Below are 72089 nucleotides of genomic sequence, written 5' to 3' on the forward strand. Positions count from 1 at the left end.
GGTCTTTTTCAGTGTAAAATTGTATGAGCAATATTTTTCTCGTAGTGAATTACCCTTTCAATTTGGGTGAGTTTTTCTTGGATTTTGTCTTGATGTAGAAGATGCATTTTGCCACTAACTGATCCATTTCAAGTTGTCTGAAATACACCTTTTGAAAAACACTTTTTATCTCTTGGTGCTAAACAGACTTCGACCCGTCCGATCATCCTTAAGCCCGATTTTCTCAAATGATTCAAAAGGTAGAGATCCTTAACTTCCATGAGCATGACTGCTTTGGTTCCATGTAAACTTGGCTCATGTTATATTCTAAATGTTTCGTGCCTTTATTCATCTTCAAAAGTGTCTCTTTCTAACTTATCCAATTCAAGACTAAATCAGTTTTCTAAGATCTGGCCAAAAATTTCGCATGCATGTCATGTCACTAGAACTAGCATGAAAAGAATTACGCACAAAATGGACACAAAATGACTGACTGTTTTTTATTGAATAAAGGATTGCACGGTCTGGTAACATAAAAAGAAGAAGAAAAGACGACAAAATAAGCTACCATGACTAAAAGAGGGGTGACTTTCCAGTTACTAAGCAACATCTTAGCCACAAATTGGCGCATCAGCACTACTACGGCATTCAACCCTTTTATTCCTTTTGAATCAGCACTCAAATTTTGACTTTTTGATCAAAACATTCCCAATATTGACTATCGAATTTCAGTACAGACGACATAGAAAATTTCACAATAACTTTTTTTTTCAAAGGACTTGGAAGAATTCTCATGTCTCCCCATCATCAAATCATCCCAAGCAGGCCATGTCCTATTGCTCAAATCTAGTAAAGTCAACCCCATATTTATCTCTATTTTTTTTATTTTTCACCGCCAACTTGCCTATTTGCCTTTTCGTGACCTTGGATCAACAGCAGTGGTGCTTATTCCATTGGTTGAGAAGAAGCTTTTATTTCTGAAGGATCTTGGATTGTTTTTGTAACTCGCCATTGTAAACAAACAAGCCGACCACCTTAAACCAGATTTTATTTCAAAACAACAAGCATGTTAGAATGAACACACTCTTTTTTTTCTTTTCTTTTTTTTCTCTTTTTTTGTTTCTTTCCTTTCTCTTTTTTTTTTAATTTTTTTTGTTTCTTTCCTTTCTCTTTTTTTTTATTTTTTTTTTCATTCGATCGAACCTGATGTGGGTTGCCTATGTATCATGTGGGAACATGAATCAGATCTTGCGTAGTTCGGGAGGATTATGAATAGGTAAATAAGCTAACACATTTTTTTTACTTTTTAAAATACTCAGACAATGAAAGCATTTAGAAACAGAATATGTACTTTTTTGCAATTTGTTTTTGTTAAATTTTCGAAAGAAATGCTTTTAAAGAGGAAATAAAATATTTTCGGATTTTTGATTTTTTTTTTTGAAATTTTTGAAGAAAAAAAAGACTTCTAAAGAAGAAAGAAAATATTTTCTTTTGATTTTTTGTTTTTTTGAATTTTGGAAAAAAGACTTCTAAAAAAAGGTAGAAAATATTTTTTTGGATTTTGATTTCATTTGTTTTCTTTTTCTAATGAAAGACTCCTACAAATAAAATATTTTTTGGTTTAAAAATTTTCTTATTTTTTATTTGTTTAGGATTTTCTAAAAAAAAAGGCTCCTAAAGAAGGAATTAAAGGAAAATATTTTTTGATTTTAAAAAAATAGGGGCCGGAACCGATTAGGTTTGCCTACGTATCTCACACCCAGCGAGAATCAGACCCGCGTAGTTCTGCCAGTTTTGACGGAACAGGGGAAACATGAATTTTGAAAATATTGGATTATTTTCTCTCTTTTGTTTTTCAAAATTTCGGCAGAGCTTCAGAATTATTCAAATACCTACCTCACTCTTGATTTTTTTCTTTTCCATTTTCTTTTTCCTCTTTTTTTTTATTTTCTTTCCATATTCTAGCAGCCAATCAACATGCAAGCCGAAGCAAGAAAATGCGCAAGTAGCACGTAAGATGCATCAGGATGGTCTTTTTAATTTGGGTACACCTGTTCTAGACGGACCCAATCCTTGTGTTGAGTCCCCAAAGTCAAATGCACGTGATGCAAGTAAACGTACCTACTAGGGATTCGGCATGAGGTTATATCATTCTAAGTTTAAAACCTATGTGTATTGTTCAAGACATGGCATACCCAAGCGGACAACTCGAGCTGGGGGGAGGGGGAAGGGCAGCGTATCGAGAATACAGAAGCTTCACCGGCTTTGCAACTTGTCCGAACCTCATTCTAAAATTAGGATATGACTCTAACAGAAATGAAGCCACGCGAAACGTACGCTTCCCAGAAAATTTAGAAGACTCAGAGAGAAGACATGTTTCGTAGCAGTTTATATACAGTTCACACAATATCAAAGCGGTAAAAAAGCGGCATTTAGCACATTAGACTCAAATACGTAAAATTCAGACAATCATGAAAGTCAATCATAACAGCTATTCTAAGCTCGAATTCAGACCACTGAATCAGAGATTCTGGGTTCTTTTCCCCAGCAAAGTCGCCAGAGCTGTCACACTTCCTTTTTCACGGGGGATAGGGGATAAGGGAGCTTTTCCAAATTAAGTGACATTAATCGAAATGGAATTATTTATTTATTTCAGAGGCCCCACTTAGAATAATTTATGGTGTCCCAAGTCAATGGTTTATTTTAAAATCCCAAATCGAGGAAATTTGACTCTATTTATGATCCGCGAGTACAAAAGACCGGGTAAGGAATTCTATTAACCCGGGAGAAGGTGTGAGGCACTCCCGAGTTTCGTGGTTTTAGCACGGTCGCTCAGCTATTAATAATTAGCCTAATTATCTGATTTATTACATGTTTGAACCTATTGTGCATTTTATTCCTTTTAACCGCTTTTAATATTTATGAAAATTATTTAAATAAGTCGCGATGTCGCGCACTTATTATTTTTGTACACATTGTGAATCGCGTCACGTGAAACGCACCCACGACTCACAACATGTTTATTTTAATTAATATTTGAAGTTATGGTCGAGTCACATGAAACGCACACTCGAATTGGGATTATGTATCGCGACCATACCACGGAAACCGTACCCATGACCACGATGATTTATTATTAATCGCGTCTAAAGCAAACTACGATGTTCATGAATTGTTCTCCCTAAAAAAAACTTTGAAATTATTGAGGCCACAAATTATGAAAATTATTGCGGAGAAATGATGTGACTTAATTGTTAAGCTAATGGGCCAAGATACATAGGTGATTGTCATTTATTGAATTGGCTTGACAAATAACGCATTTGGCCCATATTTCGCGGCAAATAGATCAATCCAACTTGATTCCAACTAAAATTCAGGTAGCCCAATTAATAATCATCTTGCAACTTTCGGCAAACAATTCATCAATTACTACAAAGATATTCTCAAATCACAAACTAAAGAAGTCTTAAAACGAAACCAATACGAGCACACAAACATATGGATAGAAATTCATGAACAAAACATAAATAAAAAAAATGATTAAGGAATCTGAATTAAAGAAAAGGTGGAATGAATCTTTCTATCTCAGTAACTATTTTTTGCATACCGCTTATCAAACACCTTTAATCAAACGAAACATACACAGCTCAGTACCAACCTATGTGGATTCTAAATCATTCTTTCACAGATAAGCTAAACAACAACAATAATTTCATACCAAAATATATCTGAGAACAATTTTATGAAGAACATACCTCGCAGCACAAGGTTCGAGTTTTTTAGAAAAGAAGAAAGCCAAATAAAGCTGGAATCAACGGGTTTGAAGCTCAACAAGCAATCTCAACAGCAGCAAAATTCCTCAGCAAACCCAGAAATCGACGCCAAAACCGGAAGAAGTTGAAACGGTCCTTTAAATTCTAGGTTTCTCCTTTTGTTTGAAGCCCTTTGGATTTTTTTTGGTTTCAGATCTGAATTCTCGAACTAAACCAAGCACCTCTACTGCACCTCGATCGGAACTCAGAGCGAATTCAAAATAGAACCCGAGTCAACTAATTCGCACCAAAAATTAATCACTAACCAGGGATCCAAACTTGGTTGATTATGATTCAGAAGGGTGGGACTACGGCGATGATAGATGTGTAGAGTCGTGAACCGAGAAGATGCGAAAATAGAAGCCTTGTTCTTTCTCGCCGTCACTCTCTTCTCTTCTCTGTTTCCAAAACCCCCCTCTTTAATCTAATTCTGTCCACTCCCTCTATTTCGTTCTCTTCTTTTGTTAGATGGGGCGACTGGTTTTTCCAAAAATGGGGGAGGGATCCGTTCTCTATGTGTGGTGTTGAGAATCAAAGGGGAGGGTGAAATTAGGGTCTATTTTAGAGATGAAGAGGGAATATTAGGCTGGCGGGTAGTGGGCTGGGGTGAATGGAAAGAAAATGGCCACTAGAAGCACCTGGCCCAAAGCTGTAATGAAACCCCATAGCCTTCTCTTTTCTTTCTTTGTATTTTTCAAGACTAATAAATTTATTTAACACTCCTAATTCTAACTAATTTGTAAAATTAACCTAATGACCTATTTTTCTACAATTAACTAATTTATTTAGCTAACAAATGCATGTAGAGTTACAAATATTTTTTTTGGTATTTTAGTGTTTTACAAATGCAATTAATTATGCAATTAAAATCTAAAGATGTAAAAATTAAAAATATTTTTGTATTTTCTTTAGGATTTAAAATGCAACTTAAAAATGCATCAAACATGAATACGTACAGAGCAAACTAAGTAAAAATATAGAAAAATAATTTAAAGCTATTTTTTGGATTTTTTAGGAGTAATTTGATATTAGGGCAAAAATTAAGTGCTCACAGTTGTTGATCATGATCAATCAGTGAACGAGAATATCCTTGACACAAGTATTAAATACTTCAGGGACTACATAAATTATAATATGTTTACTTATTTATTTCAGCTCTTACAGTTTTAAGTATTTGATTCCTTCCATACTTTCTCTGTTGGTTGGATACCTAGGTGAACCAATCGACCTATTTGACTATTTGTGATATAGTTTTTCAGTAAATTATGCACATTCAATCATTATATGTTGTTTCTTTACCGTTTAACAAAAGAAATGGAATTGTTGTGTTAAAATTAAACTGATGAAAGAAGCGTTGGCCTATTGTTTTTGAATAGGTCTCTCAGTAAAAGCGAATGCGCAGGTGCGAAATTGCCTGGGCAGTGTATAAATCGAAGAGTCCGAGAGTTTTCTCATTTTTAGACATTTCAAGCTCGGGAATTGACGATATTTCGAGGGATTTTCAGAGAGAGCTTTGAGATAACGATTCCTAACTCGTTTTTAGTTGTATTTCATTAATCTATAGTTGTTTCCTCCATTTAATTTCGGATTTGGATTGAAAAGTTGGAAAAATGGGGGAAAAGTTCCCTAACCAAAATTCTGAGTTTTGATTGGGATTTAGACATCGGATTTGGTTAATTTTTGTACGAGTGAACTCGTGAGTGAATGGGTGTTTGTATTTTGTGACTTTTATCCGATTTCGAGATGTGGGCTCGTGTCGACTTTTTAGGGGTTCAGAATTTTTGTTAAAATATTATTTTTATTAATTAGATGAGTCTTATCTATTATGGTTATATTCATGATATGCAGTTGTGTTTGGATAGATTTGGGCCATTCGGAGTCGGATAATCGAGGAAAAGGCATTCTTACGGATTGATTGAGCTTGACTCGAGGTAAGTGACTTGCCTAACTTTGTGTGGGGGAAATCCCCTTAGGATTTGGAACTATTGTGATATGTGAGTGCCGTGTACATGAGGTGATGAGTACGTACATGGGCTAGTTGTTGTAAAACCCAATTTCGTTTACTGAGCAACAACCTATTTTTCTTTTATTTTGAGTTATACCATTCTAATGAGTATTAATCTATTTTCATTCTTAATTGAGTTATTCCAATATGTGTAGCTATCCTGTTTAGTCTAATATCGCATGTCTATGTGCTTTAACTGCTTACTTGAACTCTGTGGAGAATGCCTAGTTGATTTTCTGTTTTTTCCTTGTTCTTTATCAGTATAGCCGTAGAAATCTTACTGTTAACTTTTGTATTTGTCGTTTGATCTGTGTCTTTACTTTTGAGACTACGAGGCGATTTCTCGGAAGTTCTCCCTGCATATTTACTTTGGGACTACAGAACGGTATTCCGGGAGATCCCCCTGTCTTGCATATTTACTTTGGGACTACGGAATGATATTCCGGGAGATCCCCCTGTCTTTCATAATTACTTGAAAAATCATAAATTATTTTAAATCATGAATTAATTATTATATTAATTGTTTCACTCATATTCCTTGTCAAATATTAATTCTTGAATTCCTAAAATAATTATTACATGCTTATTTGACTTATGTGTCATAATTGTTATTTGACATTTAGCATACTAAATATTAAACTGTCTATTTTCTCCATAATTTCCATAATTAATTGCTAATTATCATTATTTATTCATAAATAAATTATAATTATTGTGTGCCTTGATGCTTAATAATTTCTCATTGAACGTGGTATTTATTGAAGTATTTTTTATTACATTCATGAGTTGTTAAAATATATTGGGGGATCGGGTTTTACACCGCAACGAAAATGAAAGTCTATATGGGGGTTCGGATTGCACGCCACAACAGACTTATTTAAAAGTCTATATTAGAGGATCGGATTGCACACCGCAACAAACTTATTTAAAAGTCTATATTGGAGGATCAGATTGCACGTCGCAACAGACTTATTTAAAGTCTATATTGGGGGATCGGATTGCACGTCGCAACAGACTTATTTAAAGTCTATATTGGGGGATCGGATTGCACGTTGCAACAGACTTATTTAAAAGTCTATATTGGGGGATCGGGTTGCACGCTGCAACAGATTTATTTAAAAGTCTATATTGGGGGGTCGGGTTGCATGCCACAACAGAATTGAATATGAATATATTATAGGATCGGGTTGCACGCCGCAACGGAAATTGATTGAAATAATAATTGGTTATGATTGCTGAGTTGGCTTCAACTGTTGAAATGAGTTACCTGATTTATCTCTATTATTGTTGTTATTACTATTATTGCCTACAGGTTAATGTAAGTGACCTTCCTTAGCTCCGTCACTACTTCGTCGAGATTAGGCTCGGCACTTACCAATACATGGGGTCGATTGTACTGATACTATACTTTGCACTTCTTGTGCAGATTTCGGAGTTGGTCCCAGCGGCGTATCATAGACTTGCTCGGATTTCAGCTACCCAGAGGAGACTTGAGGTATAACTGCACAACGTCCGCAGTTCTGAAGTCCCCGTCTACTTTACTTTAGCTGTGTGTTTGCTTTGAGATAACTTTATTTTATTCACACCCTTATTTGTATCATTCTACAAGCTCGTGTACTTATGACTCTAGGGATGGTATTTAGACATCGCTATTATTATGGATTATTACTATATTTCAGACTTTACTTTCGCATTTATTTCTTTGTTATTAATTAATTTAAAATTATTTTAAAATGGATAATATTATTATAACGTTGGCTTGCCTAGCAAGTGAAATGTTAGGCGACATCACGGTCCCGAAGGTGAAAATTTTGGAGCGTGACAAGTTACATAGGTCTCACGAGTCACGAGCAAGCTTAATACAGTCTGAAGGATCGGTACAGAGACGTCTGTACTTATCTTTCAGAGGATATGAAGTTTAGGAACCATTATTTCTTTCTTATCCTGTCGTGCGATTTTATTCTATCATCGATGATTAAACCATTCTATTCTTATTTTTTCTCAAATGGCGAGAACACGTAATACATCTACCGAAGGACGTACATCCATAATATAATATATTTATAACATTATTGTTGGCTATTTTTCCCATGTGGGCTCCACCTTAAATTTATCAGTTGAGCACCATCACTCCAATCAGTCGCACGTTCATGTGAGCAATGCCTTTTTCGAGTATAATGAGCTACTAGGCTCTTCATAAATAGTAAAACGTCAAAATTTAATGGATGGAAAAACAAATCAAATACTTTCGATACAAGAAGAGCCGTAGAAACAGGTGAAGCAGGCTCCTCTCCGTTGACATCCGTGCTTCACTGAAAACATATTTGCCGTTGCATTTGCATATTATTACGCTAAATGCCACCGCACAGTTTAGTAAATAACTTCTAAGCCATTTTCAAGACCCAAAACAGCTACACATGTTCCGCGAGCACGTGTGGGTAGTTTGCTGAATCAATGACCCCACCTTAATTTACTGCATTTGATGGTAAATAAGTACATTTGCTGTCATTTGTTTTTGAAGAAGGGTGTCATACCAATAGGGCCCACTAAAATGTATCATTTAAAAAATTCAGCTCTTCGATTTGAATAAATTTATCAAAGAGTAAATTTCCATTAAAACAAGAGAAAGGAAATGAATTTCCATTCACTGCATGCGTTTCTCCAAGGTCATTGTTAATTATAGATGTAGATTAGGTCTGTTACTAATTGGTCATGGAGAAATAGGTTTAAACAACATTTGCGTATGTTGCTCCGGAAAAGGTTGTTAAATCAATCACTAATATGGAGAATTTAGTTTGCATTTCTTGAAATTTGTTGAATAATTAATACACAAATCAAAAATCCAGTTAAATAAGAAAGACAAGTGTTAGAACATAATTTAAAGTTTTAAAATTTGATTTTCTTCAACTTTTGAATATTTTTGTAGGATTAACTACTAAGAAATATTTCTTATTACTCCTCGATTTTATTTTATATGATGATATTTGAATGGATCGTGAAGCTTAAGCAAGAAAAGAAGAGATTTTACACATACTAACTGTACTCTTAGAACTTGGGTCATATACATGCTATGATATTTTTATGGTTATAAGAGCATGTCATTAAGAGTAAACTAAGAAGTTTAAATTAAAAAAATTTCAAATATAAAAAGTTGCCACTCTTGTTTCTAAAAGAGTAAAAATGAAAGAATGCCTTATATAATGAAACAAAGGTAGCGGAAATATTCAACCATTTTTTCCCTTTATAAACATGCCAAAAGAGCAATAAAAACGTGTCATTTTTTGGGGAAAGATTAAGAAAAAGAGTTTCACGTAAAATGAAATAAATGAGATTAAATAATATTGTATTGTTTTTTCCGGTACAGGAACAAGTTGCTATAATAATTTCTGATTTGATAGTAGTATATAGGGAAAAGGCCCAAAAATGACCTTGTGGTATTCGAAATGGATCAATTATAACCCCCGTTTAAATTTGAATCCAAAAATGACCCTGCCGTTATAAAATAGGTCTAATAATGCCCTTGTGTTATTCAAAATGGATCAATAATGCCCTGAATTTTTTTTTTTTTAAAATACTTTTAAAAACTGAAAAATATATATTCTGTAAAAACTAGAAAAAGAAAGAAATTTACAAAATATATTTTTTTAAGTCTTTTCAGTTTTTTTAAAGTATTTATTTTGTAAAAACTGAAAAAAAAATATTTTTTTAAAAAACTGGAAAAACAAAACTCTCCTAAAGCAGTGGACTACATATGCATTAGTTTTAAAAAAATAAAAATATTTTGCAAAATATTTTTTTTTTCAATTTGACGGTTCAATATTTTTTCGGTTTATTTTTTTAATTGATCCATTGATCCATTTCGAATACCACAAGATCCGCTAAACTCCCGCTATTGTAAGCCGCCTTAGCCTGTATTTCTACAACAAGCTGTTTTCACGGCTTTTTTGGGTGATAGAATGGATTTCAATTCCATCAACCTGCCGAGGCAAAGATAAGACCATGCTGATTCCCACATGGCTGGTGGTAGTGTTTTCTGAAGATGCCTCAATACGTTAATCATGTTGTTTGCAGTTTTCTTTGTAGCAAGAGCCTTCTCAGAACATAGAACCTAGAAAAGAAATAACAGTCAATTATTGAAAATTTAGATATACCTAGAATTTAGCTTTGATAAAAGGCCATATTCCACAATATATGAAGATATTTAAATCAAAGGGGGAAAACAAAGGAATGTTACATATCGGTACATTCTTACCTTGTTTTTTATCAGATACTTATCAGCTAGAGATTTGATAGCCAAAATTTATACTTGAAAAAAAAAAACAGAACACAAACGAGTAATACAGAAAAATGTAATTTGTAAAATGTCAAAAGGTTTTACTGTTCTTCTTACAAGAATAGATAAAAGAATCATAGTTGAGAAATCTTTATGTCAATCTCAAAATGAACAACTCATAAAATAGTTATGATTTCAAACCAACCTCTGCAAAAACTGAAATAATCTTTGGAAGGCCCTGATAGTTGGGACCAATAAGTTGTCTGTCTAACATGCAAGTGAGAAAATTTGGTAAAACAGTGAAGAACAGAAAGGCAATATATATGAGCTAGCAGTGGCGTATCTACAAAAGAAGTTATGGGTTCACCTCAACCCATAGTTTCGACTCGAGACCTTGTATAGCTATTAGAAAACTCATTAATTATGTATAAATAATAGATTTTGAACTCATTAAATTAGAATTTCAAATCTAAACTCATAAAGTTCAAATCCTGGATCCGCCTCTGTGAGCTAAAATTCGAAAATTATAAAATAAAAGAACTAGATATCCATGGAAAATATCTCTAATCAAGTATCTATATTGTAATCTTTCTTCCTAGCTTTACTGAATAAAAGTATATGAATCAAATTATAATGAAGATTTGAAATGTGGGGTTCATATTTAAAAAAATAAAGAAGAAAATGGGAGGTGCCTAACTTTGTTGAAGAAAATGGAAGGTGCCTAATTTTGTTGACAACTTTGTTGAAGAAAATAGGAGGTGCCTAACTTTATTGAAAAATTATAGGACTAAATCAACAACAACACATCTTCTTTGTAGTAGTTGAATGGCATCTCTTACTATAAATAAAGGCCTCCATTCTTCATTTCAATCACACCAAAATAAGAGAGAAGCAATAGAAGTTAGAGAGAGAGTAATCCACACATTGTAGTATGTGAGATAAATAGTGAGAGCGAGTAATATTGTAGTGATATGTTTTAAATAAAGAGTGTTATTTCTTTTAAGATTGTAGTAGTCTCTTAACACTACTAAGTTGTAATATTATAGTGGTTATGTTGCTCCGCTCAGATATTGTATTTTACTCATTAAAAGAGTTGGTCTCGTTATTACTCTCTTGTGTTATTATTATTTGTCGTGGATATTATTCTTGGGCGGGATTATTATTTTTCCCAATAACGTGGTATCAGAGCCATGACAAATAATGGTACGCTATCTTTTCAGTACCCCCGTCTCACAAAAGATAATTATGAAAAATAATGTCTACGTATGAAAGCCATTCTTGGATCTCAGGATGTGTGGAAAATCGTAGATAGAGGGTATGCAAAACCCAATAATGAGGAAGCTCTGCCTCAAAATGAAAAAGATGTCTTAGCAAAGACAAGGAAGAAGGATCAACAAGCTCTCACGTTCATCCATCAATGTCTGGATGATGCCATGTTCGAGAAGATGGCAGATGCTACCACCTCAAATGAAGCTTGGGAGATTTTACAAAATTCTCTTCAAGGAGTTGACAAGGTGAGGAGGGTAAAACTTCAAACTCTAAGGGCTGATTTTGAAGTTTTAAAAATGAAAGAATCTGAATGCATTTCGGATTATTGTTCAAAAGTGAAGGCTATTGTAAATCAATTAAGAAGATATGGGGAGGACATAAAAGATGCCCGTGTGGAAGAAAAGATCCTTCGCATTTTAACACCTAAATTTGATTTTGTGGTGTGTGCTATTGAGGAGTCTAAAGATCTATACTCTATGATTGTAGAACAATTGGAGGGTTCTTTACAGGCCCATGAAGAAAAGATCAAGAGGAGACAAGAAGTGCCATTGGAGCAATTTCTTAAAACTCAAGCATCCTTCAAAGATTATGGAGGTGAAAAGAGCTATCGATGGAATGGACGGGGACGAGGTCGTGGCAGTCATGGAAGAGGAAGAAGTAACGCTAACAACTTCAACAATGAAGTTAAAATCTAACAGACATTCAGAGGTCATGGTCGGGGATATAGAAGAGTAAGAGAACGTGGCTACTACCAAGAAAATAATGGACAAAGGTATGACAAATTAAAAATTAAGTATTATAATTATCATAAATTTGGCCATTACTCTTGGGAATGTCGTAGCAATGTTGAAGAAAAAGTTAACCTTGTTGACGACAAGAAAGAAGAAGTTGAGTCAATACTATTGATGGCAGTCAAGGAAGAAAACAAAGATGATTGTAGCTCGTGGTATTTGGACAATGGAGCAAACAATCATATGTGTGGATGCAAAGAGAAGTTTGTGAAGATCAATAAAACGGTGAGAAATAATGTGTCCTTTGGAGATATCTCAAAGATTCAAATTGAAAGGATATGTACGATTTTGATCTCCTATAAAGATGGTAGTCACAAGTTAATTCAAGATGTTTATTATGTCCCAAAATTAAAAAGTAATATTTTGAGTTTGGGCCAACTTCTTAAAAAGGAATATGACATCTACATGAAAAATATGCATCTTTGGCTTAGAGATTCAAGTGAAATTCTAATTGCTAAAGTGCATATGGCTAAGAATAGATTATTCTCTCTGAATCTTAAGACAATTGATGCAAAGTGTTTGAAGGCTAATGTGCAAGATGAGTCATGGTGTTGGCACATGCGATTTGGGAACTTAAATTTTGAAGCGCTCAAATCAATGGGAGAAAAAAATATGGTGCATGGGATACCATCAATAAGCCATCCCAATCAATTATGTGAAGCTTGTCTTCTTGAAAAACATGCAAGGATGAGTTTTCCAAAGGAGGCCATGTCAAGATCAACCAAGCCGCTTCAGCTTGTTCACACTGATGTGTGTGGACCAATCAATCCACTTTCCTTTGGTAAAAGTAAATACTTTCTACTTTTCATTGATGATTTTAGTAGAAAGACTTGGGTTTATTTCATGAACCAAAAATCTGAAGCTTTTTCTACTTTTAAAAATTTTAAAATACTTGTAGAAAAAGAAAGTGGCTATGAAATAAAAAGTTTAAGGTCCGATAGAGGAGGCGAATTCACTTCAAACGAATTTAATGACTTTTGTAAATCTCATGGAATTCGTCGCCCTCTAACGGTACCTTATTCACCCCAACAAAATGGAGTTACAAAGAGAAAGAATAGAACGATTCTTAATATGGCTAGATGTATGTTAAAAGCTAAAAATATGCCCATGAAATTTTGGGCAGAAGCTGTATCTTGTACAGTTTATTTGAACAACAGGTCTCTAACAAAGAATGTTAGAGATCAAACCTCTCAAGAAGCATGGAGTGGAAGAAATCCAAGTGTCAAGAACTTGAGAATCTTTGGGAGCATAGCCTATGCTCATGTGCCACATCAAGGGAGAGCGAAGCTTGACGATCGAAGTATCAAGCATGTGTTTGTTGGCTATAATACTAGTTCAAAAGGCTACAAACTATACAACCCAAGTAGCAGCAAGATGGTGGTAAGTTGCGATGTTGAATTTGATGAAGAATTGGCATGGAACTGGGAAGCTCCGGAAGAAACTTCATATGATTTTCTTCCATACTTTGGTGATGAAGAAGAACCAGAGACCGTGGAACCTGTACATGATACAACTCCACCTCTTTCTCCAACAAATGTTGAATCTCCCTCTTCTCAAGAAAGTTCAAATGAACAACCGCAAAGGACAATGAGTATTCAAGAGCTCTGTGAGGACACAGAGGAAGTTACTAATTTTGATTTTTTATATTGTCTCTTTGCTGATAGTGAACCAATGAACTTTGATGAAGCTGTTGAAGACAAAAGGTGGAGAAAAGCCATGCAGGAGGAGATCGAATCAATAGAGAAGAACAAAACTTGGGAGTTAACAACACTTCCCAAGGGTTATCGAGCAATTGGAGTTAAATAGGTATACAAGGCAAAGAAGAATGTTGATGGAGATGTGGAGAGATATAAGGCACGACTTGTGGCTAAAGGCTACAAGCAAAGGCAAGGCATTGACGATGAAGAAGTCTATGCACCTGTTGCCCGCATGGAGACGATTCGTTTGCCTATCTCTTTGGCGGCACAAATGAAGTGGAAGATCCATCAACTAGATGTCAAGTCAGCTTTTTTGAATGGCTATCTTGAAGAAGAAGTCTATGTTGAACAACCATAGGGATTTGTGGTCAAAAACCATGAAGATAAAGTGTTGCGGTTGAAGAAAGTTTTACATGGATTAAAGCAAGCCTCACGAGCATGGAATAGTTGCATCGACAAGTATTTTCAAGAGAATGAGTTTACTCGTTGTCTTCATGAATATGCTATTTACCTTAAAGTTCATACTAATAGAGATATCTTACTTGTTTGTCTTTATGTTGATGATCTTATTTTCACGGATAATAACCCAAGTTTGTTTGAAGCTTTTAAAAAAGATATGTCTCGTGAGTTCGAGATGACAGATGTAGGGCTCATGTCATACTACTTGGGCCTAGAAGTGAAGCAGGTGGAGGATGGAATTTTCATCTCTCAAGAAAGCTATACAAAGGAGATCTTGAAGAAGTTCAATATGCTCGATTGCAACTCCGTGAACACACTGATGGAGAGTGGGACAAAATTATCCAAGTTTGATGAAGGAGAAAATGTGGATCCCACATTTTTCAAAAGTCTTGTGGGAAGTTTGAGGTACTTGACTTGTACCAGGCCAGATATACTCTTTGCAGTTGGAGTAGCAAGCCGCTTCATGGAAGCTCCTACCTCCACCCATTTGAAAGTCACTAGAAGAATTCTTCGTTGCCTAAAAGGTACGATCGACTTTGGGTTATTTTATTCTTCTTCTAATGATTTCAACCTGATGGGATTTTGTGATAGTGATTATGCGAGAGATACTGATGATAGAAAAAGTACAACTGGCTTTGTGTTTTTCTTGGGTGATTTTGTTATTTCTTAGAGTTCAAAGAAACAGTCCATAGTTACTCTCTCGACTTGTGAAGCCGAATATATAGCAGCAACATCATATACCTATCATGCTATTTGGCTTAGAAGATTATTGAAGGAGCTCAATTTGCCACAAATTGAAGCTACAGAGATTTGTATTGATAACAAATAAGCACAGGAACTCGCCAAGAATCTGGTGTATCATGATCGAAGCAAGAATATAGATACAAGATATCACTTCATCACAGAGTGCATTGCCAAGAAGGAAGTCATGCTCAAATATGTGAAGTCTCATGATCAGGCTGCAGATATCTTTACAAAACCTCTTAAGTTTGACAATTTTGAGAGATTGAGATCAAGTCTTGGAATGAAAAAGAAAAATCAAAATTAAGGGCGAAATTTGTGGGGCTCATATTGAAGAAAAACAAAGAAGTAAATGGGAGGTGCCTAACTTTATTGACAACTTTGTTGAAGAAAATGGGAGGTGCCTAATTTTGTTGAAACATTATAGGACTAAATCAACAACAAGACATCTTTTTTGTAGTAGTTGAATGGCATCCCTTACTATAAATAAAGGCATCCATTCTTCATTTCAATCACACTAAAATAAGAGAGAAGCAATAGAAGTTAGAGAGAGTAATCCACAGATTGTAGTCTGTGAGATAAATAGTGAGTGTGAGTAATATTGTAGTAATGTGTTTTAAATAAAGAGTATTATTTCTTTCAAGATTGTAGTAGTATCTTGACACTACTAAGTTGTAATATTATAGTGGTTATATTGCTCCGCTCGGGTATTGTATTTTATCCATTAAAAGAGTTGGTGTCGTTGTTACTCTCTTGTGTTATTATTATTTGTCGTGGATATTATTCCTGGGCGGGATTATTATTTTTCCCAACATGAAATACTAATGTGAAGACAATTACCTTTCAACCATTGAACATAGTAGGTCATGAACATATTTGGCTTCATCCAAGTCACCCTTTATCGGCAGACAATTCAACCAAAACGGAACAACCTACCAAGGAATTCAGAATAAGAATTGTGAAGAAATTATAACAATACTACCTGGTACAGTGGAGAAACATCACTTCATCTACGAAGAACAAAATCTATATGCTTGCTTTTATCATATTTCAACATGTGAGCACATGCACAATGAAACAGACCTTTATCAGACCGGTATTAACAAAAGTTGATTGGTTCAAGCGGAACGTTCATCTCTGATGATTTCTCATCAGTGTCAATATCGTTCTTGACACCTGAAGGTAACGATGATATCAAATCAATGATCACAAGTGATTAAGTAAACAACCTCAAAACCATCTAGATGGCCAATATCTTTCATGAACTGCCTTGAGGATTCTGCGACAGGGAATGGTGGCTGAGGTGGGGGAATATAAATCACTCTCAACCTGCTTTCATCAACAACACGTCCTGCTTCTTTCTTGAACTACAAGGAGATCGTCACCAGTTCAACAAACTAAAATGCTATAGCCACTAATTAAAGCTGCTATGATCCACCATTTAATAAAACTTATTAAATTTTCACCCAAACACCAGCATGACAGTAAAATACTGCAATGGAGTTACAATTTTGAAGTCATGACAAATTCAAAATATTAAATGGTTAGTACTAGTACCATTTCCTGGGTAAAATCTTCTGGAGTGGTGCCAGGATTTGCAACTACACTCCTAAGTAAAAATCTGTCCTTGCATTGCATGTCAGAAGGGGCCTCCTTCTGCGCTTGCATTGTTACTACAGAAGATGCAAAAATGAACACAAATGACTAACCATGACTTTAATTGCATAAAACACACAGCTTCTATCAAAGTTTAATCCCCATTTATTTAAATTTTCATCCGCAAAATTCAATTGACCTTAGATGACTTCACTTTCAAAAAATTCATTGCACAGTATCGTTTTTCTTTTTCTTAGTGGGTGAAATTACCTACAACATGACAAGTCGATCGAGGCAACACAATCCCTTTGTTGGGACGAACGCAATACTTTTTGGCATTCGTCGTTTTGACCTGAAAATAATGTGTACAAGAAATCGAAATCGCTACTGATTAACCCTAAAAGCGACATGGTTTTCAGTCTTATTTGACAAATGAAGCGAGCAACTGATCTGTTTCTTCAGCTCGACTGATCAACCCCATTATACACACATAGAGAAAAGCATTAAAAAGATTATGAAAATATAATGCTACAATAACAGAGAAGAAAAGATGGGAAATGAGGAAACTGACAGGGATATTTGAGGTCAAGTGGTTCGACATTCAGAAGCTCTCCACTGCTCATTTTCTCCTGAAAGCAGAAGGTCAATCAGAAGGGAAATAAATGTATCAAATAGTCAAGAGAACAACAGAAAGAGGGAGAAAAATAAAGAGATAGCGAAATAACTAGGAAGACAGAAACAAGTATGCCATTACTAAATTTCAGTAAAGACCCTTCAAAATTCAGAATTCCAACTCAAGCATATATGACCTGAAGGCATAAGAATGCACTAACAAATAAACATTAGGGATTTTAAAAAAGGACAAACCTGGGCCGAGCCAATGCTTTCCCAATGAAACTGACATATCTTACCAAGTGCAAAAACAGCAGAATAATATACGTTTTCATTCTCAGGTTCACGAGCTCGAAAATGCATTATCACTACATTGATCCTTGAAACAGCCTCTGAATAATGTCATAAGATTTAGTAAGCACAAAACTATTATAGCACTTTTTGTCTAGTTCCCCATGATGAGAAGGATCTCAATATCACATTTAACGATATTACACCTGTAACAAAATGTTTGAAAACGGCACCACCATATTCCGCATAAAGCTCAAGTCCATAAAGCGCACGCTGAACACGACAAAATGATGTTTGATTAAATCAAATTAGGAGCAACTTGAATAAGAAAACCTCTCAGCAACAACTAAGGCTCCCGTACCTGTCTAACTGTTGGATGTTCGTCATTGCTTGCATCCAAAAACAAAGGTAGAAATACATCACAGTACCTAGTTAGACATAGGAAATAATTTTTATCAAAACGGTGAACCCAGCCATTTAAGAAAAACTCATACACACAAACCCACTTCAGAGTCACTTCAGGGCATTCCATCACAAGGCTAGCAAAGATATCAATTGGTGTACATCTCTTTTGAGCTGTATTTTCTTTGCCCTTGGCAGAAGCAACAACAACAACAACAACAACAACAACAACAACAACCCAGTAAAATCCCACTAATGGGGTCTGGGGAGGGTAGTGTGTACGCAGACCTTACCCTTACCACAAAGGAGTAGAGAGGCTGTTTCCGAGCAGAAGCAAAAAAAAGTGAAAAAATTAAATTAAAAAAAGGAATAAGATATATATAGATATAAATAAATAAGTAGAGTGTTAGAATGAAGGTGGTTATCATGTCTTGCACTTACCCACATAGGAATAAGATATGATGACAGCTCGTCAAAGAAAGGCAAGAATGCTGCCTTGAAGGTTTTGATCAATGTTTTTAATATTCGACGGAGCTGATTAAAAAAATAAACCTTTACGTTATTTGATAATAGCAGTAGAACCAACGTGAGTATTGCATAAAGAGTACAACAATGTGTTACTTATATCTGAACTTCATACTTAAAAATGGAACATACCTGGACAAAAATATTATCTTCTTGCTCTTTTACCCCCCTCAGCAATTCATCTTCCTCAGCATCAAAGTCTTCTGATTTTGCTCTCTCTTTGAGTTTTCCGTTTCTGTTTGAACTTTCTGTAATGACATGCTTTACCTCATCCACTATTCTATGAAGCTGACCTTCATTGACAAGTGGTCCACAGATATGAAAGAAGAAACAGATAACTGAAAATCAGGGGTGTCAAACCGGGAGGTTGGGCTGAATCTGGATTGGTTAAAATAGACTGAAATGCTACTTGGGTTGAAATGGGCTAGGTTAAGATGGATTAAACAATGAAGTTTTGCCTATATATGTGCAACGACCCAACCGTCATTTTGAGTTTTAACACCCTGTTTCTTGATTTGAGACTTCCTATAGGTTCATACAATGGTTTGGGACTTGCGGGTATGGGTGGTTTGGATCCCGAGGGGTTCAGGGGTGTTTCGGCGCCATTACATGCAAATTGGAACTTTTTAGGATTCTTTACATTGACTTTAGCCCTCGATTTGAGCAGTTACGCTTCGTTTCATGTTTCGAGACCTTGGATAGACCTGTATAATGTTTTTGGACTTGTTTGGATGGTTTGGAGGGGTCTCAGAAGCCTGGGGTGATTTTTGGGCCTGGGTCAAGATGAATTAAACAAGGAATTTTTGCCTATGTATGCAAAACTATAAACCTAATTACCACTATTAGGGAGGTTCCTATTTAATTACCTAATACAACTATATTTATCAATTGTATACAAAGCTCTGTTTTAAAAGGCATTTCTGGGGCGAGTCCCGGGGCGAGGCGTACCAAAAATGCCCCGGGGCGATGGTGGGGCGAAAGTCTCAAGATGCGTACGCCCCGCAATTTGGGGCGTACGCCCGGGCGTTCGGGGCGCGTATTTTTAGCAAGGAGTAAGCCCCAGAGACTTTTTCAAATTAAAAGAAAATTTGTTAAATTAATCCTTCATATAATACCCAAATTCTCAAAAGTCAGTTTGGTAATTACTCAAAAAGTTTAAAAAAGAACTCAAAAGTATTAAATTTAAAAGTAAAGACCCTTTTTAATTTTTTAAGCCCTAATTCATGGTTTTCCCAATTTTTTATCTTGTCCGCTAGTCTGCTAATATCTCCCAAAAGCAACGAATGTTTAATTTTTTTTACAAATACAAAGAGAACTATATTTTTCTTCATAGCAGCAAATTCAAAGTTCAAATTGCAGGTTAATCATCCTTTTTGTTCCTCCATATAGAAAATTTTATTCTTTTAGACTCGAATTACTTGTGCTTGTAAGTAACGTATAATAGATTGTTTTGATTAGTTTTTTGTGGGGATGGAGCATACATATATATAGTTTTCTTCAATTTTTATGCAATTTTACCTGTTTATAAATATTAACTGTCATTATATTATTTTATAAAATATTAAAAATTAAATACCTATGGGGCTTACGCCCTGCTGAGACATATGTAAAACGTCCCGACTTACGCCCACGCCTTTTAAAACACTGATACAAAGTTGAAAAGGAAGATCCTTAATTCTAGCACATTAAATGGCTCTAATCTTAACACCTCCCCCCCCCCCCACCCACCCATACCTCTCATCCACCCCCACGTCTCCTAGCTAACCCCACATCTTTAATCATGTCAAATTATTTTCTTTCTCATTTTCAAAATTTCTCTCTCTCTAAGACAATTTATCAAATTCTCTCTCTAAAATCATCTCTTATTAAGTTACTGGGTACTGATTTCATATCTCTCGAACTAAACCTAGAATCCACATTGAAATATTGTTGATATGAACTTCATATATTCGATTATCAGGCCCCATTTTAGAGTAACAATGTCTAAGAAAGCTACATCAATGAGAAGTCCCCAGAAACATAACGACATTGATTTGGGTGATAGGCAAACCTAACTGGCAATGAAGGTTCATATGTTACACGAAAGTTGTACGATATTGTATGAAAATTGTATAATGTTGTATGAAGCATACCAGGCAAACTGTAACTGACCACACGTTTGAAGATGTATCAAAATTGTATGAAAATTGTATACGAAAAGTTGTATGATGTTGTATGAAAATTATATGAAAGTTGTATGATGTTGTATGGAGGATAATAGAAAACAGTAATTGGCAATGAACCCACGTTGGAAGATGTATCAAAATTGTATGAATGTTATGAAAATTGTATGATGAGTTGTATGATGTTATATGAAAGTTGCATGAAAGATGTTAGAAAATTGTAACTAGCAATGAACACACATGTATATGCTTCTATACTGTATCATAACTTCTTTTTTCCTGCTCGATTGGATTTGCCCATTGATTTTTAATTTATTTGAGTTTGTTAAGTAGTTAGTGTCACACATCGAGAAATAGATACCTATTATTATGTAATCACTGTATATAAATAGGCATTGTACCATACTTTAATTAATTAATAAAATTTTTCTCCCGTGCATTGTCATGTGGTGTTAGAGCAACCATGAGAAATTTATCGTTGTGCATAAATTCCAGCGACTCGGAAGAAGTTTTCCGGCGAAGATCCGACGTCCACGCGCCGGTGCGTGAGACTGTTCCCGGCCAGATTTTGGGAAAATTTCTTCAGAACAGTCTCTTCTCCTCGCAAATCTCAACCTACCCATCCAATTAAAATCAAATTCCGACCATTTTTATATTTTTTCGGTGTGAACAGTGAGTTTTTAGTGAGAAGGGTAATTCCCAGAAAAATTCTGCTTTTTCTGGCGCATGGCATTTGTCAGAAGCCTTTAACTCACAATTCGTTGAATCCAATCCAGATGGTTTCTTTACCGGATTACATGGAGTTTCTTCAGTACAAAACATGTAAACAGACATCTTAAGGGATAACTTTCATTGTTCAAACAGATAGTAGCGTGACTTGTGTCTCCCAATCTTCTAACCTCTGAGTCTTGGGTCATTGATTCAGGTGCATCTGATCATATTTCTAGTAACAAATCTCTTTTCATTACTATTTCATGTTCTCAATCTCTTCCAACAGTCACAATGGCCAATGGGTCTCAAACTATGGCAACTGGAATAGGTCAAGCAAATCTACTTCCTTCCTTACCTTTAGATTCAGTTCTTTATGTTCCCGGTAGTCCTTTTAATCTCATAGCCGTTAGTCGCTTAGGCAAATCACTTAAATGTTCTGTTTTATTTCTTGATGACCTTGTTTTTATACAGGAACGCAGTACAGGGCGGATCATTGGTAACAGACATGAATCAGATGGACTTTATTACCTTATCCTTGCAAAATTACATGGACTCATATCTTGTCTTCCTTCAACAATTTGTCCTGTTATCGATTCACCAGATTTATTACTTAAACGGTTGGGACATCTCAATTTGTCAAAACTTCAGAAAATGGTACCTGGTTTATCTCACTTGTCCACTCTAGAGTGTGAGTCATGTCAGCTCGGTAAGCATACCCGCTCCCATTTCCCTCGGCGTCTTGATAATCAAGCAGGGTCACCTTTTATATTAGTCCATTCAGATGTTTGGGGTCCTAATCGGGACAGTTCTACCTTGAGATTCTGCTACTTTGTCAGTTTCATTGATGATTATTCCGGGTGCACTTTGATATTTTTGATGAAAAATCGATCTGAGTTGTTTTCTATTTTCTAGACCTTCTGCGCTGAAATTCAAAATCAGTTTGGGGTTTCTATCCGCACATTTCGTAGTGATAATGCTCTAGAGTATTTGTCTTTCCCATTTCAGTAGTTTATGAACTCTCATGGGATTATTCATCAAACATCTTGTCCGTACACATCTCAACAAAATGGGGTAGCTGAAAGAAAGAATAGACATTTTATTGAAACTGCTCGTACCCTACTCATACAATCTCATGTTCCGTTGTGTTTTTGGGGGATGCAGTTCTTACATCTTGCTGTCTTATTAATCGTATGTCATGTTCAACTATCCAGAATCAAGTTTCATTCTCTGTCATGTTTTCTCACTTATCTTTGTTCTCTCTTCCACCCCGTGTCTTTGGAAGCACGTGTTTTGTTCATAACCTTACTCCAGAAAAAGATAAGTTAGCTCATCGTGCTCTTAAGTGCATATTTCTGGGGTACTCGAGAACGCAAAAGGGGTATCGATGCTTTTCTCCTGACCTCCAGCGGTACCTTATGTCCACTGATGTTACCTTCTTTGAAACCCAATCATACTTCACAAGTCCAGGTAATCACTTAGATATCTTTGAGGTGCTACCAGTTTTATCTTTTGGACATTCAGTTACTATCTCCCATTCATCTTCCTCTACAACTCCAACTTCACCACCTACAGCTCCAGTTGCAGCTCCACCACCTACATCTCCAGTTGTAACTCCACCACCTATAGTTCCAGTTCCACCACATATAGCTCCAGTTCCACCACCTAGTCCAATTCAACCTTCTGCAGCTCCACCACTCTTGACTTATCATCGTCGCTCACATCTAACATCAGGCCCAGGTGATTCATGTCTTGCATCAGATTCTGCACCTACTGCGGACTTGTCTCCTCTTAGTCAACCAATTGCACTCCACAAAGGTGTACGATCCACACTTAATCCTAATCCCCATTATGTCGGTTTAAGTTATCATCGTCTGTCATCACCTCATTATGCTTTTATATCATCTTTGTCAACTGTTTTTATCCCTATGTCTACAGGTGAGGCACTATCTCATCCAAGATGGCGACATGCTATGATTGACGATATGTCTGTTTTACATGCGAGTGACACTTCGGAGCTTAAGTGACACTTGGGAGCTTGTTCCTCTTCCTTCAAGTAAGTCTACTGTTGGTTGTAGTTGGGTTTATGCAGTAAAAGTCGGCCCGGATGGCCAAGTTGATCGACGTAAGGCTCTTCTTGTTGCAAAAGGATATACTGAGATTTTTGGTCTTGATTATAGTGACATTTTCTCTCCCGTGGCTAAAGTAGCATATGCTCGTCTTTTTTTGTCCATGAATGTTGTACGTCATTGGCCTCTTTATCAGTTAGACATTAAGAATATTTTTCTTCACGGTGATCCTGAGGAAGAAGTTTATATAGAGCAAGCACCTGATTTTATTGCTCAATGGGAGTCTAGTAGTCTTGTATGCCGATTGCGTAGGTCACTATATGGTTTGAAACAGTCCCCTCGAGTTTGGTTTGGTAAGTTCAACATATTTATTCAGGAGTTTGGCATGACTCGTAGTGAAGCTGATCGCTTTGTGTTTTATCGGCATTCTGCTCCTAATCTGTTTATTTATCTGGCGGTTTATGTTGATGATCTTGTTATTACTGGCAATGATCAGGATGGTATTACTAATCTGAAGCAGCATCTCTTTAAGCACTTCCAGACTAAGGATCTGGGCAGATTGAAGTATTTTCTAGGTATTGAGGTCGCTCAGTCTACCTTAGGTATTGTTATTTCACAACGGATGTATGCGTTAGACATTCTTGAAGAGACTGGAATGATGGGCTGCAGACCTGTTGACACTCATATGGATCTGAATGCTAAGCTTCTGCGAGATCCTACCAGATATAAGTGACTAGACCTGACATTTCTTTTCCGGTGAGTGTTGTAAGTCAGTTTATGGATTCTCCCTGTGATAGTCATAGGGATGCAGTTGTTCGCATTCTTCGATATATAAAGTCAGCTCCAGGCAAAGGGTTACTATTCGAGGATCGAGGCCCCGAGCAGATTGTTGGGTACACAGATGCTGATCGGGCAGGATCACCTTCTGATAAACATTCTACGTCTGGATATTGTGTTCTAGTTGGAGGTAATTTGGTCTCTTGGAAGAGCAAGAAACAGAATGTAGTTGCTCGATCTAGCGCCGAAGCCGAATATCGGGCCATGGCTATGGGAATATGTGAGCTCGTTTGGGTCAAGCAGTTGCTCAAGGAGTTGAAGTTAGGAGAAATCAACAAGATGGAACTGGTGTGTGATAATCAAGCTGCTCTTTATATTGCATCAAATCCGGTATTCCATGAGAGGACTAAACACATTGAGATCGACTGTCACTTTGTCAGAGAAAAGATACTCTCAGGAGATATTGTTACAAAGTTTGTAAAGTCGAATGATCAGCTAGCAGATATTTTCACTAAGTCTCTTACTGGTTCTCGTATTAGTTACATCTGTAACAAGCTCGGTACATATGATTTATATGCACGGGCTTGAGCGGGAGTGTTAAGTAGTTAGTCATGTATAGTGTCCCACATCGGAAAGTAGATACATATTATTATGTAATCACTATATATAAATAGGTGTTGTACCATACTTTAATTGATTAATAAGATTTTTCTCCGGTGCATTCTCACACAGTTGCAATATTTTGAAACTATATCAGGTTTTCTTTTCTATACTCGTATCAAATTAATTATTATTTCTAAATATATTTGCATATCAGTTTAAAGCCTCGAGATGAACTTCAATGGTTGTTAATGGCAGATTCTGTGCAAGAGAAACATGAATTGTTTTTAGAGTAGAAGCGTCTATATGAATTAAGAGATACGTTAGCAAACCAAAATCTCTCGTCTCTGCTTGAAACTTGTAATGCCCTAATTATGGTAGTATTTAAGGTAACCTTGAGGCCAGTAGCAGAGCTAGAATGTTTTATGCGGGGATCAATATAAAGAAGTAAATCTACGAAGAAGTCAAGGGGTATCAACATAGAATGTATATACATAAAAAGAAAATTTTTACTTAACAGGGTCAAAATTTAAACGATGTAACCAAATGATACTATTAGTGAAAATCTCCCACTTAAAATCCTATTTAATTTCAAATGTCAATGTTTAAGCATTTTAATAAAGTTTAACCATGTCTGTGTAGGCTTTGATTCACACACTAAGTAAGAATTAAATAAGGAGCTCCTACTTTACTTGATCCCCTGAACATATTAGCATGCAAGTCATTGTTCTTTGTCCTCATATCTTCTCTGTATAAGAGATGTGCTAAGCTTTCTTTTGCTTCTAAATGGAATAAATATAATTGATATGAGTTTGGACAAGTGTTATGTATAGATTACTACTCCCTCCGTTTTAAATTAGATGAGTTACTTTTCTTTTTAGTCTGTTTCAAAATAAATGACACATTTCTAAAATTGAAAATAATTCAACTTTAGATTCTTCATTTTACCCATTTTATCATTAATGATAAGTTTTTATAACCACACAAATGTCATAGTCCACAAAGCTTTTACCCCTTAAGCTTTTAAGACCACAAGTTTCAAAAGTCTTTTTTTTTCTTAAACTCCGTGCTGAGTCAAAGTACCTCATCTAAATTGAAATGGAGGGAATATTGATTATTGAAGGAGAAAAAATTGGAGTAATTTACTGTATGGGAATGTAAAGGCCAACAGTATGATCAAGTTGGAACATAAAAAGTTCAAAAGAAACACTGCAGAGCTTGGATTAAAAACTTGCTCCCGTTTGGCCATTGATTTTGGCTTCATTTTTTCAAAAAAAGAAAATTGAAATACATTGTTTGTTTATGAAATATGATCATGTTTTGGAAAAAGAAATTTTAAGTTCCCAAAAACTGATTTTTGGATGAAATTTTCTTCCAATCACAAAACTTCAACTTTTCTTCAAATAAAATGCATGTCCAAACACAACTTCAATTTTCAAAAACTTTTTTTTTTAAGCTTCAATCAAATCTATGTCCATACGCTAGCTAAAGAAACTGTCTTAGTTAGAACCAAACCTGCAGGCAATCATTCAATCTATCCAACATGAATGGACATACTTCTATCATAGGCTCCTGCGTGAGATAACAAATCAATTGTCACTTTCTCTTTATCCAATTGGACCTTAAACATTTTGCGCACCCAGAACAAAAAAGGAAAAAAGAAACAACATAAGTACTGATGTTAATTAAGGACAACCTCATGCAAAGCTTCTATCAAAGACAATATTATATCGTCTGACAACTTTGTGAAATATGACTCACTTCCACCTTGCGCAATCCCTTTCTCAACAGCCAGTTTAGCAGAATACAACAGGTTATACATGGCTTGAACATGCAAAAATTAGAAAATTTGCATCAGCAAGTGGAGAACTTACTTGAAAACAAAGAAACCTTATGAAATCACGAGAATTCTCACCTTCAACAGCTGTTTTCCTGACATTGTGGGTATGGAATTTCAGAAGCGGTAAAACGATTGAAACAACCTGTTTCATGCCTTAAGCCATTGATATCCCTTGTTTTAATTTGACTTCACTCAACAATACATAAAAAAGGCAGCGCGGTGCACTAAACTCCCGCTATGCGCGGGATCCGGGAAGAGTCGGACCACAAGGGTCTATTGTACGCAACCTTACACTGTATTTCTGCAAGATGCTGTTACCACGGCTCGAACCGGTGACCTCCTGGTCACATGGAAGAAACATTATGTGTTACGCCAAGGCTCCCAATACATGAGAAAATGAAAACGTGCAGGTGATCATTCATGCCAACCTGGGGAATCCATGGGTAGAAGTCTTCCTCTAATTTGTCAGCATAGCAGCAGAGGATTAAACAGATTGAAACAGGTTCAAGTTGAGCACATTGAATAATAAAAAAGGGCATGACTTCACTCGTGTAAGGAAGAAAATCCCGTCCCAAACAAGTGCAAATGTTACCACATGTCTGCAATGAAACTAAGAAAATAAGAAAAGGCCAATCTAAAAAGAAATTTGATCTTAAAATCGAGTAATTTAGACATACCCTTAGCAAGTTCAAAGAAATAGGTTCACCCCCCTTCGAGTATAATCCTTGTAATGATATAATCCCTTCCATAACCTTTAATGACAACAATAAAAAGGAAATAAATACGAAGTAAGCTCTATGTTGAGAAATGACCAAAGGTAAATAAGCTAACACCAGCACATGCCAAGACAATAAAAAGAATGCCAAGAGAGGTGGAAAAGTAACACTGTCATTATTTTGTTGCACATAATTGTTGAAAGAAGTTGAAACCCAAAAAAAAGTAATCTATATTATGGTTTGGCTATGATAAAGCCATGTGATAAAGCATAACAAACGAAATAAGAACAAAGCAATCCCAATCGATGGCATCAATATATGTGTTCAGTATCCCATGATCAGTAAGGAACTAAAAAAGATGTGTCAATCTGTAACGACCCGGCCGGTCGTTTTGACTATTGCAATTTTGTTTCCCCATTTACTGCTCAAATTGTGAATTACAGTTGTTATTTGGCTTGCCGGGGTAATTGGTTTGGGTCCGGTGAGGTTTTGAAATGATTTGGAGCACTTAGTTCCAAGGTTTAGAATTTAAGTTGAAAAGGTTGACCGGATGTTGACTTATTTGTAACGACCCCGGAGAAATTTTGCTAAGGAAATTAAGGTTTGGTAGTGCCGAGGTAGATCAATTAGTACAAAGATTAGTTCGGACTTTTTGGGTTGAGCAATGCACCAATATGTAAAGAAACTTTTTGTCGGAAAAAAGGGTCATTTCTGCGACCGTAGTGGTCGCAAAATCACTCTGCGGACCGCATAATGGTCGCAAAGTGGATCAGGAGAGGGGCAAGATTTGAGGAAAATCTGCGGTGCACTATGCGACCGCAGACCTGTTTTGCGGTGCATTATGCGACCGCAGAACAAGTATGCGGGTCGCATAATGACCGCAGACCGGGTCAGTCACGCCCAGTTTTGGAGGCCAAATTATGCGGCCGATATGCCGACCGCATACCAGTTATGCGATTGCATAACTGCATCATAGCTTCCATTCTTTCTAATTTTTGACCCGATCCAACTTCGATTTATAGCCCTTGAAGCTCATTTTTGAGCCAAAATCTGACATTTTAGAGAGAGGTGAGAGCATTTTAGAGAGAGAAAGCGAAGACTTAGTCATTTATCCATCAATTCTTGTTCAAGTTTTGAAGATTTCACAAGGATCTTGCTAGGGCTTCAAAGAGGTAAGAATTTCTTTCCCTAATTCTTCAATTTCGAGTTTAGAGTAAATATGGGTGAATAATAGTATGATTCTTGGGTGTAAGAGTATTATGTATACATACCAATAAGGTTGTGGAAAGATTGTTAAGTTCAAATGGGTAAAGATTGGGTTAAAAATGATAGAAATCTTTATAGATTTTAATTAAAGATTTGAGGCTCGAGTTGATGTCGAAATTTGGTGAAATTTGTACAGTTGGACTCGTGGTTGGATGTGCGTTCATACTTTGTAACCTTTGTGAGAGGTTCCGAGGCGTGGGCCCCACGGATAATTTTTGAGTTAATTTCGGATTTTATTGAAAAATTAGTATTTTCTTATGGAATTAATTACAATAATTGGTATTGACTGAATCGAATTAATTGTAGTTAGATACGAGGCTTTCGGAGACAAATTCTCGTGGCAAGGGCATAGCGGAATAAAGAATTACACGGTTTGAGGTAAGTAACAGTTCTAAATTTGGTCCTGAGGGTATGAAACCCAGGATTATGTGTTATGTGATTGGTTTTGAGGTGACGCACATGCTAGGTGACGGGTGTGTGGGCGTGCACCGTAGGAATTGTGACTTGGCCAAATTCCTTGGGACTGTATAGTTGAAAAATCTATTGATATCTGTACATCCTCTACATGTTAGAGAAAATTGAGCTGAGACTCGTATTAAAAATCATGCTTAGGCATATATTGTTATTGTTGGTACCCACTGGGGTCATTTTTGTAGTTGAATAATATGTTCAAATTGTACTTTTTCACTCAGTCATGTTTATTCATTTTATATCATACCTCAGTCTCTCTTATTTATTATTAATGCGTCATATCACTATTTTTGGGCTGCTTATCCTGATTTATGAGAGCCCGAGAGACTGGAGAGGTTGATGACTGAGTGAGACCGAGGGCCTAATTGTGAGGATATTTATGGATTGGTATGCACGCCGCATCATGTTTATTGATTTATGCCATGATTGGCTTGATATAGCGCTTGGGCTGAAGGAGCCCCTCCGGAGTCTGTACACACCCTCAGTGAGCGCAGGTCCCTATTGAGTGCGAGTGATGAGTGACTGTGAGGTTGGAATGAATGGGAGGACTGAGTGACTGTTACTCTGAGAGGATGCATTGATTTCATTATTTGCTGCATTTCAGTTGTCATATATCATTATTTTTGGAAATTTCAGAAAAACATTATTGTCTGTTTCAGTTAAATTTGATATTAAATTACTATGAATTTCTAAATGTTGAACTTGAGAGCATGACTACCCTTTTATGTGGAAAAGTACTATATTTGGACTTAGTTGTGAAGCTCGTCACTACCTTCAGTTCTTATTTATTATTATTAGTTACTATGTTGGTTGTACTCATACTACACCCTGCACTTCGTGTGCAGATCCAGGTGATCCCGGATACAGTGGGTGTTGATTCTTTTGTACAGTCGATTTTTCGGAGATACAGAGGTAGCTGCCATGTTTCGCAGACCTTGTCTCTCCTTCCCTATCCTTTTGTTATTATATTTGGTCTCAGATTATTATTAGACTTGTAATGTATAAATGCTCATGTACTCAGTGACACCAGGTTTTGGGAGTGTTGTATTGGAATTTGCTAGATTTTTTGTATTGTATTAAACATTATGTTTTCAAACTTAAAGGAAATCGTGGGTTATTGATGTTGTCGGCTTGCCTAGTACTGAGATAGGCGCCATCACAACATGTTAGGATTTTGGGTCGTGACACAATCCTATAAGCATGGCATCAATACGTGTGTTCAGTACTCGGCAAAGTTGGTAGAAGACCTGCTCTGCGTCTTCTCTAAATTTCTCCTTGCCACCAGCAGACCCAACAAAGCTTATGCACTGCAACGCTAGGCCATGAAGTCTGTGATTAGACTTAAGATCTGCATTTCTCAGGACAGCTTTCAAGTGTGGCATAACAGTGTCATAGTAGGTCCAGAAGTGCCCCTGTTGACGTTTAATATATTAGCCTTCATGATTGATAATATAAGAAGAAATAGAACGGAGTCGAGAATAAATGCGCCAGTTAATACCTTAACAGATAGAGAAAGACGAGACAACGCCCTCAATGCTGCTTCTTGGACCATTAGTTTGCTATTCTGCATTTCAAGCAATAAAAGGACATGGAAAATTACATCATTAGTCCCCTTGCAGTTGTCAGCAGTGACATATCTTTATAATTCGATGACCTCTATATTGACACACCTGTATAAGTACAAGCAGTTTGTTAACTAATTCATCCAGGTAAGGTTTCAAAGTTTCTGGCTTGTTGCACTCACAGAACTTCCAGAGAGCTAACGCGGCAGATGCCTATAAAAATGCCAAAAATGTAAAAGGACCAAATTACTTGGCATCAGCAACTGAACGGATTCACATCTACCACATCTTTAGGCTTATGTATTTTTTCCGAACCTCCACTGACATTTAGTAGTAATTATTACTTCCTCTATAATCTCATATAGTAGAATCATTCAATGTTCTTGTAAGTCAGCAAGAGTGCTCTTATTGCAACCCAAATAAAGTCATAACATAAAATTTCCAGAAACACACTGCCGAAGCCAATAAATTAGAAAGAGTTAATAACATCAATTGTAAGAAATTCTAGAAGAGATATTACACAATATAATCCTTAATTTGCCTCGTGTTTGAGAATGAAAAAGTGATTGTCAAGGACCAATTGGGAACGAGCCTTACAGCAAAGCAAATGAAGTCATATATAGCCAAGAGACTTCTTAGATTATCTCAAAGATTATCAAGAAATCAAGCAGAATGAAATAAGATGGGTGGTCTGATAAAGAGCCAACTCCGAGAACTGTGGAATATTTACTCTTAAACGCAACATTGTTAGGAATCAATATTCTCTTTGTGGATAAAATTACAATTTAAAAAATTAAAGGGGGTATCAGACTTAGGCAAGGCTAAAGAAACTTTATGGTATATGAGACCCCTTGTTGAGGGGTGCAGTAAGAATAAAAACTTTTGTTGGTTGTTTCATGTATCAATGATCGAAAATCTAATCCTTTTTTTAGCTTGCAATTGTTTATTAGGAAACTTGCAGAATCCATGAACAGCACATACTATCACATAGGACAAACCTGCACTCTTGGGTGAGAATAATCCAAAGTTGCAGCTAATGCAGGAACTGCTTGGTTATGGTATTGTTCTCGATAATCTGGACAGTAGACAGTCGACAAGTTCTGAATTGCCTCGCAAGCAGCCAGTCTGACTCGAGGATGAGGATCTTGGAAACAACTTAGAGCCATATTCACTGGTTGCTTCAGATTCTTAAACATCACCTGTAATACCAAAAAGAAGCCATGTTTACGGAGTAATTGCCTAAGGATTAAAAAATCAAAGATAACTTTAAACACGTAATAAACATAGTGTAAAGCATTATGGTACAGAATAGGGGCAAATTATCTTAGATATTTAAGCAAATTGCCAGCAAAAGGCACCTCTTAAATGCTAGGAATTGAAATAATGTTATATCTATTATAATCAAACCAACTACTAATATATTTAGACAGGTATTGTACGTACCAGCTTTGAGCAACCTTTAGCAATGCAAGCAAGTGCATTGAGAGCTGCATGGTGCTTCTCCCACTGTGGGGCAACCAAGTAAGCAGACAGCTGCTCTTTAGCAGTATGCGCAATACACTTACCTCCTAATGCAACAGAAAACCTGCCTAAACAGTCCACACCAACTTTGAAATTACTTGTTGCCCCTGTATTATCAGAGCCGGTCTCGGCACTATGCCAAGCGGGGTCATCCTCAATATCTAGTACTCCCTCCGTTTCAATTTATGTGAAACCGTTTGACTCGGTTAAGCACACTCTTGACAGGTATCAAGTTTGTGGGAAGGGTTAAGATAGTCAACAAACTTAAGAGCAAGGGACTCTGGATCCTTGTGTTTCATCAAGTAGAACATTGACTCAGCCTCCGAACATTGATCGGAAATGAAGGTTTCAAACGGAACCCTAGAACCAGGCCTCAGAATCGCCTTCATCTGGGCATTTTGAAACTGAGTCAAATAGGTATCCATTACTGTATTGATTGAGAAATCTAGAGGGAGACTACTCTAAATGATGATTGGAAAAAATGAAGGCAGGCTAATGTTTCAATTGGTACCAAGTCAGCGCCTCGTCGAACTGAGCATTGCACCATTTTTGAAGGAGTTCCTGAAAATTCGGTATCTAGACTCTCACATACAGTATGAATATTCAAATCATTACTATTATATTATAGACCTTGAAGCCATCAAGTTACATTATGATATTCTTTTTTATGCTCTGACTTACTAATATTCAATATTCAGGATGAGCGACAATGTTTCATTCAGATTTTAAATCTCTTAAAAAAAATTCTTAAATTAATATAAATTTAGTTTTGTTAAAAAATACTCTTAATGTTGCCTAGCTTCATCATTCACGCCTTGAGATTTGAGGAGAAGTATTGTGTATGATTCTCTTATAACTTTACTAAAATATACCTAATTGTTGCCTAGCTTCATCATTCAATGAATGTGTGAATAATTAAGTAGTCTAAACAATTTATATTCATGTTCGACTTACCAATTTACCAACAAACAAAACAACATATTGGAGGCGCAGTAAACTTTCTAATCTTATCTTTGCAAATTAGAAACGAAATCATTTATAAGACAAGCTTTAATGTAATGATATGTACCATGGACTTCAATAGTATATTGTGATATTGACCTTTGAGCCATCAAGTTGTATTATTGTATATTTTTTGTTAGCTGTGATTTTATATATTTAATATTCATGGGAGACAATGTCTCGTGATCACATTTCTATTCTCTTAAAAGTCTTCTAAGACTATCACAAAAAAAGTTTTTCTTAGGAGAGTAAGTCAATGGCACATTTCTCAGAACTCCATAGTAGTTTCCTTCTCTCTCTCTTTTCAAAATATACTATACAGTAATGGATAGCGAGTTGATTCAGTTCCAGATGGAGGCGATTCTGGGGCCTGATTCACAGCCATTTCAAACCTTTATTTCCAATCACTGGCCCAGCTCCGAGGAGAAACGACCCAAGGCTGAGTGGATGTTCAACATGATGAAGCAAAAGGATCCAGAGTCCATTGCTCTTAAGCTTGTTGACTATCTTGGCCCTTCCCACGACATTTATTACCGTGAAAGGTGTGCTGGACTCCTTCACAATCTAAGTGTCTCCGCTCAAGCCATCATCAAATCTATGATCGTTGATCGTATCTCCCTTGAAGAACCAGGATTCATCATCCAAGAGCTACTTATAACCGTTTGGACGCTGATTGATTCAGTTCCCGCAGATAAAACCTGGCCTGAATTATTGCCACCCCTGTACAGTCACTAATTCCAGTTTAGACCCGTACTTAAAAGGGGCAGCTTGCATAATATTTGCGATTCTATCTAAGGACATAGGCGAAACAACAGTACTTTGCGTAAAAGATTTGCACAAGCTATTCCTTAATACACTGAATGATGATACCCTCCACCTCTAAGTGAGGATCACTGCCGCAAGAGCTGTGATCACCTTCATTCAGAGCTTACCGAGTTCAAATGAAAAAGAGCGGTTTCAAGAACTATGCCAGTTATGATGAGGGCTTTGACTGACACATTGAACAACAAGAGGAGGGAGGATGCAGCAGAGCAGGTGCTGCTATTTCATATAAAGTTGGCGAAGAATGAACCTAGGTTCTTGAGGAGGCAACTAGTGGATGTGGTGGGTACCATGTTTGACATAGCAGAGGATAAGAGTTTGGAAGAAAGGACAAGGCACTTGGCAATTGAGTTCGTATTAGCTTTGGTTGAGGCTAGGGAAAAGGCCCCTGGTATGATGAAGAAGCTGCCTCTGTTTACTACCACTTGTTTTGCAGTGTTGTTGAATTTGTTACTGGATATTAAGGACAAACCTAGCTGGCATAGTTTGGAGATCTGGTATGACCAGGCAGGGGTTACTGATAACTACATTTACGGTCGCGAGTGTTTAGGCCGGTTTTCTAAAGCATTAGGTGGCAAGACTATAGCTCCTATTGAACTAGAGCAGTTGGATGCTTACTTGGTAGTCCCTGAGTGGGAGAAACGGCACGCAGCTCTCATTGCACTTTCTCAGATAGCTGAAGGAAGCTCAAAGGTACAAATCTGATGTCTCATTCATGATTATGTTGCGATGATTTTGTAGCATTTAAGAGGTGTTTTTTCGCTAGCAAACTGCTGGGATAGATAAGATTGTTTGCCACTAGCCCCTATTAGTTCTAATTTAATTTTCTTCGTCTATTATCTTGAGCCCATGGTTTCTTTGTTTGTAGGTGATGATGAAGTATTTGGAGCAAATAGTGTATATGGTTCTGCATGCTTTCCAAGATCCTCATCCTCGAGTCAGATGGGCTGCTATTAATGCAGTTGCGCAGTTCTCAATTGACTTCTGTCCACATTTGCAAGTACAATACCATAACTTAGTATTGCCTGCATTAGCTGCAGCTATGGATGATTTTCAACATCCTCGAGTGCAGGTCTGACCTATGGCGATATGAACCCTTTATGCTGCACCTTTACAATGGGGTTACATATTCCATAAAGTTGATGATCTATAAATTTGTATAGGTTTAATCTGTTTAAGCTTAAAAATTTTGTTGTTGCTATCCTTAGAGAGAAAAATTAATTAACTTTACATATTCTAGTATGTTTTATTGACAAGAGTGTGTGGCCTTACTTTTGGAGCCTTTGCGCAGAAAAAAAGGGCAGTCCGGTGCACTAAGCTCCCGCCACTATGCGCGGGGTCCGGGAAGGGGCGGACCACATGGGTGTATTATATGCAGCCTTAATTGCACACTGCTTCAAATTTAAGTTTATGACTATATTTTGGTGTACATAAAGTCTCACCTTAAATGACTGTAAATATGACACTAGAGAGAAAATATTACTACACAGAGATATGTTAGGGGAGGTACCTTTAATAGAGTTTGACGAATTCATAGCGTAAAGATTTTGTCAGATGTGTCATTACTGACTTCATTTAGTTCATGATACTTTCTATGGCATTTTCATAGGCACATGCAGCTTTAGCTGTCTCGGATTTTTGTAAATCTAACAAGCCAGAAACTTTGGTACCCTACTTAGATAGAATATTCAACAAACAGCTTGTACTTCTACAGGTATGCAAATATAGAGGCCACCTTGTTACAAAAGGCAGATTACTGCTAACAAGTTTAAGAGATTGATGGTGTATTTTCCTACTCATTACTGTTGTTTGGAATGCGGAACGACAATGAAATGGTTCAAAGAGCAGCATTAAAGGCATTGTCGGGTATTGCTAATTTATCTAAGGTCTACTTGCATACATTTTTGACTCAGTTCTATATCTGCTTATGTTATGGATATTGATGGCTAATATATCATATATACTTCAACAGGAGCAATTCCAAACGTACTATGATTTTGTAATGCCATATTTGAAAACTATCTGGGCAAATGCAAATGATAAATCTAATCACAAGCTTCAAGTCAGAGCCTTCGAGTGCATAAGCCTGGTTGCAATGGCTGTAGGCAAAGAGAAATTCAGAGATGACTTGGAGCAGGTCTTCTCCCAACTATGCCTAATACATCTTTTCGCATGTGCGTGTGATGCGCAAGATATATATTCATGTTATTGGAAAAACTTATATACACCCGGTGTTTATACCATACAACCATAATTTATCAATGGTTAATGATAACTTGAGGTGAAAATGAAGTGATAAAGTTGTCAATGACACATGTCATGTATTCATTGATTTGGTGTAAACATCATCACGAGCGAGTATTTTTCTGCAGTGCCATTGCAGACGGATTACCATTTATCTTCAGCACTTGGGAGCAACGACTAATGACTCATATATCTTCTCCTCCTAGTTCCTCTTTTGTCCTACATTCTGCCTCTCTTTTGACACTCTCGTTCTTCTCTTGGTGTCATGATTATGTGATCTTACCCTTTCATTCATTTCTTAACATCAACTTTTTAAATCTTGCTTTTGGTGTCATTAAAGGTTATGGAAGTGCTGAAGTCATTTTAAAAATCACAAGTGAGAGAGTCTGATACTATTGTTTACATTCTACAGGTATGTGTTAATCCTTTGATTTTATGAGCTTAGAACTTCTTTTTATATTGGCCTCTCAGCATTTCTTGATTTCATCGCAGGCATGCAACCGAATTTGCCAGTGCATAGGGAAGGATTTTCTTCCTTACATGAGTACAGTCATGCCGTCTTTGGTTGAATGTGCTCAATTTGAGCCCAATAAGACTATATCGACTGATAAATTATATGATAGATAAGCTTTTATCATTGAGGTTTGGCTTTATCTTTATTTTTTAAATTCATTTGGATTTTTGCGAACAGCCTCTTAACTTATGAATAGCTGACAGAGAATCCAAAGGCCTTCTAGCCTTTGCCTATTGTTAAAAAGATGTTAGACTGATTGATGTCACATTTTGTTATATATTGATCCCTCATATCTGTCTTTAAATTTATAGCTCAAAATGGCTAACATGTCCTCTAACTCTGGCTGAATATTATCGACCTATATTGCTTTGATATCTACCAGACGTGGTGTCAATTAGTTTGCAACATCCCGTTGTCAAATTTTTCTCCAGATGTATAATCAACACACTTTTAGGAGCACAGTTTCTTTAGTTACTCTCCCAGTTAAATATAATTTCTCCGGAATCCATAGGATTTCTGGTTATTTCTTTTGCTCCACTGATCAGTACTAAGACTGCTAAGGAGATGTGGTTATTGGGGCTACCTAGGGTCAACTTGAGTTTCACATTTTGCAGTATACACAAAGCCAAGTTTGGGAATGAAATGATATGCATCAAAAGAAGTGACCTCCTAGAGGTGAAATCTATAGCCTCTGGTTTCCTTGGTAGATATGATCATAATTTGAAGGAAGAATTCTACCCATGGATTTCCCAGGTAAGCAAGAATAATCACTTGCACGTTTACTTTTTCTCGTACGAACCGGTTAGTCCTTCGTACGAACTGGTTTAGATGGTAATACATTAGATCAGAGAAGCGTCTTCATAGTATCAGGTTGAGGTCCAAAGTCAGGTCACCAAGCTTCGAGCCCGAGGGACCGATCAATGTCGAGCTCGATGTCATTATCGAGCTCGAATCCAAGTCGAACTATGATGCAAAGTAAAGTTATCGAGCTTATGAGGCAGAGACCGACCAACACTTACCCCGAATCAATACAAGGATCCGAGTCAGAATCGAGCTCGAGTCAAGATCGAGAGTTCGAGTCAAGACCGAAAGCTCGAGTCAATATCGAGCTCATAGACAAGAGCCGTTGCAATCCCACTAGAGGAGAGAATCCTGGCAGGAATTATGGAAAAACTGATTTATCATTGGTCTCCCACTATGTATTTTTAATTATATATAAAGTAAGATCCCTCTACTATAAAGGGGATGGTTATTATTTCTATAAGAACCAAGTTTTTTTGCTTATATTATAACTCAAATACCATACATTCCTATATTGAAGGGTTATTCTTTTTGGCTTCATAGATTGATTCATCTTATTTAGTCCTTAAATCGTCTTCTTTCTAACCTTGTGTATTTTTCATTCTTTACAATCCGTATTTGATACTTTCTATTTATCCTTACGATTCGTGTTAAGTTATACTACATATCCTTAGAACTACGTATAAATTCAACTCTATTCGTTTTTCGGGTAAACAGTTTGACGCCCACCGTGAGGCTAAGGATAACACTGGTTATTTGATACGAATCTGCAAAAATACGTTGTTTTGCGCTTGTTTTCGGAGGTGCCTTTGATTTCGGATTAGCAACGACTAAACTATCAATTAAATGGCCTTACCTATCGACAACGAAGCTGGTCTTCAAGATGAGAACAACAACTTGACACCCAGTACCGAAAGGCCGCTTGTCAACGCCGTTAGAGCTCGAATCGAAGTGCCGATAGACATTAATTCGCATGTGGCCATTGAGGCGAACCTACATTCTGAACCTGAAAATAGCATACATGGTGGCACTCGATCTGTAGCTCGAGATACCCATAACATCGAGGAAAACGGCGTCAACTTGCGTATGATTTTCGAAATGTTGCAAGCTCAACAGACAACGATAGCTCAGTTATAGAGTCAAACCCAGATACCGAGCAGGCCGGAGCCCAGTCAACCCCGAGAAATCGCCCATACAATAGAACCAGCTATAGTGAAATCAAATGAGCAGGAGTCGGGGACTAATCCCGAAATTGCTAAGATATTCGAAGAACTGACCAAACGAATAGAATCGGGAGAAAGGAGGATCGAAGCAAACGACAAAAAGGTAGAAACATACAACTCCAGGGTTGATCAGATCCTGGGGGCACCACAAATATTGAAGGGCTTAGATTCCAAAAAATTCATACAAAATCCTTTCCCCCCAAGCGCGGCTCCTAAACCGATCCCAAAGAAATTTTGCATGCCCGAGATTCCTAAATATAACGGAACTACCGACCCCAATGAACATGTCACCTCATACACATGTGCCATCAAAGGGAACGACCAAGAGGATGATGAGATCGAATCCGTATTATTGAAGAAATTCGGTGAAACCCTATCAAAGGGAGCAATGATATGGTATCATAATTTATCATCTAATTCTATCGATTCTTTTGCTATGCTTGTAGATTCCTTCGTAAAAGCACACGCCGGAGCCATAAAAGTCAAGACCAGGAAGTCGAACCTGTTCAAGGTAAGACAAAAGGATAACGAGATGCTTAGGGAATTCGTATCTCATTTTCAAATGGAATGAATGGATCTGCCACCAGTCACAGACGATTGGGCTGTTCAGGCTTTCACTCAAAGTTTGAACAAACGAAGTTCGACGGCTTCACGGCGGTTGAAGCATAACCTGATCGAGTATCCAGCTATCACTTGGGCCGACGTGCACAATCGGTACCAATCAAAAATTAGAGCCGAAGATGATTAATTGGGGTCTGAACCCGCTGCTCGAAGGGATATCAATTGAGAACAAGGTCCGATCAGGGATCGATACCGACCGTATAGTGGAAACCACATAATCAATAAATCGAGACGTAACCCCGGACAAAGCAACAAAAGAAGTGATCGAGGTCAAGGGTCTCGGGGGCTGATGAATAGAAGTGGGTTCGACAGGCCTACCGGATCTAAGGAAGCACCACAGTTATCGGAGTATAACTTCAGCATTGATGCATCCGCCATCGTGTCGGCTATCAGACGCATCAAAGACACTAAATGGCCTCGACCCATGCAGGCCGATCCTGCCCAGAGGAATCCCAATCAAATATGCGAATATCATGGCACCCATGGCCACAGAACGGAAGATTGCAGGCAATTAAGAGAGGAGGTAGCCCGGTTATTCAATAAAGGACACCTTCGAGAATTTTTAAGCGACATGGCTAAGAACCATTTCAAAAACAGGGATTTTGGCAAACAAAACGAACAAGAAGAACCACAGCACATCATCCACATGATCATCGGCGGCGTCGATACCCCTCAAGGGCCGGTGCTTAAATGCACTAAGATATCGATTATGAGAGAAAAGCGACCTCGAACTCGGGATTACGCACCCATAGGAACTTTGTCCTTCAATGATGAAGATGCAGAAGGAGTCATACAACCTTATAACGATGCACTGGTAATATCCGTGCTTATGAATAAAACTAAAGTTTAGCGTGTGTTAATTGATCCAGGTAGCTCGGCCAACATCATTAGATCGAAGGTTGTAGAACAGCTCGGTCTACAGGACCAGGTCGTACCCACAATCCTGCTTCTAAACAGATTCAATATGGCATGTGAAACCACCAAAGGCGAGATAATTCTGCTGATAAACGTGGTCGGGACCATCCTGGAAACGAAGTTCCACGTAATCGAAGGCGACATGAGGTACACCGCTCTTTTTGGAAGGCCATGGATTCACAACATGAGAGCTATACCTTCGACCCTACACCAGGTTCTTAAATTCCCAACATCGAGGGGAGTCAAAATAGTGTACAGAGAACAACCAGCCGCAAGAGAAATGTCTTCCGTCGAGGAAGCAAATCCGATATCCTCTCCTTTGTCAATAAAGGGATCGGACTCAAAAGGGGAACGAGATTCCAAATAACAATCACAGACATCAGCTTTAATCCAACCAGAAAATCAGAAGATCGGTGAAGATGATGATCAAAGGATCCCTCGATCCTTCGTGCTTCCCGATGATTCCGACGCTACCCAATCAACGATTGAAGAATTGGAGCAAGTCATACTAATCGAGCATTTGCCCGAATGAAAGGTATACCTGGGAACGAGATTAACCCCCGAACTCAGGAAAAGGCTTATTCAATTTCTTATCGATAACATATATTGTTTTACTTGGTCCCATTTAGATATAACAGGGATCCCACCGGATATAACGACGCCTCGGCTAAGCCTAGACCCTAGGCTCAAATCGGTGAATCGAAAAAAAGACCCCAGTCCGAGGTAAAGCACACATTCATAAAGGACGAGGTAACTAAACTTCTCAAAATGGGTCCATTTAGGAGGTAAAATATCCCGAATGGTTAGCCAATGTAGTTGTAGTCCCTAAAAAAGGAAACAAACTTAGAATGTGTGTAGATTATAAGGATTTAAACAAGGCATGCCCCAAAGATTCTTTTCCGTTGCCCAACATCGATCGCATGATCGATGCCACGGCCGGCCACGAGGTCCTTACATTTCTCGATGCCTATTCCGGAAGACCAGGAAAAAACTTCATTTGTCACCAAGTATGGAACATATTGTTATAATGTGATGCCCTTCGGGCTAAAAAATACAGGAGCTACTTACCAACGCTTAGTAAATAAAATATTCGAGGAACAAATAGGTAAATTGATTGAGGTTTATATTGATGACATGCTAGTTAAGTCCCTGCGCGCAGAGGACCATTTGGCTAATTTGTAGGAAACATTCAAGATTTTAAGGAAATACAATATGAAGCTCAACCCCGAGAAATGTGCTTTCGGGGTCAGTTCGGGAAAGTTCCTCGGCTTCATGGCATCAAATTAGGGGATCGATATTAACCCCGATAAAATCAAGTCCATCGAAGACATCGCCATCGTGGACAGTGTAAAAGCCATGCATAGGCTAACGTGACGGATTACTGGCTTAGGCCGATTCATTTCAAGGTCATCAGATCGAAGTCACAGATTTTTCTCTCTATTAAAAAAGAAGAACGGTTTCGCTTGGACCCCGGAATGCCAACATGCATTAGAGGAATTAAAGCAATATCTATCGAGCCCACCGCTGCTTCATACTACAAAAACAGACAAAAAACTTTGCTTGTACTTGGTAGTATCGAAAATCACGGTAAGTGGTGTCCTAGTTCGAGAAGAGCAAGGTACGTAATTTCCCGTTTATTATGTAAGACGAACCTTAGGAGAAGAAGAAACTAGATATCCACACTTACAAAATTTGGCACTTGCATTGATAAGCGCCTTTAGAAAGTTAAGACCGTACTTTCAGTGTCACCCCATATGCGTATTAACCACTTAGCCACTTCGTAATATTTTGCATAAGCCCAAACTATCAGGCCGATTGGCCAAATGGGCCGTCGAACTCAATGGGTACGATATCGAATATCAACCCCCTACGGCCATCAAGTCTCAAATTATAGCGGACTTCGTGGTCGTTTCACGCCGACCCTCGTATCCAAAGTTAAAAAAGAACTCTTATTGAAATCGGGTACATCATCGGGGGTATGGACCCTTTTCACGGACGGGGCTTTGAACGTGAAGGGGTCCGGGCTAGGCATCATTTTAAAGCTGCCCACAGGTAACACTATTAGGGAATCTATCAACACTACTAGGTTGAGTAACAACGAGGCCGAGTATGAGTCCATGATTGCAGGTCTCGAGCTAGGTAAAAGCTTGGGAGCAGAAGTCATTGAACCCAAGTGTGACTCTTTGCTGGTGGTAAATTAAGTAAACAAAACCTTCGAAGTTCGAGAAGATAGGATGCAAAGGTATTTAGACAAACTGCAGGTAACTTTACACCGTTTCAAAGAATGGGCCTTACAGCATATACCTCGAGAACAAAACAGTGAGGTCGATGCACTTGCAAATTTGGGATCATCGGCCGGGAAGATGAGATCAGCTCGGGGAATATCGTTCAACTCTCGAGATCTGTGATCGAGGAAGGTCACGCCGAGATAAAATCTACAAGCTTAACCTGGGATTGGAGGAATACATATATTGAATACTTGGAGAACGGAAAGCTCCCATCGGACCCTAAAAATTCGAGGGCCCTACAAACCAAAGCTGCTCGGTTCATATTGACTGCAGATGGAACATTATACCAAAGGACATTCGATGGACCATTGGCAGTATGCTAAGGACCAGGGGACACTGATTACGTCCTACGTGAGATTCACGAGGGTACTTGTGGAAATCATTCCGGTACCGATTCATTAGTCTGAAAAATAATCAAAGCAGGATATTATTGGATCGATATGGACAAAGATGCAAAGGAGTTTGTTCGAAAATGTGACAAATGTCAAAGGTTTGCACCGATGATCCATCAGCCCGGAGAGCAACTTCACTCAGTCCTATCCCCATGGCTATTCATGAAATGGGGAATGGATATCGCCGGCGCTCTGCCATCGGCCCCAGGTAAAGCTAAGTTCATTTTATTTATGACTGACTATTTCTCTAAATGGGTTGAAGCACAGGCGTACGAAAACGTTAGAGAGAAAGATGTTATAGACTTCATCTGGGATCATATCGTATGCCGATTTGGCATACCCGCTGAAATAGTGTGTGACAATGGGAAACCATTTATCGGCAGCAAAGTGACGAAATTCCTCGAAGACCATAAGATAAAAAGGATATTATCAACACCGTATCATCCTAGTGGGAATGGACATGCCGAATCGATGAACAAAACTATCATTCAAAATCTAAAGAAAAGGTTGAACGACACTAAGGGGAAATGGAGAGAAATCCTACCTGAAGTTCTTTGGGCGTATCGAACAACATCAAAGTCTAGTACGGGGGCAACCCCATTCTCCTTAGTATATGGCTCCGAAGCCTTGATTCCAGTCAAAGTCGGAGAACCCAGTGCCAGGTTTCAATATACAACAGAAGAGTCAAATCACGAGGCTATGAATACTAGCCTCGAATTATTGGATGAAATGAGAAGCCACTCTCGTCCGATTGGCCGCCCAAAAGCAGCGGATTGAAAGATACTATAATCGAAGAACCAAGCTTTGCCATTTTAAACTCGGGGACTTAGTGCTAAGGAAAGTCACCCTCAGTACCCGAAATCCAAACGAAGGAAAACTGGGTCTAAACTGGGAAGGACCATATCAGGTTCTCGAAAACGTTAGAAAAGGATCCTACAAGCTCGGTATTATAAACGGCAAACAACTATCAAGCAATTGGAATGTATCGCACCTAAAATGATACTACTGCTAAGGTACGACCCTCCTATATTCGTTTATATTTTGAAACTAACCCTTGCAGAAGTCCGATCAGGAGCAAGGATGGATCCTTCAATACGAAGCCCTAGGTCTGAAAGCACGCGTTGCACTCTTTTCCCCTTAGACCGGTTTTATCCCAAACGGGTTTTTCGGCAAGGTTTTTAATGAGGCAACCATTGATCGTGCTAACTTAGAAACAATTCGACAATATCCGAGGCCTCTTTACAATCGACCTCGGATACTGGGGGGGGGGGGGGCATTACCCTCAAATATATCAAGTTCGATGCAAGAAAGTTACTTCATAACAACAGGGTTCCGATAGGAAAAATTGTAAGAGCCAAATGGTCAAAACGAACCATGCTCATGTAGTTGGCCCGAGCCCTGACGTAAAACATGAACACATGTATAATGACTTACAAAGAAAGTTTTTTACCGATATCTTATATCCAAGAAACAATTCCTCTATTTCGAGACTTATTATGCAAACAAGATTAAGGTAAATCAACGAGTTCGAGCAACACTCGCTCGACTACTAAGCCTACGGGCCACATTACTTCAGGTTCAAACAATCACTCAACTCGACTACTAAGCCTATGAGCTACCTTATTTCGAGTTTTGAGCAAGCACTCACTCGGTTATGAAGGCTACAAGATCCAAATTCGATCAAATTGCCTAAAACCTTATGAAAAACTTTATAAGGCATGAATAAAACAAAATCTTCTCAAGGCAGAGAATAAAACAGAGGCGAGTCAGGAAAAGAAAAGATCTTTATATATACAAGAATATTTACAATGTCTGAACAGGACACTACACAAAAAACACCAAAATGAAAACTAAGGGCTAAGTTTCTTGGTTATCTACGGGGGCAGTCTCTTCTCCATTGGGCTTCTCCCCGCTCTCGGACCCACACTTGCTCCCATTATTGCCATCATCATCACCACCACCACCATCATCATCGGAAGCCAAGGGTTCAGCATCGGCTTCAAGCTCTTTTGCTCTTTTTATCTCTTCGGTAAGATCGAAGTCTCGAGCATGGATCTCTTCCTTCGAGGGTCTCCCTCCGAGATCGGCATTTAGCAAGTTCGGCAACCCAATGTGCTCCAGTATTGGCGGTCTCGATTGCCTCTCTTGCTTGTACCTGAGTAGCTTCAGCATTCGCCCGATAAACGACCATTAATGCATCCGCATAGGACTTTGCCTTTCCGGCATCAGATTTGCCTTGGCAAGTTCGGAGGCCAACCGAGCCTCGAGTTCCTTAATTCTTCTCGCTTGAACCGAGGTCTTCTCCTTCATGCCTTAAAGTTGGCTTACAGTCGATGACAATTGGGGCCGAACAGTCTCCTTTTCTGCAACAAGACAGTCCATGCCATCTTTCCATCCCATGGTCTCTGCCCTTATTATATCAACTTCTTCACGAAGCTGCCCGATCGTCTCGAGTTTCTGCTGCAGCCGTGAGATCGTAATATTAGCCTCCGATCCTGATTCAAGCCCATGAGTTCTTAATATTTTCATTACCTTCTCGGTTAGGTCGGTCTGGTCTTGATGAGCCTTGGCCAACTCAGCTCGAAGGCCTTTGATTTCTTCTTTTCTTTCACCGGAAAAGAGTCTGAGGGCGTTCCTCTCCTCCGTAGCTCGTCGGAGGCCGGTGTCGAATTGATGTAATTCAGCTCGAGACCGAGAACATGCTTTTCGATGAACCGCCACGGCCTGCGAAGAAAGAAGAAAAGAAGTTAGAAAAGAATAGCAAACATAAAAAATAATATCAACGAAGAGAGTTAAAGCTTACCGGGTTCAGAGCTTGCTGCACTTCGTAGAAAAGGCCCGACACATCACTAGGGCCAACAGTGTCCTCGACCCCAGTAAACAAATCACTGAAGGGGTCCTCCCCTTCATGAGACCGGCTCATCTCGAGGGCCCCCAAAGCCTGGGCTTCCCGAATCGCCCCTTAGAAAAAGGCGGGGAGAGTGGGCGAGTCTCCGATTACTATTGCCCCAAGCGACTCGCTTGGGGCGTTCTCCTCAGATCGGAGAGCTTCGGGACTGGCCCCTTCGGATATACCCACCGTTTGTTGGCTTCGGTGGGAAGCATCCTCGATCTCCAATGATTTGGGGACTCTGCCCGAACCTTCCCCCGACATCTCCTCAATCTGAGGCGAAGCTTTATAAATCACCATCGGTTCAGCTGCCTTTGGGGCATCGATGGATTTCTTCATTCGGGTCACCAGCACGGACCCGTCATTCTCTTCTTCTTCTTCTTCTTCGTCTTCATCCCTTAGATGCAGAACCGATTCTACGGTCAAAGGAATGGTATTCTTCCTCGGCTTTCGAGCCATCCTCATCTTCGGTTTTGGATCTTCGGAGGCGGAGGCCCTTTTCCTCTTAGTATCCTTCACCGGCTTTGGATCAGAGGCCAAAGCCTCTTCCTCGATGGATGGGGGCCTCAAAACCGCATCTTTGCCCACACCTACATACAAGAAAAGTGATTTGAATATATGGAAAGCATCTCATTCAAACTACCAAAGATACGAGAAAAAAGCTCACCGTGGTTTTCGGCCTCCCATCGGCCCTTTGACAAATCGCGCCACAAGCGCTCGGCGTATGTGGAGGTCGAAGCTAGATCCCATACCCAATTCTTGAGATCGGGGACTGCACCGTGCATCCAAGGAATCGCTGCATCATGAAAAGGGGGATATCGGTAAGAAAAGGAACGAAGGGGCAAAATAGTAGGAGATAACAGCAGAATTGCACTTACGCTTCATGTTCCACTCCTCGGGAAATGGCATATTTTTAGTTGGAATCAGGTCCGAAGTCTTTACTTGAACGAACCTGCCAATCCAGCCTCGATACCTGTCCTATCTATACTCGAGAACAAAACCTTGGTAGCCCGAAACTGATGTTTTATTAACCCGCCTCGAAAGAGGCGAGGACAATACAATCGGGTGAGATGGTCGAGGGAGAAAGTCATCCCCTCGATTTTGTTCACGAAGTAACAGATCAAAATAAAGATCCGCCAAAAAGAAGGATGGATCTGGCCTAGGGTTATTTGGTATTGATGGCAGAAGTCAATAATAACAGGATCGAGGGGACCTAACGTGAAAGGGTAAGTATAAACACTTAAAAACCCTTTCACGTAAGTGGTGATATCTTCTTCAGAAGACGGGATTACTATTTCTTTGTTCTCCTAATTGCAATCTTTCTTTAGCTGTTCGAGGTGCCTCTCGGTTATCGAACACATATACCTAGATACATGCTCACATTGGCCGGGAACCGACAAGCTTTTGTCAACCTTAAAATCAGACGTAAGAACACACGCCCGAGGAACGCATTCCTCAGGCCGTGGCTCCACCGGTGTTTTGTCGGCGGCAGGTTGTGAAAAAGAAGCTTTTTCTTTCTGAGGAATGATTTTTGATGTTTTCGCCATTTTTTGGATTTAAAGATCGAGAATAAAAGGAGGTAACAAAGATTTGGTATTTTTTAAAGAAAGGTTTTTGCAGAGAAGAATCACAGATTTGCGAGTGAATTCAGAAAGTCTGAGAAAGAAGTTAGAAAATTCAGAGTTTAAAGATGTAAAAGTGATTAAAAGTGAAGAGGGGTTATTTATAGGTATAGCAATGGTGGTTCAATTTCGATAATGTTCGACCACTGTCTGACACACAATAAATGCCTTGAAAAACTAAACCGACGGGACAACTATCACGTGCGTCATGATCGAGCCCAATGTGAACGTCAACTTATATCTGATCGAGCCGTTGTGAAATCATGTCATTTCTCGCTACATCCTTTCTGAGAAACGAGGGGATTATTTATATACGGTAAAAACCGGTTAGTCCTTCGTACGAACTGGTTTAGATGGTAATACATTGGGTCGAAGAAGCGTCTTCATAGTATCAGGTTGAGGTCCGAAGTCAGGTCACCAAGCTTCGAGCCCGAGGGACCGATCAATGTCGAGCTCGATGTCATTATCGAGCTCGAATCCAAGTCGAACTATGATACAAAGTAAAGTTATCGAGCTTATGAGGCAGAGACCAACCAACACTGACCCCGAATCAATACAAGGATCCTAGTCAGAATCGAGCTCGAGTCAAGACCGAAAGCTCGAGTCAATATCGAGCTCATAGACAAGAGCCGTTGCAATCTCACTAGAGGAGAGAATCCTGGCAGAAATTATGGAAAAGTTGATTTATCATGGGTCTCCCACTATGTATTTTTAATTATATCTAAAGTAAGATCTCTCTACTATAAAGGGGATCGTTATTATTTCTGTAAGAACCAAGTATATTGCTTACATTATAACTCAAATACCATACATTCCTATATTGAAAGGTTATTCTTTTTGGCTTCATAGATTGATTCATCTTGTTTAGTCCTTAAATCATGTTCTTTCCAACCTTGTGTATTTTTTATTCTTTACAATACGTATTTGATACTTTCTATTTATCCTTACGATTCGTGTTAAGTTATATTACATATCCTTAGAACTACGTATAAATTCAACTCTATCCGTTTTTCGGGTAAACAGTGTTGTTAAGTGGATTTACAACAGGTTATACTTATGGATTAAATCATGAAACAGGCTGCTTCAGTTTTAGTTCCACTTCTTAAATTCTATATAGACGATGATGTCAGGAACTATGCTAATTATGGTACAAAAATTCATGATTTCATATGATTTTCTTCATTTTTATTTTAACTACTCCAACTTCTTATGAGATGTTATAATTTGTGGTGGTTAAGCAATGTCATCCTTGTTGCCTTCTGCTAAACTGGCGGCAGAGAAAGGGATCGCTCAAGGTGGAAACCAGTCATACTTCAAGCAGTTGTCTGGCGATATAATACTGGCTTTACCGCTTTGGGGGACGATTTATATTCGGTTGCCTTCAACATATGCTTCTGGTTTTTTTTTATCTTTGGGGAAGCTCCATTTGTCTGAATAATGAGAAAGTGACACTTTGATTGCTATCTCATGCAGGAGCCTGAGGCAAAAATATGTGCAAATATATTATGGGGATTGAATGAATGCCTATTCGTACGTCATGTTAAGATGGTTTTCTTTACTTTGATCCGAGTATGCAGTTTTTTTTCCTATGATGGTGGTGTGATGCTTTTGAGTTTCTTATGTCCATTATGACGAGCGAGACACTTTTCCAAGCTCGTCCCCCAAATCCGACAAAGGGCAGCCCGGTGAACAAAGCATCCCGCATTTATGTAGGGTGGGGAAGAACCGCACCTCAAAGGATGTGATGTAGACAGTCTACCCCAATGCAAGCATTAGTGACTGCTTCCACAGCTCGAACTCGGGACCTTTAGCTCATACAGAGACAATTTTACCGTTGCTCTAAGGCTCTCATAATTACGAAATTTCCCTTGACATGAATAGGCAAGACAGAAAACAGATTATTAACTATGCAATAGATTGACTCCTTAATGAAACTTATTTCAGTAAATCACTGCTAAGCCAACTAATGAAATGCTTCATGATTATTGACAAAGCAAGAAGCAGCACTAGTTGTAGAAATCAAGTGAGTTTGAACTGCAATTTTCACTTCTTTCAGATTTGTGGACCACTTCTCAATGAAGATCAGGTTCATAGCATCATAGATGAGATAAAGTACGTTCTTATGGAAAGTTCGCGCAGAAATGGAGAACTCACAAAGAGAGCAAAATTAGAAGACTTTGATGCTGAGGAGGCTGAATTGCTGACGGCAGTAAGAGAGCTAGAAGATGAAGTTTGCGGAAATGTATGTTTTATAAGAGAATGAAGTTCAGATATAACTCATAACACCATATTATCTTTAGACAATCCATTCACTTTAATTTATTCTCAACTCACTTATACTTGTTTTATCATGTTGGTAACATATTAATTACATTGATCCAAACATTTAAGGCTGCTTTCTTGCCTTTTCTTGATGAGCTTTCATCATATCTATTGGCTATGATGGTAAGTGTCACCTCACTATAACCAATATCATTCTAAACGCCAGGTTGTTTTTCATTTATATTTCTCATTGTGCGTTTTCCCCTGCTTGAAGGGAAAGGATAAAACAATTTTCGGAGAGAAGTATATGCTTTCATGTTTTTGACATACTTGTGGTGTATTGCGGCGAAGCAGCTCTAAAGCAGGTCTACCTCTATGTTTTTCTTAAATAAGATCATAATTCTGATGAATGGGAGCCTTAAAGTTGCTGCCATGTGATCAGGAGGAAGCCGTGAAAACAGCTTCTTGCAGAAACACAGGGCAAAACTGCATACAATAGAACCTTGTGGTTCGGCCCTTCCCTGAACCCGTACATAGCGGGAGCTTAGTACACCGGGTTGCCTAATAGTCACTTTCTTTCCAAACTAGGTACTATAATATATAACTTCCTTTTCTTTTGGACTCAAGCGGCGACGAAAAGCCAATTGTTAGACAGTTTTGTGTATCTTGATCGTCGGGTCAGTTTTCAGTCATGTTACATTTTCCTTTCGATTCATCCAAACACCATTAACGTCATGTTCAGAATGCGCTTTATGGACTTGGGTTGTGTGCGGAACATGGTGGTTTTGTTTTCAAAACTTTTGTTGAAGGTATGATACTGCTGAATCTGATATTGAGATCATTCTCATCAGGGGGAAACGGACGAAGAGTGATATATTTTGTTGGTTTTTTAAAAGATGGGACAGCAAAATATTAAAATTGTTGATTGAAAAAGTCTCTCGGTAATTTTATTAAGCATAACAAGGCTTTAAATAGACAATTAGGAACAAAAAATCTATATAATTTAAAATTCAAAAAACATATAATATCTCAACTAACATAAACAATCTAATAGAAATTTAAAATTGAAATTCATCCTAAAACTAAGCAACTTATTCTGCTAAAAATGTTACAGTAGTGACTCAATGCAACAAAATTTCAACGCTCCTCCTTTGCTTCAGTTGCTGCTATTTAAAAAGTTGCTCCTCCTCAATTCTTGCTTCTGTTGTTTGTCCTTGAGGATTGTTTTGAGCATCGCTGAAATCGCGCACTTTTGTAGTGCAACTCTTTTTCTTCTTTTCTTCTTTCTTTTTCGTCTTACGGTTTTGTGCATAAAAAACACCTTTAATGACCTTGTCTTATCTGAAATCTCTTTTGAAAGTATTTGATTCTAGACAATGATAGGACTCGTAAGGATTGTTCTTCCATTACAATATTCAATAAATCATAGGTTTTAAGATATGATTTTATTTTCACTGAGCAAATCCGATAGTTTTCGCCAGTGAAAGTTTGTGGCGCATTCAAAGAGAGATTGTTGCTTACCATGTTTGAAAATGGGTTTAAAAATTGATATTGGTTAAAAATAATTTGAAAATTGTTCTTTGGAAGAACTCACAGATCCTGTAAGACCAATAAAGCTCTTGATATCGCTGTTGGTATTTTAAAATATGGGACAACAAAATACTAAAAGTGTTGATTGAAAAAGTCTCTCAATAATTTTATTAAGCATAACAAGGCTTTAAATAACCGATTAGGAACAAAAAATCCACATAATTTAAAATTCAAAAAACCTAAAATATCTCAACTAACTTAAACAATCTAATAGAAATTTAAAATTGAAATTCATCCTAAAACTAAGCAACTTATTATGCTAAAACAGTTACTGCAGTAACTGAAAGCAACAAAATTTCTAACATATTTTCATATTTACTATTTACTAAATCTCATGGTGTGATTCAGAGGCTCTTTCAAGGATAAATGTAGCGATAACACATCTACACGATCGTGAACCTGAGAACTTAAGTGCATATTATAATGCAGCTTTTGCACTTGGTAAGATATGTCAGTTTCATCAGGAAAGTATCGACTCAGCACAGGTACGTCTTTCTGGGAATCCATGATGTTTTCTTCTTCATGCATTATATATATCTTTAGTTTGTATATACTATAGTTATTCTAAATTATCAGGTTTACATTTTGGGCACTTCACTACTAACTTCAATTCATGCATCGGTAGTTTTTAACTCGCGATGTTGGTTGCTGGTTGCTCGTCAACCGAAGACGGTAAGGACCCGATACTCAGCATCACAGCACCGGGTGCAGTGATTGGGATCCGTAAACGGGAGTTGGCATATTTCACCATTTCAAACTCCCCCCAGAGCGCCGAAGCATCGTCCTCGGTTGGTGTAAGTAACTCAACCGATTGAGCAATCTGTCATGCTGATGTAGGTTGTCGTCTTCTGTGTAGAGAAATGACTTCCTCGCTGGCTTCTTCATCATCGTCAATCATCACGGTATCTATGATCGGCCCGGGCAGGGGGCTCGTTATCACAACTTCCGGAGACGACTCGGGGGCAGCGTTCTTCGCCCTCTTATTCTTTCCCCCGGTCACGGAGGAATGCCTTCTTTGTGGTTACTTGTTCTCCAGCCGGGGACTTCGAGAAGAAGCACTCGCACCAGAAGAAGGCCCGGAGACGCCTATCTGTGTAAAAGCCTTCTGCAGCAGCCTCGCCGCATTAGCAGGATCAGCCAAAACATCCTCCTCGGGGACGACAACCGAGCCCTAAGATAGACCTGAATTCAGCAAAGAGAAAGGATTAATCAATTTCCTCACACAAAAAGCAAAGATAATATGAGTCTATCTTACCATGATATTTGGCCTTCCACCCGTATTTAAGGGTCAATTCCTTCCACGTGTGGGTTTCGGGCGTAGTGACGTCTAAGAATTTCTGAACCCACTGGTCCAAGCCTTCAACTCTAGGTGGTACCCATCGAGTTGCTGAAACAAGCAAAAGAGGGAGGGTCAATAATGATATGAGATGATCTCTAATGAAAGAAAGTTTTACATCCCGCATTTTCGTACGATAAAGTTTCGTCGTAAGTTAATCGACGCAAGTTCGGGAATGAAATTATTTCGTGATTATAAGCATTATGCTATTTTAAACAAGTGATGAGAAAAAAAGGTGAGAGGGTAAGCAAACCGAAGAAAATGAATTTCGTCGAAGTTTGACATTTTGGGATAAAATATGGCCCGAGCTAAAATACCCGATATTTATGGACTAGTACCATACAAAGTACCACATGGCCATGATAGTGAGGTATATAAGGTATTCTAAAAATGAGCAATATTTTAAGTAATTTAGGATAATTCTTAAGTATGTGGGTAATTGGTTAATTATTGATTAGTGGGAGATTAATAAGTTAGTTAGTGGTTGTCTTTGGATAAAGACTAAAGTCTTTGGATAAGGTTAAATAACCTCACGTGGCAGCAAGACATGTAAATCAAAGTGACTCTTACATTCATTAAATAGGTGGCATGAATCAAAAACGTGTCTTTGAGAAAGGAATAGCTGGCGGCGGTGTTTAAAGGATGAAACATAGGAGTCATTTTAATTCTTTCTATTCACTTTAGATTTAAGGATCTCTTCAGCAAGCAACGTCAATTAAGAGTGAGTTGCTTACAAATTTTTATTTCAAAATTCATTATTCATTAAGAGTGATTTGAAGTAACATTTTTCATTTCATCCTACAAACTTTGCAAACGTGATTTGCTTCAACATTCATATGAAATGGATTAATACTTAGTAACGCGAGATTTTGCGATTCTAAGGAAGTACGGCGCAACCTTTTTCAAAAATATCATACGGATTTTTTCCTACTCCAGGTATGTTAAGGCTAAGCTCTTCCTTCATTTTGGCATGATCTCGTAACCACATGAGTTTGATAACGAGGCATAAAGAGAAATTCATATTCCTGAATTTACGTATATTTCCTAGTCTCATAAGTTATAGTATTCTCCCTTATCGGGACTTTATGTTTAATTGAGTATTTTCTTCTTCTAGTCAAGAGAATAGAGAATCTATATATACAGTATTACCGTATTTTTATTACCATCGAGCTATAAGCGATGGGCAGGCCCCTATTGGGCAACCTTTGATCAGATGGTAAGTTATATACCGAGCCTACTGTGGCCGAGCGCCTATGAGCGAGCCCAGTTGGCCGAGATACAGAGCCTAGTATGGTCGAGCGCCTATGAGCGAGCCTACTATGGAAGATCAGTTATATATATACCGAGCCTTATAAGGCCGGACAACTATTTTACTTATTATATTGAGAGAGTTGAGTCAGTATCAGCATGTAAGCATATCTTCAGATTATCATTGACTTCCAGTTGCTTTCAGTTATTATATTATCAGTTCAGTTTTAGCTTTCAGTATAGTGCCTTACATACTCGGTACATTATTTTGTACTGACGTCCCTTTTCTGGGGGCGCTGCATTTCATGCGTGCAGGTTCAGACAGACAGACAGACGGGTAGACCTCCTTATTAGGTGTTGCCCAAGTTCAGCTTGATCGGTAAGCTCCATACCCTTCGGAGTTGCCGGGTCTAGAGCTTTACGTACATCTTTGTATATATATATATATATATATATATATATATATATATATATATATATATATATTATGAGTATGTCAGAGCCTTGTTCCGATCACAATATATCCATCAGTAGATGCTTGTAGACATATCCTGTCAGTTAATGCAGTATGTTGAGCTTGTAGGCCTTTTATGTACCTTTTGTTGGATTGTCAGCTGTAGTAGTTATGACGGCCTTGTCGACCCAGCTTTTTATTGATATTTAGTCAATATTTGCAATTGTCTTACAATGTGGCCCATGGCCAAAGTATGACATTATATGTTCAGAGTCCCTTAGTTGCAAGTTGGTACGCGAGGATAGGCGAGGCACCGAGTGCCGGTCTCGCCCCCAGGTTCTGGGCGTGACAGAAAGATTAAACAAGGAACTTACGAGTGCGTTTCAATGATTCTGGAAAGTATGAAGCTGTTTTCGGAATGATATCATTAGTGAAAACTACAACGAACCATTCCATCCATCCACGGTCGTTGTCATCAATCATGCTAGATAGTAGAGCATGGTGGCTACGTTTGCTGATATTTACCATTCCCCCACAGAAGATTTTGGGGGGACTAGAAGTTCATCATATGAGCTAGGGATAGCTCCTCTCATGTTTCTTGGCACAAGCGCTGAAGACAAGCAATCGTCCTCCACACGAAAGGACTTACTTGCGCCAAACACACTTGGTAGCCGAGGTAGAACTCCAGAATGATGGAGTCAAGCTCTCTACTCAAAGAAAACGCCCCCAAAGTAAAGGGATACGTATAGAGATACGTAAAACCCTTCTTGGTTAAGGTTACCCGCTCTGCTAAATCAGGAGCAATAATGTCTAAGTCCTGGCAACGACAATCTTCCTTCACAACAAGAATACTCGAAAGACAGATGTAAGAAGGGTATCTGCCAACGGCCCATGTACGAGGGTTAGCAGAAGGAAAATTCTCTTCAAAATCTTTGGCGGTAATCAGGTTCTTTGGGACAATGGTACTCATCGTAGGGGGAGCAGCATCATCAGTTTTGCCTTTGTTCTTTGAAGAACTAGGTTTTCTTGAAGAAGAGGCCATTTTTTATCATAGAAAGGGTTTTTCTCTCAAAGAAGAAAGCTAAAGAAAGGTTAAAGTCGAAGGATGAGTTGAGTATAGAAAGCCTTAGAAAGTTTAGAATATTATGAAGTGTAAATAAGAGAAGTTGATGCATATAAGTGAAGGTATAGGCAGCTGAACTCGTGGCCATAATTACTTCAATAACCGGCAAAAGTTATGCTAAATTGTAGAATGACGTATGTTCGGGGCATTAAATATGGAGAGACGTGCATCTAATCAATAGTCCGAAATTTTTCAGAGGGGGTCAGTAAAATTTTCGCCAAAAAGAATATTTCTACCAACTTCCCGGTGACACAAAGTTATGCCATCGGAAAGTAGGGGGACTATCTGTATAGGGTAAAAATATGTTATATTAAATGATCGCCTTAGGAAGTGACACGTGGAGCTGAAGATAGAGGATAGCTTAAACCGAAGGCAACAGTCTCGTCTATCATCGGAGAGAATGATACTCATAAAGATAAAATAAATGCCTGTCACCCTATAACATTTAATGAAGAATATTCTGCAGCATTAAGTACACTGCCTATTACAAAGAATATGGCATGCATGCCCGCCGTTACACAGTCTTCAATGGCCCTCTTAATTAACATTAAAGAAGGACTTGATCCTAGGACCTTATTCCCTAGATGCAGCTATAAATAGTAAGCTCTATTATCATTGTAAGAGACATGAATTTTCTGGCAAATATATGCTACACTCTATTTAAAGCTTAATATAATCTTATCTTCTTGTTTTTTGATTTCATTGATGTCGTTCCCGGAAGACCTGCTCCCGGAATTATTATTTCTGCTATTTCGTCTCCATTTCAAGGCTAAGTATTGCGTATTTCTTTAATTATTTTATTATTTTAGGATCAAATTAATTCACTTGTCTAGAAACCACGTATAAATTTAACTATACCGTTTTACAGGCAAACACTAATTAAATTTGATAATGTAATTTATAACTACCACTGCCACAAGAGGATTCCGGACATGAAGCTTATGATTTTGAGATTCTAGTCATTTTAAATTATTGGATTCTACTCTATAATAATTTGTATATATTCAATAGATTTCTTAAGACAAATACAGAAATTGACCAGGGCAAGAAAGTAAATTCATTCTATATTAGTGATGGTCCGATATGCATGTGCCACTAAGTGAATGGGACGTGTTCTTCGATTGCATTAGTTAAAGTAACACAAGAGATTAGAGATCTCTTTAAAATTATTTTCTTTTATTCAATTTGCAACTGATCATAAAAGATCATTTTTCCTTAATAAAATTATGGTGGCTTCACAGATAGTAATTCTTGACAGAAATTCAAATGATGTCTTTGATGAATAGCTAGCTGAAATTGAACTTTTTTGTTTAACTTAGTATACCCTGCTTGAAGTTCACAAACTAGCTAGTTAATTAATGTTTGAACTTTTTAATCGATATATTAACTTAGTATTCTCTTTGAAGTCATAGATGAACTAACTGAATCTGCACTATCTTTTATGGTTACTTCAACTAATATTTTTGGGTTCATTACTCAAATAGTCACTTAATTATTCGAAATTACCTTGTATAATTATATTTCTTTTGTTTGTATCACAAACGTCACTTAACTATGCTTATAGTATTCAAAAGATCATTCAACCATACTTGCACAAACTTTCCGGTGGTTAACTACCTATTTTACCCTATAAATTACTAATATTTTTAATTTTTAATTTTTAATTTTTTAATATTATAATATTTTTCTCCTTTTTAATCTATATTATGACCTACGTATAGAAAAAATAATCTTATTTATGAGTAAAAAAGTAAAAAATATTATTGAAGTATATATAATGTTAGAATAAAATAACAACAACAACAACAATAACAAAAAAAAACTCCGGAATAGTCCCACAAGTGGGGTTTGGGGTGGGTACAGTGTACGCAGACCTTACCCCTGCCTTTAAAAAGGCAGAGAGACTGTTTTGAGTAGACCCTCGACTCGGGGAGGAAAAAGGGAAGGGGCAAAATGTTAGAATAAAATAATTTTACTTTTTTACTTTATAAATAAAATTTATTTTTTAATACATAAGTTCATAAAATAGATTAAAAAGAAAAAAACTCATAATATTAGAAAAATAAAAAAAGACTAAGGTTGATAATTGAGAGAGTAAAATAGTATTTAGCCACTTTGAGAAATATGATTGACTAACTTTCTGAATGTTATAGGCATAGTTAAGTGACTTTTGTATTACTGTCACGACCCCAATTTCTCTCTGTAGGATATCGTGACGGCACCTAATCTCTAAGACTAGGTAAGCCTAACAAACATGCGGAATAACTAAAATGATAATTTAAATCTCAGAAACATCAACAACTATATGAAATAAAATCTACAACTCAACATGTACATCTCCCAAAACCCGGTGAAAATATCAGTCACAAGCTCTAGATACAGTACGGAACACTCATATACATCACTGTCTATAAAGATGTAAAGAAATAAGAAAAGAACAGGGTAGAAGGAGGCTCTGAGGCCTACGGGCGTGGGCAGGTGTACCTTGAAATCTCCAAAGCAAGCAACTCAACACACTAATACCGGGGCTGATAGGATGTACGTGGATCTACACAAAACATGTGCAGAAGTATAGTATGAGTACACCACAATAGTACCCAGTAAGTGCCAAACCTAACCTAGGTAGAGTAGTGACGAGGTCATGTCGAGGCCTTACTGGAAGTAATAAGGAGCAAGGCAGGAAATATAATGATATACTGAAATAACTGGGAAGGGAAACAATAAGGAAATTACAAAAAGTAACAACACATAAATCAAGGAAAGCTAATAAAATCACGAAAGAAAAACAAGGATTTTACATGTTAAGGAAAAAACAACCAAACAATACAACAAATAGAGAGATCAATAGGGGAACTCCCGAGCTGCCGCCTCGTAGTCCCAAATCATAAAAAACAAAATTATAGTCTTTCGTTATATCATAGCGAGAGTCTTTACATTTAGTTTTGAAAATCTTTTATTCCCCGAAATAGCACCCCACATTTTAGCCCACCTTATCACACCGCATGGCTTCTAGTAGTTCCCCTACTAGCCATGCGTATCAAGCCCACCTTATCTTATCGCACGCGTTTCAACACCCAGACCTTATACCACCACATACGTATCAATAATCACAACGGCACAGTAGGAACCTTGTACAAATGGTAACAACGGCACGACAGAAACCTCGTGCAAATAATAACAACAGTAAGGCAGAAACCTCGTGCACATAACCAAACAATTACCTCAACAATAACACAGAAGCCAAAACGTAACAACTAAATAAAATGACACTTCACGACTTACACCTTGCCTCAATAGAGACCTCGACCTTTGCAACTCACCACCAAACTCAACAGCAAGATATTTCAACGATAGCAAATTTCAAGTAAGAAATTTCCATAGTTAAATAACGAATACGGAATTAAGAAAGCAAGCAATTCAACTAAACATGTAGTACAAGTTGTACGTAAGAGATAAGACAAGTAGACATGTGAAATTAGGCTAAACATGGTGAATATAACATTCTAAAGTAACTAAATTAAGGCACGAAAAAGAAACTACGTAGCTAAAACCGGAATCTCAACATTTAGCTCGTGTACGCACTCGTCACCTTACGTACACAACCTTCACATATCACAAGTTATCACAACAGTATCAAATCCTAATTAAGGGAAATTTCCCCTACATAAGGTTAGACAAGTCACTTACCTCAAATCACGCTAAATCAATCAACTAGAAGGCCTTTCCCTCGATTTTTCAACTCCGAACGGCTCGAATCTAGCCAAAATAATTTCATACCATAAATATAACTATAAGAAACTAATTTAAATAATAAAATTATGATCTTAGCAAGGAATTAAAAAATCACCCAAAAACTTGTCCCGGGTCCGCGTCTCAGAACCCGACCAAAATTATAAAATCCGAACTCCCATTCGATATAGAGTCCAACCATACAAGAATTATCCAAATCCGACATTATTTTGCCTTTCAAAACCCAAAAAATTTGCTTAAGGAGTTTCTGCCATTTTCCCCTAATTTCAAACTCTAACACACTAATGAAATGTTGAAATTAATAATAGATTCATGTGAATTAATAAAAAATGAGTGAGAATCCTTTACTCCAATGTTCTCTATAAAAAACCCTCAAAATTTCGTCTTTCTTAAACCGAGCTCTCAAAGTCCTAAAATGAATTATGATTCAAACCCTCGAATTTCTCCTTTACTGCACAACGACTTCCGCTTCTGCGATGCCGCACCTCCGGAAAAATCATCGCAGGTGTGGAAAACACTTAAGTACTCAATTATCCCTTCTGCAGATCATGGCTCGCACCTACGAGCTGGCTTCTGCTGAGAACCCCTCCACTTCTGCGACCATAGCCTAGGCCAACTTCGTTCGTATCTACGATCTCCCCTTCGCACCTACGAACACGCAGATACGGATAACTCGTCGCACCTGTGCTCCCAGCTGGGCTAAGCCAAATTTGCTTCTGCGACCAGTTGCTCACTTTTACGAGCCCGCACCTACGGCCCAACCCTCCTCATGTGCGATGACACCAGAAGCTGAGCACCTTCCGCAAAATTCAGCAAGTCTAAATTATTCCGGATTAGATCTCAATCACACCCAGCGGCCCGTCCGAATATACCAACAAGTTTCAAAATACATAACGGACCTACTCGAGGCCATAAATCACATCAAACAACACAAATTCTACGAATCGCAATCCAAATTCAAGCCTATGAACTATGACTTCCACATTCCGAAACCAACGCCGATTCATACCAAAACAACTCCGATTGACACCAAATTTTGCACACAAGTCATAATTGACATTACGTACCTATTCCAACTTCCAGAATCGTGATCCAGCCCCGATATCAAAAAGTTCACTCCCGGAGAAACTTTTTCAAAATCTTCCAACTTTCTAACTTTCGTCAATTTACGGCGAAATGACTTATAGACCTCCAAAACAACATCCGGACACACTACTAAATCTAAAATCACCCTACGGAGCTATTTGAACCGTCAAAACTCCATTTCGAAGTCATCTTCAGACAAGTCAAACTACGGTCAACTCCTATAACTTAAATTTCCAACTTAGGGACTATGTGTCCCAATTCGCTCCGAAACTCACTCAAAAACCTAAAGCAAATACCCCGACGAGTCACTTAACCATAATATAACATAGAGGAAGCATAAATTAGAAAATCATGGATAAAATACTCAAAATGACCGGCATGGTCTTTACAATTACAAACAAAAGAAACATGATTTTACTAAGTAATTTTGGACAATTGTGTGACCATTTGAGTAATAAACTCAATATTCTTTGAAGTCATCGGAATCATAGCTGAATTGGGGTTGAGGGATATATCACTTGATAAGTTCTTTGTCTTCCATAGTCGAGGTGAAGGACACAAACTCCGTGACTAACGTAGTATTTTCCTCCTTTGATGTGATAAAAATCCATTTTCTATCACACCCTTTTTCATGTCACATCCCTAATTTTATCAACTTGCTACATCACCCTTTTCTAGCATGGACCACATCAAGGTGACAAATGCTAATGGGAAATAATCGATTTCTCACCTTATCCTTGTATTAGAAATTAGAACCACTCAATGTTTTACTCTTTTCGTATCGAACCAAAAAAATTAAGTGAAATTCAATTTCAACAATTGCAGCTCCACAATCTCTGTTTGTAATGACCTGACCAGTTGTTTTGAGTGTATTAACCCCGATCCCCTACTTATTGCCTTCTCTGTATTATACTGTGGTTACGTAATTTGTCAGGATGCTTGATTTTGGTTTCGGGTGAGTTTCAGAGTAAAATGGGACACATAATCCCTAAACTGGAAGTTTAAGTCGTAGGAGTAACCATAGTTGGACTTGTGTGAAGACGACTTTGGAATAGAGTTTCGATGGTGCTCCGTATGGTAATTATGGTATTAGGAGCATGTTCAGACGTTGATTTGGAGGTCCGTAGGTCATTTCAGCGTTAATTGGCCAAATTTGGAAGGTTTTGAAATATTTGACCGGGAATGGACTAATTGATATCGGGGTTGGATCCCAATTCTGAGAGTTTGAACAAGTCCGTAATGTCATTTAGGACTTGTGTGCAAAATTTGGGGTTAATCGGAGTTGTTTTGGTATGAATCGACGTTAGTTTCAGAATTCGAAAGTTCATAAGTTATTAGGCTTGAATCGATACGCAATTCATGATTTTTATGTTGATTGATGTGATTTGACGCTTTGAGCGTGTTCGTAGGATGTTTTAAGACTTGTTGGTATGCTTGGTTGAGGTCTCAGGGGCCTCGGGGGTGATCCGGACCATGTTCGGCGCATTTCAGATCATTGAGGGATAGCTGAAGTTGTTGGTTTTTCTAAGGTCTGGTTTCCTTCAATGCGATTGCGAGATTTGGCACGCGATCACGAAGGGATTTTTTGTGGACTGATGGTTTTACTCTATGAGTTCGCATAGAGGGAGACACGATCAGGGAAGGTTGGTTCCCAGTGGATCGCGAACGCGTGGTGGGGGTCGCGTTCGCGTAGAGGAGTTTGGGGGCAGCTGGTCCACGCTCTTGTTCACTGCGATTGCGTAGCTTCGATACAGCATTGCTCCAAGATTGCATGGAGTGTATCACATTCGCGTATAAGCTTTTTGAGCTGTTGGTAATTTTGTTCTTCGCGATCGCGAAGTTATTTCCGCGATCAACAACAACAACAACAACATACCCAGTATTATCTCACACAGTAGGGTCTGGGGAGGGTAGTGTGTACGCAGACCTTACCCCTACCTTGTGAGGATAAAGAGGTTGTTTCCAATAGATCCTCGGCTCAGGAAGGCATAAGCACTAAGGTATTTCCGCGATCACGTAGTGTAAATAACTGGGCAGCAGACTTAAGTTTCAAAATCGAGGGTTTATTTCATATTACTCAATTTGGATTTTGAGAGCTCGGTTTAAGGCGAATTTTCGAAGGATTTTCAGATGTATTGTTGGAGTAAGAGTTCTTAACTCACTTTTGATTAAATCAACTAATCTATCTTTGATTTCATCATTTAATTAGGGATTTGGGTTGAAAGTCTGGGGGAAAATGGAGGAAATTTTTTAGGCCGAATTTTGGGGATATGAGCAAAATTTTGGTATCGGATTTGTGTAATTCTTGTATGGTTGAACTCAATATCGAATAGGTGTTCATATTTTATAATTTCGGTCGGGTTCCGAGGCCGAGGCCCGGGTTAACCTTTTAGGGTGATTTTTCAATTCTTTGCTAAGATCATAATTTATTCAATTAAATTAGTTTCCTATAGTTATATTTATAGTATGAAATTATTTTGGTTAGATTCGAGCCGTTCGGAGTTGGAAAATCGATGAAAGGCCTGCTAGTTGATTGATTTAGTGTGATTTGAGGTAAGTGACTTGTCTAACCTTGTGTGTGGGAATTTTCCTTATGATTTGGTACTGTTGTGATAACTTGTGATAGGTGAAGGTCGTGTACGCAAGGTAACGAGTGCGTGCACGGGTCAATAGATAGACGAAGGGCAATTCTGTACCAATTCTAATAGTTCAAGGGTAGTTTTAGCCTTTCTAAATGGATGAAGATGATGAAATAGGACCCCTCCGCCCCCAAAACAAACTCAAAAGATATCTTCAAATTGTTCTAGTGGGTCATCCACGATGCGTACGTTGACAAACGGTCATCTCAATCTTTATTTCTCGGCAAAACAACAAGAAAAGAAAAAAGGCGATTCTGGTTCAGGTTTATAAGCCAAGAAGATTTTGAGGGATCGTGTCGTAAGTGCCTTTGCAGCATGGATGTACTATGTAGGGCTTCCTTTCAATTGTGTTAACTACAAAACTTTTAATAAATTCATTAAGGCCGTAGGACAATTGTAACGACCCAATCGGTCATTTTGCTTTCTACATCTCCCCTTCCTCTAAATAATACTCTCCGTATGTGCTTTTACTATTTTATAACCTACGGGGGTAGTTGGTTCGGGTTTGGAAGGGTTCGGGTTGAAATCGGAACACTTGGTTCCATAGTTTGGCTTTGAAAAGCTAAGTTTGACTTTGGTCAATATTTTGAGTAAACGACCGAAAAATCGGGATGTAACGGTCCCAATAGGTTCGTATATTAATTTTGGACTTGGGCTTCGGATCGGGTTTTGGACGACCCGGGAGCGTTTCAGCGCTTAATGTTGAAAGTTGGCTTATTGAAGGTTTAAAAGTTCTTTAAATTTTGTTTGGACTAGGTTTTGGTATTATCTAGGTCAGATTTCGCACCTGAAAATAGTTTCGTATGGTGATTTAAGACTTGCACGCAAAATTTGGTATCATTCTGAGTAGTTTAGGTATGATTTGGCGTGTTCGGAGCAAGTTGGAAGAACTTAAAGTTCATAAGTTGATTCAATTTTATTTGGGGTGTGATTCTTAGTTTTGATGTTGTTTTACATGCTGCGAGAGTTTGAGCAGGTCTGTATCATGTTTATGGACTTGTTGGTGCATTTGGACGGAGTCCTGGGTGGCTCGGGTGAGTTTCGGACCGCCCGGAGCTAAGTCCAAAATGTTGTCACTGCTGGTTCTGGTTTCCTTCTTCGCGTTCGCGAGGAAGGGGCCACGTTCGCGAAGAAGGAAAAATGGGGGACTGGAATTTGTCTTACGCGTTCGTGATAGCTAGCCCGCATTCGCGAAGGTCTAGGACCTGTGATCTCCGCATCCACGTGAAGTAGCCAGCGTTCGCGTTAGGGAGGAGGTTGGAGATGGGTTACACTGAGTGGTCTTCGCGTTCGCGAAGGTTCCCTTGCATTGGTGAAGGGAAGGCAAGGTGAGTCTCCGCGTCCGCGAGGCCCTAGTTGCGTTCGCAATGTCCAAAGTTTTTGGGCCTGGGCAGTTTGCCTTCGCGATCGCGAGGCCTCTTCCACAATCACGAAGAAGGCATGCCTGGGCAGTGTCTTTTTTTAAAAACGGGACTTGGACCATTTTTTCTCATTTTTCATTCCCTTGGCTGATTTTGGAGCTTCTTAGAGAGGGGTTATGACAAAAGTGGGTTGCTCTAGTGGTGAGCACCCTTCACTTCCAACCAAGAGGTTGTGAGTTCGAGTCACCCCAAGAGTAAGGTGGGGCGTTCTTGGAGGGAGGGAGGCGAAGGTTTATCGAAAATAACCTCTCTACCCCAGAGTAAAGGTAAGGTCTGCGTACAAACTACCCTTCCCAGACCCTACTAGTGGGATTATACTGGGCTGTTGTTGTTGTTGTTAGAGAGGGGTTTTTACCTAGCAATTTTGTTAGGTACTCAAAACAAAGTATAATTGTTAGCAAACTCAAATAGGTTACTTTATTTAGTGTCTTAATTAAGCCTTCATTCCCTGGCACGACACAAACGAGAGGTTGAGCTTATTGGCTTAATTGTCACTCTTTAGCAAATAAGTTCAATGAGGTGGTGAAGATATTCATTCTTATTCATCAGATGGTTGAGCTTTGCTATATCTTGATTTGGCAGCTTACGACAGTCTAACGAGATATGGGAGCTATTTAGGTTTCTTTGTCTCACAAAGGCTTATAAGCTTATGACCAAGAAAAAGCTAATTTGAGCTTTCCATATATCTGTTTGCGAGAGACAAAAGAAGCAGAAGAAGATACAGACATTTGAATCTAAAAGTAGATAGAAAAAATCTAAGAACTACAATTTTCCGAGTTGGGAGAGTGAAAGAATATAAAGAACCTTAATTAATAAAGGAAGAAGATCAAATAGCTACGTCATATTTTAAGAAGAGAGGGCGGGTTCTTTTTTTTTGGGTTGGGTTGATGGGTCAGGTTATACAGGTAGATTTGATAGATCTGGAGTGGAGTTTAATTTCGTTCAATAAGAATGAGACACATCATTAAAATTTATAGTATTTTTTAATTAGTTTTGGACTGTTAGTTTTAACTTTTAAAGGTAGATTTGAGCCAAAACGGTAGGGGCAATTTTGGCTCAATAGATGGACGAAGGGCAATTCTGTACCAATTCTAATAATTCAGGGGTAGTTTTAGCTTTTTTCCGTACTATTAAAGGAGTCCTATTAATCCCATAAACTATTTTCAAGTATAATTAATTCCACTATATTAGCTGACGTGATACTAGCAGTGTATTGGACATGTGCAAACTAAAAACGACAGGGTGCTTATGACACTTGTCCAAGAGATAGATTTGATTTTTATTTTGCTTTAACCTACTCCGCCAATGGTGAACTATAAACTATGACCACTCACATATTAAAAATCCAAGAAGCTAGCAATCTACTTCCCTTCACAATTAAAGCACCCTTCTCCAAGATAAAACCCAAGACGAAATCCTCTCTTTGTTTTTCTGGAAAAATACATAAAGAGATACTTAAAGTTGTCTCAGATGTCTATCTCACACTCCAACTTAATCAATGCTCACGTAGACACCTCAACTTGGCACAGGTGTTTCTCTTGGACACCTCTGTCTCCTTAAAAATAAAAACATTAGAAAATCCTCTCTACCATCTCCTTCACCGCCCACCCTCTTTCTTCTTCTCCATAAATTTCCACCAAATCATACAACCCTCATTTTCTATTCAATTTCATTTTCGGTTTTTTAAGAAAATTCATCATCTCTATTTAATTTTATTTTCATTATTTTTAGAAAATTCATCATTTGCTTCAATAATTCATCGAAATATTGCATTGTCATCTATTTACTCGCCGCCGTTCTCGTTTCCATCGCTACCGCATAACGGATATCGATGGTGGTGACGATTCTGACAACACGTCGGAGGATTCCACAACGCTTGCAGTTGCAAACTAGGGTTAAGGCCACATCTAGATTCATGGAAAAATTGGCAATAATTTCATCGGCTGCTTGTCTAATTCGATCGGATATTATAATAATAATGCTTCTTCTATTCGCTTATCCTCTATTTACATGGTTCTCATAAAAATTATAACACTGTTTAATTTTACGAGTTATTGAAAGGTGTATTTGTTATTGTTCTTGTTGGGGTGATAGCGTGAGGGTGGTGATGAGTTCGTGATGGTGGCGGAAAAGTGGCAGTGATTATGCCTTGATTGGAGATGAAGAAAGTGGACCCCACATGAAAATAAAATAAAATAAAAATATAATGTTAAGAGCTTTCACGCTCCCAAAGTTGTGTGAAAATCAAACATTTTGGCACGTCAGCTCAGGGTGTGTGCGAGACACACCTGTGCCAAGTTGAAGTATCTACTTGATTATTGAATGAGTTGGTGTGTGAGATAGACATCTGAGACTAACTTTAAGTATCTCTTTATGTATTTTGCCTATTTTTTTTCAGTCCACCAAAATCTTTATTAACATATAATGAAAAAAACAATGCTTTCACAATTGGCGTCAATTTCCCCTCCATCCATCTTTGACGAATATAGCTAGCTTGGCAACACTAATTTTGCGAAATCTGCTGTGGAAAAGGAGTTCTATATACTAAATTTTAGTCGATATTGCTCATATTCAAATACCTAATACTTCATTTTTTTTTCGAGGACATGGTTGCACAAAAGGATAGCATACTTTTAAGATTTAACTTGTCAATTTAGTTAGCCCATAACCTAGCTTGTGCTCTCTCATTAGGACCAGATGGTAACAATGGATCTTTGTACTTCCAAACCACACCAATATACTCAACTGCAATGATGGATTCACAAACAGGATTTCTAGAACTGGGACTTTTAGTGCTTAACAATTCTTCAGAAATAGAAAATCAACTCTTAATTCTCCATTAATCCTATTCTGTGAGAAATTAAAGATCAAGTTGTGATCAACAAGTGTAGAACAGAAAATAATTTAGCTAAAAGTAGCTTGAAGTCCAATAATTTATTTAACTCTTGCAGTTCCTGACTTTTTTATTATTCAAGATTTTAATATGTAGCCAACATACAGGTACATACATATATCGAACATGCATGCACAATTGAGAAAGGTCAATGTGGCTAAATTTTGCTAGCTGAGAAATATGTTCCCATTCCCATTCAAAAGGTGAAGGCAGTGATGTAAATAGTGAGCGCTACGTCGCTAATAGCGAGTGGCGAGGCGAAGCGAGGCAGTATCGCCATTTTGCTCTGTTGCGTTACGATTTAGAAGAGGCGCGCGCCTCTGCCTGTGTAGTGAGTGGCGCTGCGATGCGAGTGGCGATGTGAAGCGACCCTTTTTAAAAAAAAAGGGATGAAAAGGAAGCGACCAACAGATATTAAAATACAAATTTAGGGCTTGAGTTTTTCACTTCTTCTCGTTCAGTGACCTTTTCTCAGCCATCAGCGACAGTAAAATTAGGGCTCGGGCTTCATCTTCTTCCATAATCAGCCATCAGCGACTGTAACCCAGGTATGCTTCTCTTCTTTCTTCACTGATAAGCTCTTTCTTCCTTTTTCATCTTGTCTTTTTTTTGTGCTCTATTTTTCGAGCAAGCAGCTGAGGTTCTTTCTTTCTTTCTTCTCTTCCCCTTTCTTCTTCTCTTATATTTTTTAGCTCTGTTTCGATAAAGCAGAAGAGGTAGAACAAAGGCAGTAGAGTCTCTTTATTGGCTCTATTTTTTCTACTATATTTTTTCAGTTATAGACTTATAGTTTTATATAGTATAATTAATTGCATATTGACTTGATAATATTTTTTCTATAAAATAACATTGAAATGGCGTCATGCGATAGTAATAAAAGAAATGATATAGTTTGAAATTATGCTATACAAGGCTCATCAAGATCCGCAATTAAATGTGTGTTTTGTAGAAAAATATATCATGGTGGAATAACTTGTCACAAGCAACACTTGATAGGTGGATTTAAAAATATAGTACAATATCCTCTTTGTCCGCCCGAGGTTAGGGAGGAAGTAAAAGCATTTGTTGAGAAGAAAATATGATAAGAACTCAAATGAATTATGAAACATCGGTGAATCTAATTGATGAAGATGATGAAATGGATGAAGATGATGAAATAGGACCCCTCCGCCCCCCAAACAAACTCAAAAGATATCTTCAAATTGTTCTAGTGGGTCATCCACGACGCGTACGATGACAAACGGTCATCTCAATCTTTATTTCTCGGCAAAACAACAAGAAAAGGGAAAAGGCGATTCTGGTTCAGGTTTATAAGCCACGAAGATTTTGAGGAATCGTGCCGTAAGTGCCTTTGCAGCATGGATGTACGATGTAGGGCTTCCTTTCAATTGTGTTAACTACAAAACTTTTAATAAATTCATTAAGGCCGTAGGACAATTGTAACGACCCAATCGGTCATTTTGCTTTCTACATCTCCCCTTCCTCTAAATAATACTCTCCGTATGTGCTTTTACTATTTTATAACCTACGGGGGTAGTTGGTTCGGGTTTGGAAGGGTTCGGGTTGAAATCGGAACACTTGGTTCCATAGTTTGGCTTTGAAAAGCTAAGTTTGACTTTGGTCAATATTTTGAGTAAACGACCGAAAAATCGGGATGTAACGGTCCCAATAGGTTCGTATATTAATTTTGGACTTGGGCTTCGGATCGGGTTTTGGACGACCCGGGAGCGTTTCAGCGCTTAATGTTGAAAGTTGGCTTATTGAAGGTTTAAAAGTTCTTTAAATTTTGTTTGGACTAGGTTTTGGTATTATCGAGGTCAGATTTCGCACCTGGAAATAGTTCCGTATGGTGATTTAAGACTTGCACGCAAAATTTGGTGTAATTCTGAGTAGTCTAGGTATGATTTGGTGCGTTCGGAGCAAGTTGGAAGAACTTGAAGTTCATAAGTTGATTCAATTTTGTTTGGGGTGTGATTCTTAGTTTTGATGTTGTTTTACATGCTGCGAGAGTTCGAGCAGGTCCGTATCATGTTTATGGACTTGTTGGTGCATTTGGACGGAGTCCTGGGTGGCTCGGGTGAGTTTCGGACCGCCCAGAGCTAAGTCCACAATGTTGTCATTGCTGGTTCTGGTTTCCTTCTTCGCGTTCGCGAGGAAGGGGCCACGTTCGCGAAGAAGGAAAAATGGGGGACTGAAATTTGTCTTATGCGTTCGTGATAGCTAGCTCGCATTCGCGAAGGTCTAGGACCTTTGATCTCCGCATCCACGTAAAGTAGCCAGCGTTCGCGTAAGGGAGGATGTTGGAGATGGGTTGCACTGAGTGGTCTTCGTGTTCGCGAAGGTTCCCTTGCATTGGTGAAGGGAAGGCAAGGTGAGTCTCCGCGTCCGCGAGGCCCTAGTTGCGTTCGCAATGTCCAAATTTTTTGAGCCTGGACAGTTTGCCTTCGCGATCGCGAGGCCTCTTCCACCATCGCGAAGAAGGCATGCGTGGGCAGTATCTTGTTTTAAAAACGGGACTTGGACCATTTTTTCTCATTTTTCATTCCCTTGGCTGATTTTGGAGCTTCTTAGAGAGGGGTTATGACAAAAGTGGTTTCTCTAGTGGTGAGCACCCTTCACTTCCAACCAAGAGGTTGTGAATTCGAGCCACCCCAAGAGCAAGGTGGGGAGTTCTTGGAGGGAGGGAGGCGAGAGTTTATCGAAAACAACCTCTCTACCCCAGAGTAGAGGTAAGGTCTGCGTACAAACTACCCTTCCCAGACCCTACTAGTGGGATTATACTGGGTTGTTGTTGTTGTTGTTAGAGAGGGGTTTTCACCTAGAAATTTTGTTAGGTACTCAAACAAAGTATAATTGTTAGCAAACTCAAATAGGTTACTTTATTTAGTGTCTTAATTAAGCCTTCATTCCCTGGCACGACACAAACGAGAGGTTGAGCTTATTGGCTTTGTAATATTGCCAATTTTTATGACATTTGCCATGACATAATATCCATTATAATAAATTTGTGGTTCATGACATTTGCCATGACATAATATCCATTATAACAAATTCGTGGATCATGACATTTGCCATGACATAATATCCATTATTAGGCTAAGGATTTCTTGCTATAAATAGAGGAGTTTCTCCTCATTTGTAGATACACCAACAAGACTTGTCTTCAATTCTTGTTTCTTCCTTTCTTCCTTTATTAAGAGTATTTTGTATGAGAGTTAGTGTTGGGAAGCACTTGTGTGAACCCTTTCTTTGGAGTGATCTTGTGAGGTTATTCTCTTAGGGTATTTGGGATTAATTAGAGTGTTTACTCTAATTTTGTACTCTCTTTTGTACTCTTATTGTTATAGTAAATTGCTCATCTCCGCTTGTGGACGTAGGTCACTTTGACCGAACCACGTTAAATTTGTGTCTTCTTTATCTACTTTAATTGTCATTGTTATCAACTTCCATTGTCTTTGTTATTGCCATTATACCGTTGTTTGGCTATATTCCGCACTATCCGAGTTTCCGATCCTAACAAATTGGTATCAGAGCCGGATCTAACCGGATTTGTTTTAGTAGCCAATATGACTCTAACAAAGACCTATGTTGAGAAATTTGACCGAAGTGCAAACTTCGGAATGTGGCAATTAAAGATGGAAGCTATCCTAATTCAGGATGGCTTAGACTTGGCATTGCAAGGAAAGGAGAAGAAGCCGGATAAAATGACGGATGAGGAGTTTGCCGTCATAGACAAAAGGGCAAAAGCAGGTATTATTTTAAATCTCTCAAATGAGGTTTTACGTGAAGTTTCTATTGAAACCACAGCTAAAGGCATGTGGGAAAAATTGAAAACTTTATATATGAAAAGGACGGTGGAAAATAGACTTTACCTGAAGCAGAAGCTTTATACAATTCGTATGAGTGAAGGTACCTCTATTCTCTCTCATCTTGACACCTTTGATTCCATTCTTATAGATTTGAGTAATATAGATGCTGAAATTAAAGATGAGGATCAAGCTGTGTTACTGCTTTGTTCTCTACCCCCATCTTTTAAGCATATAAGAGATACTATGTTTTATGCAAAGGATAATATCTCTTATAAGGATATTAAATCTATCTTAAAATCAAAAGAACAGATAGATAGAGATATTACTGGGGAAGCTAGTGGAACTCAAGCGGAAGTTGGCTTGTTTGTTAGGGGCAAATCCGACTCCAATTCCAGATACAATAATTTAGAATGTCGCTATTGTCATAAGAAAGGTCACAATATCTCTGAATGCTATAAACTGAAAAATAAAGAAAAGCACAAAGAAAGAAAAAATGAGCACAAAAATACTGACACCGCCGAAGCTAGTGTAGTAACTGATGAGGTTGAGGGAACTATATTTTTAGCAACTGAAACTAGTTTCAGATTAGACAATGAGTAGATTTTAGATTCCGGTTGTTCATATCATATGTGTCCTAGAAGGGACTTGTTTTCTACATATGATTCAGTTGCAGGTGGAGTTGTCCAATTGGGTAACAATGTTACTTGTAACGTTATTGGCAAAGGTACAATTCGGGTCAAAATGCACGATGATATGGTGAGAACTCTTACCGATGTTAGATATGTTCCTGAGTTGAAGAAAAATCTCATATCTTTGGGCACTTTAGAATCCCTTGGGTGCAAATTCACTGGTGAAGGTGGAGTTCTGAAAATTTTTCAAGGTGCTCGTGTGATCATGAAAGCACACAGATCTGGTTCGTTGTATACTTTATTGGGATCCACTGTTATAGGCCCTACTACAGTTTCGGTATCAGACAATTTGTCTGATTTTGATGGCATTA

The 72089-nt window shown here is 38.1% G+C and overlaps 3 protein-coding genes and 1 long non-coding RNA gene across 4 annotated transcripts; 3 read left to right on the forward strand and 1 right to left on the reverse strand.

The window, feature by feature from the left end:
* Positions 1 to 17416: 17416 nt before the first annotated feature.
* LOC107794183 (importin subunit beta-3-like) lies at positions 17417 to 32569 on the reverse strand. Its single transcript, XM_075221304.1, has 19 exons — positions 32361 to 32569; positions 32067 to 32208; positions 31622 to 31822; positions 30732 to 30836; positions 30560 to 30625; positions 30309 to 30473; positions 27286 to 27360; positions 27037 to 27207; positions 26896 to 26948; positions 26684 to 26700; positions 26465 to 26592; positions 26284 to 26340; positions 18585 to 18770; positions 18369 to 18461; positions 18032 to 18117; positions 17887 to 17953; positions 17732 to 17798; positions 17490 to 17626; positions 17417 to 17431 (listed from the first exon to the last, which is right to left on the reverse strand). The coding sequence occupies exons 1-19, from the start codon at positions 32567 to 32569 to the stop codon at positions 17417 to 17419; spliced, it is 2040 nt and encodes a 679-aa protein (XP_075077405.1).
* Positions 32570 to 33382: 813 nt separating this feature from the next.
* LOC107794184 (uncharacterized) lies at positions 33383 to 35748 on the forward strand. Its single transcript, XM_016616652.2, has 3 exons — positions 33383 to 34661; positions 34837 to 35040; positions 35578 to 35748. Exons 1-3 carry the CDS (start codon positions 34113 to 34115, stop codon positions 35746 to 35748), a joined length of 924 nt encoding a protein of 307 aa, XP_016472138.2. The 5' UTR covers positions 33383 to 34112.
* LOC142164122 (uncharacterized) lies at positions 33471 to 33881 on the forward strand. Its single transcript, XM_075221305.1, has one exon. It carries the CDS (start codon positions 33471 to 33473, stop codon positions 33879 to 33881), a length of 411 nt encoding a protein of 136 aa, XP_075077406.1.
* An 8519-nt stretch (positions 35749 to 44267) lies between the features above and the next one.
* Positions 44268 to 49873, forward strand: LOC142164304 (uncharacterized). Its single transcript, XR_012695064.1, has 2 exons — positions 44268 to 48852; positions 48952 to 49873. It is a non-coding gene; the product is annotated as an uncharacterized LOC142164304 (long non-coding RNA).
* The last annotated feature ends 22216 nt before the right edge of the window (positions 49874 to 72089 follow it).

Source organism: Nicotiana tabacum, chromosome 9, assembly GCF_000715075.1.
Source record: "Nicotiana tabacum cultivar K326 chromosome 9, ASM71507v2, whole genome shotgun sequence".
Taxonomy (NCBI): Eukaryota; Viridiplantae; Streptophyta; class Magnoliopsida; order Solanales; family Solanaceae; genus Nicotiana; species Nicotiana tabacum.

What these genes read in the sequence shown, in the direction of transcription:
- LOC107794183 (XM_075221304.1), bottom strand. Translation starts at nt 32,569, where the DNA reads ATGGATACCTATTTGACTCAGTTTCAAAATGCCCAGATGAAGGCGATT. An exon ending in TTTCTTTGAACTTGCTAAGG is followed by an intron (nt 27,208 to 27,285) that starts GTATGTCTAAAT and finishes GTTTCATTGCAG; the next exon opens with ACATGTGGTAACATTTGCAC. An exon ending in TGATAGAAGCTTTGCATGAG is followed by an intron (nt 26,341 to 26,464) that starts GTTGTCCTTAAT and finishes TATCTCACGCAG; the next exon opens with GAGCCTATGATAGAAGTATG.
- LOC142164122 (XM_075221305.1), top strand. Translation starts at nt 33,471, where the DNA reads ATGGATAGCGAGTTGATTCAGTTCCAGATGGAGGCGATTCTGGGGCCT.
- LOC107794184 (XM_016616652.2), top strand. Translation starts at nt 34,113, where the DNA reads ATGCCAGTTATGATGAGGGCTTTGACTGACACATTGAACAACAAGAGG. An exon ending in TAGCTGAAGGAAGCTCAAAG is followed by an intron (nt 34,662 to 34,836) that starts GTACAAATCTGA and finishes CTTTGTTTGTAG; the next exon opens with GTGATGATGAAGTATTTGGA. An exon ending in TTCAACATCCTCGAGTGCAG is followed by an intron (nt 35,041 to 35,577) that starts GTCTGACCTATG and finishes GCATTTTCATAG; the next exon opens with GCACATGCAGCTTTAGCTGT.